This window comes from Sycon ciliatum, chromosome 1, assembly GCF_964019385.1.
Source record: "Sycon ciliatum chromosome 1, ocSycCili1.1, whole genome shotgun sequence".
In the NCBI taxonomy this organism is placed as follows: domain Eukaryota; kingdom Metazoa; phylum Porifera; class Calcarea; order Leucosolenida; family Sycettidae; genus Sycon; species Sycon ciliatum.
The window spans coordinates 20,475,778-20,541,382 of NC_088643.1; the positions used below are offsets into that span (position 1 = coordinate 20,475,778).

At 46.5% G+C, this 65,605-nt stretch overlaps 1 protein-coding gene and 1 long non-coding RNA gene across 2 annotated transcripts; both read left to right on the forward strand.

Annotated features, from left to right (window-relative positions):
• The first annotated feature begins 33,487 nt into the window (after nucleotides 1–33,487).
• On the forward strand, nucleotides 33,488–52,039 carry LOC135806891 (vitamin K-dependent protein S-like). Its single transcript, XM_065321056.1, has 6 exons — nucleotides 33,488–33,710; nucleotides 48,419–48,637; nucleotides 49,296–49,436; nucleotides 50,392–50,526; nucleotides 51,087–51,209; nucleotides 51,754–52,039. The coding sequence occupies exons 1-6, from the start codon at nucleotides 33,542–33,544 to the stop codon at nucleotides 52,008–52,010; spliced, it is 1,044 nt and encodes a 347-aa protein (XP_065177128.1). The 5' UTR covers nucleotides 33,488–33,541; the 3' UTR covers nucleotides 52,011–52,039.
• Nucleotides 52,040–53,452: 1,413 nt separating this feature from the next.
• On the forward strand, nucleotides 53,453–55,307 carry LOC135806892 (uncharacterized). The gene is made up of 3 exons (XR_010551333.1): nucleotides 53,453–53,554; nucleotides 54,036–54,110; nucleotides 55,221–55,307. It is a non-coding gene; the product is annotated as an uncharacterized LOC135806892 (long non-coding RNA).
• Nucleotides 55,308–65,605: the final 10,298 nt, after the last annotated feature.

Here is a 65,605-nt window from a genome sequence, read left to right on the forward strand (position 1 = left end):
ACCAAATGCCTTCTTCATCGCAATGTGGCTGACCGTTACAAGCCTGTTATATAGGGTAGTTTTCAAACAGTGCACATACGCATTACTTGCATATTCTAGAGTAGACTGTATAATTGACAAGAAGAAAGTTCTCCGAGCTGTAGCTGATAAATTGCGACGGCCATGAGCAAAAAAGGCTAGTTTAGCGAAGACCACTGAACACACCTTTTCTACTTGTGGGCGGAACGTTAGATGCTCATCGATTAGTATACCGAGGTATTTCACAGTAGAGACAGGGGAAATGACAATACCTTTGCAGGTCAGGTACATGGCTGGGCTCAGTGCAGGCAGGGCAGGACGCCGTATCAACATGAACTGTGTTTTAGTGGGGTTGAGCAGAAGGTCTTTCTCTTCAAGCCAATGCGGGGGCTTCACCATACTGGTCCGTTGGGTAAGGGAGGTCAACTGGGTTCCGAGACAATGCATCGGCAAAGGCGTTGTCAGCACCTTTCCGCCACTCAGCACAGAGTTGGAACGACTGGAGCTTGAGCATCATTCTGAGCAAACGTGGGTTCTCAATTTGATCAAGCGAGTATGCATTGATAATGGGCACCAATGAGCGGTGATCAGTGATGACACGAAACTGGGTGCCGGACAAGAACAGCTTGCACTTCTTGACAGCCCAGACGATGGCCAGGAGTTCGAGCTCGATCACTGCGTAGCGGGACTCTGTGTCACTGAGATACCGACTGCCACACTGGATGATGCGCCATCCGGTGTCTTGTTTCTGCAACAAGACGAAGCCTAGACCTTTCAGTTTGGATGCGTTCGTTTCCAGGCGGAGTTCGGATCCTACTTGGAAATAAGACAGGGTCGCCAAGGATACCAGTTCATCCTTGATGGCGTTAAAAGGAGCAGTGTGGTCGTGATGTCATAGGAACTCAGTAGAAGGCTTCAGCAGACCGCGTTATGGGGCACTCAGCTCAGCCAAACACGGGGTGAACTCTGCACACTGATTCATCAGGCCCAAGAACGAGCGGAGGTCGGTCCAGTTACTGGGCTTGGAGAAGTCACGAATGGCTGACGTCTTCGCTTCATCGACAGTCCAGCCGTCGGCGTTCAAGCAATACCCGCAGAACTCAATCTGGGTAGCAGCAAATACGAACTTCTTCGCACTGAGTGTGTTGGCATTGTCCCGTGCACATGTCAGTACTCTGCGGACGCGTGCGACGTGGTCACTTAGGTCATCGTCATACACAAGGCAGTCGTCCACGACTTTCTTGAAGTTCGTGAAGCCGTCGAATGCTGCGCGCAGATTCACATAACGGGACTTGCCAATATCCATGACGTGCATCGAGCTTCGTGAAGTAACGACCGCTGATGCTGGAAACGACGTCTCGTGGTGGTTGCATAGGATGAGCAGGGCGTTGGATCTGGTCATTCAACCTCTTGAAGTCGACAGTCAATAGCTTCTCAGACGTGCCCTTTTTGTCGACAATCACAATCGGGTGACACCATTCGCTCGATGTGGAAACTGGTTCGATAATGTCATCCTTCACCATCCCGTCCAGCTGGTCCTTGATCTGGTCACGGAAGGCGAAGGGGACGAGCCGCGCATGATGCGTGCAAGCTGGATTAGCATCGTATTGGAGCTCAATATCCATTGCTGAGCCAGACATGGGTTTCAAACGGCCATCATCGAACACGTTGGCGATTTTTTGGAGCAGTTCAGTACGGATCTCGTCAGCAGTACGGTCTTGAGCTGGTTGAATTTCCACACGGGAAATGGAAGGCCAGTTGGCTGGAAGCAGACCAAGCGCAAGCAAAGAAGTCCGAGACAACAGAGCATCAGACAGATCAGGGTAGACATGGATCATCGTGTCGTACGACTTAGCTCCAATGGCGAGAGAGGAGTGAATCTGGCCGGCAGACTCAAGACGTTGACCATTCACACCAGTCACTACATCATAATCGGTGGCGAGATTTTCGAGGAATCCACCAAGCAATTCCAAATGCTGTAAACCGATGGCATCCACGTCACTACCGGTGTAGGGAATCCAGTCGATCGGTGCACCAGTGGTCTCCGTATTCAGGGTGGCATGGACAGTCACGGTCCCTTGGTTGCCTGACGATGCTTGCTGCAACTTCAGTTAGCCGGTTTTGCCATTACGGTGCGCAGACTGCGATTTCTTGGGGCACATCTTTTCAAAATGGCCTGACGCTTTGCAGCCATTACACGCCTTGCCTGCATCCGGACAGGAATACTTTGTGTGAGCGCTGCGACCACAGTTCACACACTTCTTGGGTGGCTGGGCTATTGCGGATCTGTCGCTGAACTGAGACTTCTGCTTCTGGTAAGAAGACTTTTCGCGACGGCAGCCTTAAAGGATCCGGTAGTCGGCATTCCATCATTGGTCTGCTTGGCGGCTTCCTCCGCACGACAAATCTTGGCCGCGCTGGAAAGGGTCAAGTTCTGCTCAGAAAACAGCTCGTGCCGAGTGTCATCGCCCGGGACACCGACAACGATCCGGTCACGAAGGAGCTCTTCGTTAGCTGTAACTAGGATCTTGGGGCAGTCAGTACACATACGCCCAGAGCACGTGCGACAAACACATAGTTCCACAAAGTCACAGGCGCTAAACAAATCCTTCAGACAAGTGAAAAAACTGTCGAAGGACTCGCCTTTATGTTGACGCCTATTGTAGAAATCGATGCGGTCCAGCAGGGGATTCCGTTGGCGACGAATGTACTTTTTGATGGCTGCAATCACTGCTGTCACGTCAGCATTGGGAGCTACAGGAATGACTCCTTCCCTCAGGTACCTACGAAGGTCCTCGTCAAGAGCTTGTCGCACAGCGCTAACTTGTGTCTGTGTGTCCTGGCTTGCCAGTTTTTGGCATCGGGCGTAGTCGTCCCACGCTTTTTCCCAAGCGGTGAGGTCGGAAAGCGTGGCAGAAGACAGCAAAACCGCACGCTCCACAGAGATTTTTTTGGCAATAGACGAAGGATGAGTGTTCTGATTCTGGAGTAACGTTGTGAGGCGAGCCTCGCGATCATCAGCAGCTTTCATTTGTTGCTGCATCAAGGTCATGAGAGCCAGTATATCTGGGCTCAAGGCAGGTTGGGCAGCACCAACCAGGGTACTTCCAGCATCACTCATGACGAACGAAAAGAAACGAAGCACTCAACTACAATGTTCAAATATATTCAACGAGTCTAGGTGGATCACAAGCGGGTGAGCCAAAGCACGGTAAGAAAATGTTCACTGCGCCATGATATGAATCTAAAGACTGGTTATAGGTTCTGAATTATGATTGCTACTTCCTAGAGTATGAATAACAAGAGAGAGATACGAAACTAAATGTGGAGACTCAAGCTCAAGAACAACAAGAAGCCTGAGAACAGCTCCAATCACAGCTGGTGGGCATGCATGCATCCAATCAGTATTATAGCGTAAGCATGACATCACAACATGTGTGCACGAGCATGCACCACAAAGACAGGAGCGCGAGCGTAGTATGCATATACATCACAGTTAGAGCATGACAGGGAGGGCCTAATGGCTTGTTAGTGCATGGCAGGGAGGGCCTTATGGCTTGTTAGTGCATGGCAGGGAGGGCCTTATGGCTTGTTAATGCATTGCAGGGAGGGCCTAATATCTTGTTGGTGCATGGTAAGGAGGGCCTAATGGCTTGTTAGTGCATGGCATGGAGGGCCTTATTGGCTTGTTAGTGCATGGCAGAGAGGGCCTAATGGCTTGCCAGTGTTCGACAGTTTAGCCTGCCTAAACCGAAAAGGCGTAAACGCTTGTTTGCCGCTTTCGGGTTAGCCAGCCAACTGTTAGCTCGTCAGACGTCAGTGCATGATCAGTGGTAGACTCGCTATTGGCCTAGACTCCCTCTCTCCGGCAACAGCAGGGGGATTTGCAGAGAAAATATTCTCTGAAGGTTAAGGATAATGTCCCTGTTGCTGCGCCGAAACTCAACCCGGGCACATACAGGAAGTGTGTGGTCTGCTTTCACACTCCGACTCCGACCCAGACATTCGTATCTCAGTAGCGATGATACATAACAGCTATGGTAGGCATAGTACCTTGTGCTTGCACACTCACAGGCACACAGAAATATAATAGACCCACAGTTACAGACAAGAGAGAGGAAATTAGAGCACGAAGTATGATGACACGTGATGCGGTGGGGCAAACGGAACTGGACAGAACACACCGTGATGGGTTGGTCGGAAACATATCCATAGGATCCCTTCGATCTGCCGTAATCGGTTGGTCAAGTACCGATCCAGATCTATCCTATTTGGATCAGAGCCACCCTGCCCCGGAAGCAGAGTTGACCGGATCGAACGAATACATTATAGGAAAACATGACGTTACTACTTATTTGTTAGTTAACAATCATTGCTATAATTATGCATTTACTATGTAGCCATTTAGTACACTTATTCACTTGGACGAACGTTGCATAGCGCAGATGAGCAGGAAAAGTACGAACTTGGAATAACTCTTCGAATGTGGTAATTCTGTCTCCGCATGTCATGCCTGCAGTGTGTTCCGCATGTCATCGTTTGATTCTGCGGGATCCACAACTGAAAAAAAATGAAAAAATGGCACACAACTGACAAGGAGTATTGAGACATTCGGCGACCTGACACCTAGCTCCAACACTTCTCCAGGGGACAAACCAACAAACTTCCAACTTTGAAGGCTCAGGTTCGGAAAGGTCCAAGAGAGGAAGGAAAACGCAACGAAGAAGAGCACGAGCTACGCAAAACACTCCACTGCATCTTCATCTTGGTTGTCCAACTCACTTTCTTCATCACTGCTCACACCTTCGTCATCCTCTTCCTCTTTCATATAGTCCTCTGCACCCGACGACAATCCTGTGCTACTGCTCGCGGCAAGTCCATGTCCGCTTGTAGATGCCATTATCACCGCATGAGTCATGCTTCTTGTTTCTGGTCTCCATACCTGTGCTTGGCCATTTCCTGCAGTCACACGCTACTGTGTACTTATAGTAGGTTCAAACGGTACTGGAATAGTGTGGTTCTGAGATAGTTGTACAACAGGCAACTGTTTGCGGGGACGGCCTCGTCCAGGTCGCTGGGCTCTGGCTGCATCTGAAAATGGTACATGTTGTTTGACGCGTGCATTCAGGCGCTGAAGGGTTCTTCATACATATCGGCTATCACAATGCCGACATTCAAAATGATAGATTACATGGCTAATCAGTTGGGTAGGAAGAACATCCTCCTTCCCCGTGAACGCTTGGGCCGTAGTAACGACTGTTGTCAATGCTGTGGCAAAATAAGTTTGCCTGACCACAGTCCTCACGGCGCGCACCACATCCAGCGAAATTTGACTTTTCCATGGAAGTCGTAAAAACACACGACATGGGTCAGGTGCAAACTCTGGCTCGGCAGCCTGAACATCACGTTCGCTAAACAGCTTACTGAGGAGCTGAACAGGATATCCATTCCGATCAAATACCTTTTTCAGGAAAGAAAGCTCTTGCTGAAGCTTATCAGGCGAGCAAATCCGCCTAGCGCGCATGATCAAATTTCGTACGAGATTGGTTTTGTATGAAGTTGAGCAATAGGAATCGTAGACAATGTATTGCCCAGTGAGCGTTGGTTTTCGACACCTCACCTTGTATAATGTCCGCAATCCTATAGACCTATAAGTAGTTTGTACCTCCGCATAGCTTCTGTTGGACATTATGGTACCTCAATCCTCCCAAACGCAACGCAACGGATGACGGGAACGAGGGGGGGGGGACATTTATTATGGTAGACGGAGCGCAACGCAACAACTACATTATGATAGAGAGCTCGACTGAAGAGAGCGATTATTTGAAGAGAGAGGCAACGCAATATAAAGGGCCTGGGTAGCTATGGCAAACATGGGTGCGCAAGTAGCTACCCAGGCCAACCAAACGAAAGGTGAGAATGACGTAGTACGGGTGCATGCAGGCCAGCTAGGGGAAATGGTATACTGTATGGGCGGAGGTACCTAACATACCTCCCCTGGGTAAAAAAAAGAATCCAGCGTCCTCGCAAAGAGAAACAAAAAGAAAGAAAAATGAGAGAAAAAGATAAAAAAAATGACTGAGGGAGAAAACAACACCCCCACACCCACACATTGCACGCGCGCACGGATCACACAAAAGTGTTTACTAGTATCATGCATTACAGTTGTTGTTCCTGTACTTCTCTAAGTCTAAAGATAAGAAACTAGATGTGATGAGGAACCTACTGATACTGCCTGCATGGCTAAAAATAGCGTAGTTGCACTTCTGCTAAACAACAAAAATAAAAGCGTGGCTCACCATGATAGGACCTCTAATTTGGTAATATTTTATGAGCACACGCGCGCACACGCGCGCACACACACTACAAAAAGTTCACGAAATAAATAAACCGAAAATAAATTTTACGAAGTAGGACGGACGAAAGAAGAGGGGGAGAGAGAGAGAGAGAAATATTGAGAAATAGCTGACCTGCACGTATTGCATGAGACGAGGTAGACATAGGCAAGACGAGGTTGACAGAGACGACACGAGGTTGGCGTAGGAGAGACTAGGTTGGAGATGAGACGAGGTTGGAGATGAGACGAGGGTGGCGACGAGACGAGATTGACGTGACGAGACGAATGCCAGGCGGTAGAGCACGAGAATCCCAGGGTAGCGGGCTTCGGCAAATGCCAAGCGCCAATGTTGGACATTCTGGTACCTCAATCCTCCCAAACGCAACGCAACGGATGACGGGAACGAGTGGGGGAAACATTTATTATGGTAGACGCAACGCAACGCAACAACGCAACGCAACAACTACATTATGAGAGAGAGCTCGACTGAAGAGAGCTATTATTTGAAGAGAGAGTCAGAGAGAGAGGCAACGCAATATAAAGGGCCTGGGTAGCTATGGCAAACATGGGTGCGCAAGTAGCTACCCAGGCCAACGGAACGAAAGGTGAGAATGACGTAGTACGGGTGCATGCAGGCCAGCTAGGGAAAAAGGGTATACTGTACGGGCGGAGGTACCTAACACTTTTTTTGTGAGACGATTTTTCCCTCATGATAGTCTCAAGAAAATCGATTAGGAACATCAATTTTGATACACCTTTTCTCATTGATCATGTGGTAATGTCCGCTTCGTTTATATTATTTATCGATTTAATAAAGTTATTGTCTCCTCGTCGCTATTCATGTAGAAATGCTCACCACACACTCTGCACATCAATATCTGCTGACTGCTGCTCCGAAACTGCAGACTTCAGTGGTAAAGACATGTACCATGTATGAGCGAGTACTCCCGAGTACAATTATATTTGAAAAATTCAAACGAGTATTCGAATTATAAGAAAGGTTTGCTCCCCACACCGGAGCGCGCGCTATTCCGCCGACTTTACTTGACACTTGACTGACTCACGACTGCCATCCAGAGAAGTCCATCGAACCTTCGACTCGGCAAACCTGCAACTGAGTATTCGAATTATTATTATTATGCTCTATTCGCGTTAGCATCAGTGAGCTTATAAAGCTCACATATAGCCTTCGCTTAAGCCGCAAGAAGGAGCAAGTGAGCGCGAGGAAGCGCAATGCACACAGAGCGTCAAAACAAAACAAAAACAAAAAAAAGAGACAAGCTGCAAGAAGGAGCAAGTGAATGCGAGGAAGCACAGTGCACATCAAGCATCACAATCACAAAAAAAGACAAGATGGAAACGCAAAGTTATGTCCATTGTTGCATTACATACAACGTTCACCAGGTCCTGCCACTGGGGGCGATCCTGGGCGAGCTGCTGCAGCCTGTTGCAGTCATCTCCATTATCTATATATAAAGGTATAAATTATGTCCATTGTTTCATTAGCAGCTACATACAGCCTTCACCAGTACCCGCCACTGTCGACGGTCTTGGGCAAGCTGCTGCAGCATGTTCAAGTCATCGCCAGTCTCTAGGGCGGTATTATTTTTCAGCTTTTTGAGATCATTATTGAGCGTTCGCGGGAGCGTTGTTCTTGGGCGTCCCCTAAAGCTGGGGCCGTTACCCTCTAAGAAGTAAGCTCCCATGGCACGTCTGGCTGGGGCTGCCTCTTCCAAACGCAGCACATGACCAAACAGCCTCCATCTAGCATCTCTGATGATTTGGCTCACGGGGCGAGATTCTGTGCGTTTATACAGGGAAGTGTTCTTTATTATGAGCGGGTATTTAATGCCTATCACTGTTCACAGCTGCTGCCTGTGGAACATTCGGTATAATTGTTTCACTCCTATTTCATTCGGTGCAAATATATACCCGAGCGGTTCACATGCGTTCACGCCAAAAGTAAATACTCAGTAAGGCGGCTTTAGTGTTTGTTACGCTCAATACTTCCATGGGATGTTACGATAAGATAAGTGGATTATACCAGTCGTGCCCCGTGTATAACATGTCCTTCATATTTTCCCTTGTGCTATCGCACTCATGAGAATATTCAGTGTACTGTAAAACCGGAAAGTCTAACGATTCACAAAGTCTAACGTTTTAACGACCATTTATTTTTCGTTTGTTTAAAAAAATGTTATCGCAAGATGTCTGTGTAAGGATGGGCATACAGATGGGTGGCCAGGTAGCCATCGTTAAACTTTCTGCACGTAATCAAGCCAAAATTCCCAAAACTTTAAACTTTTTGTTCGTTAGACTTTTCGGTTTTACAGTATTCCAATAATGCTCATGGTATAATGCACACATCTACAGTAGAAGCCTTTCTGTTCAGTAGCCTGTGATGACGCACAAATCCAGAGAGGTGCTTCTGATCCACATTGTAGGGTACCTGTAGCTTCATCTTGGCTGCCTGCTGTTACCAACATACCAAGAGTGTACATCAGGAAAGTTCAGAGCTGCTGGCCAAACTAATCGCAATGAATTCTAATAAACAACAAGAATATTTAAACCAGAGGAAAGCCTCAGTAAAGATTGGGTGATCTAACTGTAGTAAATGCAGAAAGCTTTGCACGATGGTATTTGAATTTGACGCTAACCAGAAAGAGTGCTACACCAAGGCAGGGTGGGGAGCATAATAATTTATCTCAAGAGAGCTAGCTTTTTCGACTTTGTTGAAACCGTCAGCTGAGCTCAGAGTTACTGGCCAATATGAACGCAATGATGTCATCGTTAAACTTGCTAAAAGCATCAATGTCCGGGTGCTAAAAAATCACGTTTCGAGTGAGACTCGGCTGGAAACTGAGTTTTCCACATCCGTAGGAACGCCACCACCCTTCAAGGATCCTGGTGCTATAACTGCAATAAACATAGTGAGCCTTGTGCAAGGAACAAAACTTTGAGGCTAACCGGAAAGACTGCTAAACAATGCCTGAGACGAGGGAGCATCATCTTCAATCTCCGTTTGGCAAAGCGTTTCGATCTTTTTCGATCTCAGCGGAGCTCAGATTACCTAGCCGAATCAATCGCAAAGAAATGTAATGAAAGACAAAGGCATTAATAAACTGGTCCATGGCATAAAAAATCGGAGTGCTCTAACCGAGATAAACACAGCCAGTTTTGTGCAACAAGTATCTAGCCAGGTTAAGCATAATCCAATCAACCCACAACTCATAACAAAAAATATAGAGGAGTGTGCTAGAAAAAAGGAATGCGAATGAAGAAACTGATGCCGATGGGACAACACGGGTGGGTGCACATAAGTCGGAGAAGCTACCTGGCTGGAAGCAGACAAAGTTAAAGTTGCAGTACAGAAAAAGAAAGGAAATAGAAGAAAGAATGATCCACGCCACACATACCAGCAAAAGTGCACCCAATTCGCTGAACATTATTGACAAACTAAACGTCGTGGTAAATGTCATGCCTAAGCCTGGTTCACATTCGACGCAATGCTGACGGCACGGGACGCAAAGGCCTGTTGGGAAGGCTGGGGTAAGCTGTAAAATCTTGTACGATTCGTATGACACGACATGCTGCAGTCATTGCGTCATTCAACAGCAAACGGCGCCAGTCATAAGACACGGTCCGTGACAGGGTGACTTTTGGACCCGTTTCTTGTTTTTCAGTACTTCTTTTCAGTTATTTATCCTTGAATGAAGCGGAATCTAGTTCACAATACAAGTTTTTCATGAACACCTAAAAAGTAGCTTCAAAAGGTGTGCCATTCAAATAATAGCTCCAGGAAATGATAAACAGTTCGTCTGTCACACTTCTGCACTATCCCTAAATACCATAAGTGACACCAGACCGTAACTTGCTAAAATTCAACTCAAGTCGTGTTAGCCATTCTGCGAGTTATCATGGGAGCGCCGAGTTCGAAATGCTAAAAATTTCCAAGTCCGAATCGGGAGTAGTCGGCTCACGACGCCATGTCCTGTTCACACTCAAAATGCAGCTGTTTTGTACGCTTGCGTCCCCGTCTACGCCCCTATAAGCCCGTCTACGGCATGAAAAGTTGGATCGATCCAACTCTTCCCATCCCTTCCCGGTCTGTACGGCAGTACAGTTGCATTCCCATTCCTGGTGTTCACATTGGACGCCGTCAGACTGTCCCGTCGTTTCCTGTCGATACTTACGTCGTATCCCGTCGCGCCCCGTCGAATGTGAACTAGGCTTTACAAGTCCGAGTGCGAGAAACTCAACGACCTTGCAGGTGAGATAGTCTAATAGAGTTTCGCAAGAAAAAGCATGGATTCTGAGATGATTATGAGGGCTTTACCACGGATTATCTTTGTATTATCTAGCTGCAGCACGAGGAAATTATATTCTATGGCGCTGTCCTAAAAATTATTAGTGTGAGCGATGCTGAACGCTCCTTTTTTCACTCTTTGCGAGACCCACGTGAACTCAGTGGGTATGCCTTTGAAGCAAGCAAGGTAAATCCATGAATGGAGTGGGGCTTTTTGTAAACCGAGCTGGTTATGTATGTAAGATAATGACTGAAACGAGGTCTATATAGGTAATATAGCCAGTCAGGCGAAGTCTTTTACTAGGCCTTTTCCATCTAGACAGAAGTTGAGGTCAATATTACATTATTAATCACAATAATTATGTTGCTGTAACTGCACGGAGCACGTGGGCAGTATGCCTAAGATCACCAAGTCAGACAATTATGATAAATGCATAGACAAGGTCGAACACTCACACTAGTAGCGATCTATATCCACTTTACACATATTTGTAGAAAGGAAAAAGACATTATGGATACGAGTTGAGAGTAACTCTCCATCACTGTAACATGATACTTTATACAGTCAGAAAGTGCAAAAACTAGGCACAAAACTGACAGAGTACTGAGACATTAGACGTCCTGACACCTAGCTTCAACAACTCGTAACTCGTATCCATAATGTCTTTTCCTTTCTACATTTATTTATGGCTCAACATCCGAGTTTAATATACATAATTATAATTATACATCATATTTTCGCAATGCCCAGAACGTGTCGTCCTTCTTTTCAACAACAAGTAATATTAGATCAAATTCTGCAGTATGATTTCTGGACAATATTGGATAGCGAAAACAGATAATCATGATATAATACGAGGTCGTCTGCTACCTGTATAACATGTTAGTCATTGTTGATCACACAATATGATTGTAAAAATTGGACTGTGTATCAATGTGTTTACTTGTACAGTGTGGTGTGGTGGCGTGGAAGTCATACAGACAAACTACAGGAAGCAGCTCCTCTCCACCATTATGGAATGTGATGTACAACAAGACACGCAGTGACACTGTGTTGCGGGTAACCTACACGTCAGCATTCGGCTCTCAGCGCGGTGGGTTCTGGAATTCATTCACTATCTCTATTCTCATCAACAACACGGAGTGTCAAGATCCTGGTCCTATTAGAAGTGGTGTAACCGGCTATGCGTCCAGTGGTACTCATCGCACGGTGACTCCTGGTTCTATCAGTGGCATATGTAATATCAACACTGCTGGTCCACTCAAGTTATCCACACAATTCACCCAGTACTCTAGTAGATATTACATGTATGATGGGTACAGTTACAATAGTGGTAGTAACCGACTGGTAGCCACTCTTCACGTTGAAGAACTGTGTAGTAACTAGCGCATGTATTTCAATAACCCAGTTCTGCATCATAACATGTCAAAAGGACATTTTCCAAGTAGATTTGTAGTGTTCACCTACTTTTCTTTTTGCTGTCCAATGCGCTCAATATCAATTTGGAATCTAGAAATATTTTTATGACGCCTGCTCCTCGCCATTTTGTAAACGTTACTCATGAAATTCACCTACACATGGATTGACTTGTACATGTAGTTTATTTCTGTCCAAACTCTACAATCTAACGTTTCACTTGCCAAGTGGTGTACCTGGAGTGTCATTTACCCTTTTGCGCCTTCCTCCCTTTTGCGCCTGCCTTTCGTTCCTGCAGTGTTTTAAAGTATTGCATACATCGTGAACCTTTTGCTTGTTTTATTTTGTTTTGTTTTGTTTTCATCATGTTTTTGACACACATTTTATTAGCTTCGGGTTCCTTTGAAATAAAATGAGCCCGGATCAGCGAAAACCATCGCTTGTGTTTGATATCAAGTTCATCAAAAAGTGACGTTGAAGTCGAGTGAAAGAAAAGTCGCGGATCTAAAAACTTCTCGTCACCTTCCTTTCTTTCTTGTCAGCAGTCCTTCCTTGAGTGTCCACTTTCAATTACCAGGCCGCGTTTGATTGTCTCGATTGACTAGCTGGCGCTGCTAGACGGGTGATCGGAACGCCTTTGCTCCGCGTTCCCTTGGCATGGCTGCGAAATCAATGCGATCGCGGCGCGCAAGCATCGCACCGATCGGCGTTGACGCCGAGGCAGAAGACACTCTCGCCAGCCACGACACGACATTCTTTGGTGATGACTTGGCCGCCGATTTCCAGTACGCATCAAGCGAGTCAGAAGAAAGTGAGGATGACGCTCCAGCCGCAAAGCGACTCCGTGTGGCTGCAGACTACGAGTAGGAGAGCAGCGCTGATGAGGATGATGACGAACCGGATATTGTCGATCCCATGAACGATTCCTTCATTAGCTTGTCGGATATCGACAGCGGAGATGCGGAGCGCGGCCTCCTCAACTCGCGCATTCGTGACTGGCAGAGCGACGGATGCAAATGCAAACACATGAACTGTTTCGCTGCCTTGGACGGCGAGCGACTAGAAACTTTCATTTTGTCCATGCAGCAGCTCTCGAAAAAATCGAAAAAACATTTCCTGTTGGGGCAGGTAGCTGCTTCTATGCGTCCAACGAGCCCACGTGCTAAAGTGCGCGAGTACAATCACAGCCACTATGTACTCGGAGTCAGTGTGTGTAAGTACGTGTTCATGGAAGTGAATGGGCTTGGAGAACACAAATACAGAGAACTACAAGATATTGCAGAGTCAGCCACATCAGAATTACCAACTCATCAGTCTGCTGGTAGAAAAGCTAGAAACACCACTGCACCAGAAGTTGTAGAGCAAGTCGTGGCATTTATAAAAAACACAGCTGCTGTGCATGGGCTGCCACAGCCTGCTGCACCTCGAGGAAGAGCTAAAGCAGCTCCAACATACCTACCAGCCACACACCGCAAGAAGCACGTTTATCGTGACTACATCCAAGAGACCGATGACAGTACTATGCCGTACAGTACGTTCTGCAGAATTTGGCGGCAACATGCACATGATATTGTAGTGATGAAGCCCCGTTCCGATGTGTGTGCTGTCTGCGATAAACATCGACAGAGTGTCAAGCGGGCCCGGAATGAAGAGGAGTTTGCTGCAGCGTGCCGAGCACTTGCAATGCACATGGAAGATTCACAGGATGAGCGGGCATATTATCGAGACTTGATTGACGCGGCTAAAGAGACAGATGATGTATGCCATCTTACCTTCGACTTTGCACAACAATTGGAATTGCCTTTTCATACGCGGCAAGTAGGACCATTGTACTTTAAAGTAAGATTCCGGGTCCAATTGTTTGGTATTTGTGAAGAGGCCAAGAAACGGCAGACTAATTACGTGTACCATGAAGGCGAATGCATTGGTGAAGACGGCGGCAAAGCACATGGGCCTAACAGTGTTATCTCTATGCTTGACCACCACCTAGAAGTGAACTGTCCTGGCTACCGTAGCATCACGCTCCACGCCGACAACTGCGTCGGACAAAACAAGAACAAATCGGTGATTGCCTACCTAGTGTGGCGTGCAATGTGTGGTCTAGCTGATGCTATAGAGCTAAACTTCATGCGCGTGGGTCACACTAGATGCTCAGTTGACGCTTACTTTGGCCTATTGAAACAAAACTACCGCAGCCATGATGTGGACACAATGGACCATGTCGTCGATGTTACCAACACATCCTGCACAGCGAACACTGCAGTCCGATTTGAATGGCAGTGGCGGAATTGGGATAGCCATCTTTCTCAGTTCTTCCAGCCCATCAAGGGCATCAGAAAGTTTCAGCACTTCCGGGTGTCCGCTGAAGATCCCGGGAAGGTGTTTGTTCGAGCTGAGCCTATGGGAGAAGAGACCGAAATTTGCCTGCTCAAGCCTGGGGTCGCTGCAACATCAGTCGCTGCCACTCGGCCGGACGTCATTGAACCGGCCGGTATATCAGCGAAGCGGGTGAGCTACTTGGACAAGCAAGTGTCCGAGTTCATCACCAAGGACTGTACTCCTCCTTGGCAGGCAGCTGAGTGATGTTATGGCAGAACAAGATCAGACACGAATCTGTCAATTTTGTACAGAACTGTCATTTTCAACACTTGTACATACATGTAGTATAGCTCGTTTTTCAGTCACTTAGAGTGGTGTGATTGGTGTATAATCTTGTGAGACTGGAAAGTAGTGGTGGTGGATCAATTTGGAGGAAAAAAATATTTTTTGAAAATTTTGCACATGTGATGGTTTTTGCTGATCCCGGCTCAAATATTGCATTTTCATAAATCTGGAGTGACGCTCCGCAGCCGTTCTGAATACTACAATGTGCGTGTCTAGTATGGAAACATATCCAGTGTACGGGAAATGTTCAGTGTTCAATACCTTGACCCTGCATTGTCCACTGCACACTTCGGCTCTCACGCCAGGTTTTTAATTGACTCTCGTGGTTGAGTTGGTTATAATGCACGTTCTCCACGCACTAAGTGGCTTGTTAGTGCATGGAAGGGAGGGCCTAATGCCTTGTTAGTGCATGGCGGAGAGGGCCTAATGCCTTGTTAGTGCATGTCAGGAAGGGCCTAATGGCTTGTTAGCGCGTGGCGAGGAGGGCTAATGGCTTGTTAGTGCATGGCGGTGAGACCCTAATGGCCTGTCAGTGCATGGCAGGGAGGGCCTAATGGCTTGTTAGTGCATGGCAGGGAGAGCCTAATGGCGTGTTAGTGCATGGCAGGGAGGGCCTAATGGCGTGTTAGTGCATGGCAGGGAGGGCCTAATGGCTTCTAAGTGCATGGCAGGAGGGCCTAATGGCTTGTTAGTGCATGGCAGGGAGGGCCTAATGGCTTGTTAGTGCATGGCAGTTAGGGCCTAATGGCTTGTCAGTGTTCGACAGTTTAGCCTGGCTAACCTGAAAGGCGTAAATGCTTGTTTGCGCCTTTCAGGTTAGCCAGCCGATTGATACCTCGTCAGACGTCAGCGCATGATCAGTGGCAGATTCGCTAGTGGCCTAGACTCCCACTCTTCGACAAAAGCAGGGGAATATGCCGAGAATAAATTCTCTGTAGGGTAATGTGGCGGTTTGAACTACCGTCAGCTCCTGATTTTTGGCAGGAGTAGCTGTTCCCTGGGACAATTTGGAGCCACGCATACTGGCAGTGATTAGATGAGAGGTCATAATGAAGCAGTTGAGTCAATATTCCAGAAGCGTCGTCGTACGCCGTCATGTAGAGTTGCGACTTTCAACGTCCGTTCACTAAAATCAAAAATCAAAAAACAAACTCTCGCCGAAGATTTCGAGGCCTACAAGCTCGACATCCTTGGGATTACGGAGACCTGGATAGCCGACAATGGAGTTGATACCCTCGGCGATGGCCACAAGCTGTATAGGTCCGGAGGTCAATCGTCTCGCGCTGGCGTTGCCATCCTCGTCAACAAGAAATTTTCAAATAATGTTCTGTCGTACCAGTTCCACTCTGACCGAGTTGTATCTGTACGAATGGTACTCAGCCCGCGACCTGACAGTCGAGCTGTCACGGTCGTGTGCTGCTATGCCCCAACTCTTCAACGATCCACCATCAACCCTCAGGAAGCTGACAACTTCTACGAACTTCTCAACAATGTTGTATTGAAAACGAAGAACCGTGACGAATTATGGATATTAGGAGATTTGAATGCTAAAGTTGGGAGTTCGAGGCCGGGATCTGTCAGCCCTCTTGGATGCTACTCTAAACACACTACATCAAACTCAAATGGATGCAGACTTGTAGAATTTTGCGAGGACAACCGGCTGGTGCTAACCAACACACTGTTCAAGCACAGGATGCAACATCGCTCAACATGGTTTTCTGATGGTTTAGTGCATGCGGATGGAAAGCCTGTGCGGAATATGATAGATTACGTGATAGTGAAACGTTCCACCATGGCCGCGGTTCTAGATGCAAGATCGTTTGGAGGCTTCACCACGCGCTCTGATCATCACCCTGTTATTGCAGTTCTTGGCATCGCACTTTCTAAAGTCCATCCGACCGTCAAACAACAAGACCCATGTTTCAATCGCTACAACCGTCCAACCGTTGAATCGTCGAAACTGTTCTGCGACCGTCTCAAGGAGAAGTTACCTTCTCTGCTTCCACTCTCCGCAAACATCGACAATGACTCCGTGGATAAGGCGTGGCGTGGATTCGTCTGGGCTACGCATGATGCAGCGCAGGATGCATTCGGGAAAGTGCCCACTGGTTCTGCTCCGAAAGCAAGCACGAACCCTCGCGTTGCATCCTTATCCACTGAACAGAAGAATCTGCACTGCCGCATAAACGCTGAACCTGATCCAGAGCAACGTAAAGCTTTAAAGATTGAAAGATCTGCAAAACTCCACGAGATTCGAAGGATACTACAGAAGGAGGGCGAGCAATATTGGCAACGTAAGGCTGTTGAAGTAGATGCTTTACGCCCTGACCCACGGTCCTACTTCAACGCCATCAACAACTTACGCCAACTACGCTCTGGGAAGAAGGCTGCGCCTGTGCGTCTTGCTGACGCAGACGGCAGAATCATGGCAGACATCTCATGGAATCTTAATGCCTTTAATGAATATTATGAATCGGTATTTTACACTGATGGCCAGCCAGTCGACCTCAGGCAGCAATCGAATGAGGAAGATCCATTCACAATCGAAGAAGTACGGTCTGCAATTATCAAGCAGAAGTCTGGTGGTGCTGTCGGTCCTGATGGTATCAGTGCTGATGCTTTGAAGTCAGCTAAAAACCTTTTCGCACCCTGGCTGACGAATTACTTCAACGCTGTTCAAGCTACAGAGTACTGTCCTGACGACATGCGCTGCGGCCTCATCGTTCCCATCTACAAAGCCGGCAAGCCTCTAGGACATCCAAAAAGCTACCGCCCCGTTATGCTCCTTTCCGTCGTCCGTAAGATCTTGACGTCAATACTCACCCGACGACACACACTCCATGTGCAGTCATATGTGGCAGAGAGCCAAGCTGGTTTCCGCCCTGGCAGATCGACCACGGATGGTGTCTTTTACGCCAGGACGATGTGTGAGCGAGCACTACTTGGCGACTGGTCGTATTCATCGGCACTATTGGACTTCAGTGGTGCGTTTGACACTGTCATTCGTCAGGTTGCTCTGGAGAGGTTAGCCACTGCTGGCGCACCAACGTCCACCACTGCAGTCCTAGTATCAAACACAACAGCCCGCACGAAGCTTGGTAAACAACTAAGCAAACCATTTCCAACGAACATCGGCGTCGTCCAGGGTGACCCAATGTCACCAATAATGTTTATAACTTACGCCGAAGGTTCCATGCGTAAGATCCGAGAGCAAGCTCTACCCGCGTCAGACCTACCAGCAACTTTCACACAATACGCAGACGACACCACTGCCCATCAGAACGAGCGATCATCTGTAGAAGAAACCGTCCGTGTGTGTGAACCCGTTTTCTCGGATGACAATCTGAAGCTGAACGTGGCAAAAACTCAATATTTCACTGTGACCAAGGAAGATGATTCCTGGAAATCGGTGAAGCTGCTGGGGAGTATGCTAGGCATAGCAGAAGACATAGCAGCCAGAGTGTCTGCTGCAAATCGGGCATTTGCAAGCATTCCATGGAAACGCCACAACTTGAATTCCAGGCTGTGTATGTTTTCCTGCCTGATATTGCCTGTCTTGCTGTATAATTGTGCGCTTTGGACCTTATCGCAAACATTAACCGACGTCGTCAATGTATGGCACCGGAAAAAACTACGTACCATCATTGGTATCACGTACCCACAACGAATCTCGAACACAGCGCTGTATGCCAGAACCGAGCAGACCCCACTATCTCAAGTCTGCAGGCAACGGAGACTGCTGTGGTTCGGCCATGTAGTGAGGGAAGGCGAAGAATCGTCCTCGTTCCAAGCCCTCCTAATATCAATCAACACAACAGACATACGACGACCCCGAGGACGACCACGTCTGAGATGGATCGACGTTGTCAAGAAAGACTTACAATGCATTAATCTGTCGCTTCTGGATGTTGTGCAATCTGCTTCTGATAGAGCTGCTTGGCTCGAAATTGTTAACAGATGCGTTGACCTCATGCAATGAGTGAAATGCGAACTGTCATTATTATTATTATTATTAGGGTAATGATAATGTCCCTGTAACTGCGCCGAAACTCAACCCGCTCACATACAGTAAGTTTGTGGTTTGCTTTCACACTCCCACCCTGACTTAGACATTCCCATCTCAGAAGTGATGATATTATAACAGCTATGGTAGGCATAACAACTTGTGGTTGCACACTCACAGGCATACACAAATATATAGACCCACAGTTACAGACACGAGAGAGGAAGGTGGAGCACGAAGCATGATGACATCTGATGCGGTGGGCAAACGGAACTGGATAGAACACACCGTGATAGTTTGGTCAGAAACATATCCTTAGGATCCATTCGATCTGCTGTAATCGTTTGGTCAAATCCCGATCCAGATCTATCCTATTTGGATCAGAGCAGGGTTGACTGGATTGAAAGGACACATTCTAGGAAAATATGACGTTAGTACTTCTTTGTTAGGTAACAAACATTGCTATGCATTTACTATTCATATTCACTTGGATTTGAGGATGAGTGAGCAGTTCCCCCCCCCCCTTGCCTTGCGATGTCCTGCTGTTTTCAAGCGGGGTCACGTGGACGAAGGGGCCGTCCCGCGGCTACTCTCCCTACCACCATCATGAAGGACCTGGCAGGGCACGACATTCCTGTGAAGAATGCCAGCGACCTAGAAGGAGCACGAGCTTTTGCTGCAGACAAGTCGAAATGGAGATCAGACATTGTTTATGGATGAGTTTTTTGTTGACTGGAGACAGAAGCGGACTTGGCTTAAATTCAGTGTATTCTCATGCATTGTTCTTTGGCCTTTGTACGCGTGCTGTGGTATTATTATTATTATTATAAATATTATTCAATTGGACAAACATTGCAAAATACAGATGAGCAGGAAGAGTACGAACTTGAGGCAACTCTTCGAATGTGTAATTCTGTCTCCGCATGGTCACGTTTGCAGGGTGCTCCATATGTGATCGTTTGATTCTGCGGAATCCACAACATCTGGGATCTGGATGCTGATCCGGGTCCGACGGAACGATAGTTTAGCTCTAGATAACGGATAAAGTAGGGAAATAGAAGAGGAATGTAGCAAGCTGGACGTCCATGACCTAGAACATGTGCAAGCTGTCATGGTAGGATGAATGGAGTTGGCTTCCAGGCTTCCATGAAAAATAGACAGGAATGTTGATTTCTGAAACTACAGGTATGTACGAACCATCAATAACGAAAGAAACGACACAATTCGGATTGTGTCGTGAGGCAATAGAAAAATTGAAACATTGAAACACATAACTTGTTCGCCAATGTTTAAATGCTAAAACAGTAGGAGTTGCTCCTTTTCCACCATAAGAGAACACTCGAAACTTTCCGGAGTCAGCATGTGCATGGTTGGGGGACTACCTGCTGGACAGGCGCCTGAGTGTTGTCGTTGGTGGGCAGTCGTCCAGCCCACACCATATCACAGCCGGTGTTCCTCAAGGTAGCTTGTTGGGACCAACACTGTTCCTCCTCTACACGAACGATGCCGATGACCACATTCCACCAGGTGTAGATCCGGCCGCTTATGCCGACGACACAACGCTGTTTCAGTGCCTGTCGGCCATGGATACCATTGACCACAGCTCGACAGTCCTGCAAAATGCTCTCGATGCCCTTGTGAATTGGGGCACCAGCTGGAGAATTGCGTTCGAGCCAGCCAAGTCCCAGGCCATGACTATTGACCATCACCGCCCCGCCTGGGCCCTCCCAGCAGTACAGTTTGCGGGTGTCCCCTTGAATGGAGAGAGTAACCTCAAGCTTCTTGGGGTAACCTTGGACAGCCAACTTTCCCACCGCAACCACCTCCGTACCATCGCCATCAGAGCACGCCAGCGTCTCGGGCTCCTGCGGAAGGCCTCGCCGCTCCTGGATTCTCGCAGCCGAGCTACAGTGTACCGTGGGTTTGTACGCCCAGTAATGGAGCACTGCCCATTGGTCTGGATGGGCGCAGCAGATTGTCACTGGCAGCGACTTGACCAGACGCAACGCTCAGCCCTCCACTTGATTGGCCCCGGCGCAAAGCTGCAAAGCCTGTCTATCCGGCGCATGGTAGCTGCGTGCGCCTACATTTACAAGCTACTGTGCTCCAATCCTACCAGCCCACTTCGTCTGCTCTTGCCTCCCTCTCAAGCCCCCCGACCAGCCCATGTTCGAACCACTCGTCTCTTTCTCGTCCGTCTCGACATGCATAACTACCAGCTTGAGACAGGGCTACCTGTCAATATCCGGGAAAGTTGCCGTAGAGCTTTCCCCGCCTGTTCTGTCCCTGTATGGAATGCCCTGCCACCCGCCGTCCTCAGCCACCCACCTGACCGGAACCGGCTGCAAAGTTTCAAAGTGTCTGCTTCCGGCACCTCCGTGCCCAGCAATGGCACTGGGCCACTGACACTTTGTAAGATGTATGCACATCTGCCCACACACTGCTGCATATTGCCACATGCCTCGTGCCCTGCTTACTCTTTTCTCTGGATCTGAATGTGCACCCCTTACGCATTATTATTATACTTTATTTAGTTCTCTCCCCCTCTCTTGCCCCCAACCCTCCCCGCTCGCTCTCTCTCTCCCTCTCTCTGTCATTTTTTATATTATACTTTATTTAGTTCTCTTATTTATTTCTCTAGCTCTCAACCCTCCCCGCTCTTTCTCTCTCTCATTCTCTCTCTCTCCTCTCTCTCCTCTCTCTCTTCTCTCCCCTCTCTCTCTCTATCTCTCTCTATCTCTCTCTATCTCTCTCTCTCTTTCTCTCTCTATCTCTATATCTCTCTCTCTCTCTCTATCTTTCTTTCTCTCTCTGCTTTTGGCGCGCCTGGTTGTGATGAAGCCGAGACCCAAGGTCGGCAGAGCATCCAAGACCACGCCACCACTCCCCTTATTCATGGCTCACACATGACGGGTTTACGTGGCTCGAGTAAAAAAATAATAATAAATATAAAAATAGCTGACCACAGCGACAGAAAGTAATACCTTCAGATAAATATTGTTACGTTATCGGAACTCATCCGAGTAGTACTAGTAGAGGTTGCTCAATGAACCTTTTTAATAGATATAACGTAGAGATAACACTGGCCCAACGTTGATACAACCTTTTTAGAATTTCCTCGAGCCAAGTTAAATAATGTGTTGTGTAATGCATATACATGTAATGCACATGTACATGGTTCATGTATTTGTATTGTGCACTTGCTGCCTATGGCTCATACCAATGTGGCATTTGCAGCGTAGCTGGCAGAAGACACCATGAATGCATTGATAAGGCTTTTCAGGGTCAAAGAAGGAGAGATGCCATCCTTCCCAACAGCTTCACACAGTGCACTAAGTTTTAAGTGCATTCATTTTCATATACGGAGCATACCTGACCTAGCCTCGTTCACAGACGACACTACGCTGTATGCCAACATCACCCCCACGACCCAAGAAGATACCACCCAAGCCCTCCAGCTAGCAGTCAACAACATCTCCCGCTGGGGTCAAGAATGTTGTTGTTGTAGTAGAAGTTTATTTAACGTCGCACCACAAACAGGCGATTTTGCCTCCTTTGATACATGTGGACGACAGAATGGAAAATAAAATTTAAACCAGCCAAATCCCAGGCACTGACTGTCAGCTTCCACCGCACCCAATGGGACATGCCACCGATTGACTTCAACGGATCAAATGTGACGGAACAAGAGAAGCTCAAGATCTTGGGCATCAGTTTCGATGGTCAGCTTATCTTCCAGCGCCACCTTCGTACCGTAGCCCTCCGGGCAACACAGCGACTTGGCGCTTTGAGTAAGGCTTTCCACCTACTAGACGTGCCTGGTCGCATCCAAGCCTACAATGCTTTTGTGCGCCCAGTGATGGAGTACTGCCCTATTGTCTGGATGGGAGCGGCCCCATCTCATCTTGCAAGACTCGACCGTGTGCAAGCCCGGGCCATCCGTGCCATCGCCCCAATGTGTTGGCTGCCGAGTCTTGCTCTTCGTCGGATGGTTGCAGCACTTTGCCTCCTGTACAAGATTCATTGCCCGGATGCACATCCCCTTCTACAGAGGATGCTGCCACCCCAGCTGCCCCAACACCGAACAGTCCACTTCACCCGTAGTACATTCCAGAGATGTAATGCTCACGCACACCAACTGGCCAATGAACTTCCAGCCCGTTCCCGAACCAACCTGTGTCGAGCCTACCCTCACGCACTTGTCTTAGGCTGGAACCAGCGTCCCGCCGAAATCTTCTCTGGTCCTTTCTGCACCAAGAACTTGTAACACTTCAAAGTTGCAGCCAACCGCTATTTGAAGACCAACCACTGGTCGTGGGCACATGACCATCTCTGATTATCAGCATCATATCAGCCTCACCCCATGACTTCCAAATTCCGCTCCACATACTATTCCCAATAACGTCTGTTCTTCTTTTCTCTCCTTCTGCTCCTAGCACTGTCTGTCTTATCCCTCCCTCCTTCTAATGTACTGTTTCTTCTCCTAACATTTCGTATCATGTACCTGTCACTCCTTTCATTTTTTGGTGCGTTTTATGTCCCTATGACGTCGAGACCTCAGGTCGACTGAGGGCAAAAAAGCCTCGCCATCACTATGCTCTCACTATGCAATTTTTTGTCTTTGCCTGTGAGCTGTGATGATTGTAAAAATAAAAATAAAATAGTGAACCCTCGAGAATCTGGACCTGGGATTGCGCATCTAAAATGCGCACTTTACTCCGGGAAAGGCGAAAATCGTCTCGTGCAGTTTTCAGTTTTCACATGCAACATCAGATGCCTGAGCTCATTACGGTAGCTGTCATGTGCCCCCTTAATTTGTCAGAAGTCTAGTACTGCTGCGATCGTTAGTGTATAGCACAACTTCTTCCGGGTAACTCTCCATCTCTATGTTACGTGCCATAAAAGCACCTGTGAAAGCTGTGTCGGGCAGGGTCCATAGCACTTTCCTTCCACGCTATTCGGATAAGTGTAATAGTTTTACCTTGACACTTCTTGCTTGTCTTAGGGTAACACCTTGTGTTGCGGTTCTCGCCTTTCTTTTGCTTTATAACCCCTGGTTTGAACATCATTCGGGGAATTATCCAATCAATCAAGTCTATACTGTTACACTGGTAGCTTGAGGATGGTTGAGATCATCGTTTGCCCTTTGGCGTGCCTTGTGCTCCTGGCCGCTACTGCGCTGCTATAAGCCGCTTTCGGTGAGATCCGCCGCGCTCGGGACAACGTGGCTGCTACAGTTGGACGACATCAATTACCTGCTACATCAAGCTCAAGTCCTCCGGATCTAGCCCCGTGTCGATCGCATTCTCTCTCCCAGACAAGCCCGAAAGTCAAACGCGTTACCAGAAAACCGAATGTTTTCCATGGCAACCCTTCCGAGTTCAAAGAGTCGGTATTTACGGTTGAGTTAGCCTTGAAGTGCTCACCTCAAGGTGACCCGGAGAGCCAAGTTGACTTTGCGGCTAGCTACCTCGCTGGGAATGCGCGTCTTTGGCTTATTTCTTCCATGGAAGCAGGTGAGCAATTTTCGGATTGGCATTCTTTGAAAAGCGCCCTAGCGAGAGTGTATGGCTCGCACTATGACGGGAAAGAGAGCGGTTGGATATGTTCTCTATCCAACAGCGTGGGTCAATTGAATCGTACGTAACGGAGTTTTCTCGGTTAAGTTTACAGGTGCCGGAACTTGACGAACTCTCCAGAGCCTTGCTATTTGTCAACGGCCTGCACGGTAACATGCGGACCTTGGTAGTGAAGGAACACCCCACTACACTGTCAGCCGCCGTTCAGGCAGCGCTAGCAGTCGCCTCAGACAGCCGATTTCAGCGCAGACCACCACTGGCGATCGCGCCGAGATTCGCACCACCATCAGGTAGCAGAAAGCTAACAAAACTAAGCCCTGAGGAACGTGAGACATTACGAGCCCAGGTGGGCTGCTTCGCATGTCGTCGACCAGGCCATATGGCCCAGAATTACCCGCAGCATCGAGATCACCCAAACGGTGGACGTCAGTAAGGCCGATGCGATTACTGACGCATCAAGAAAGGGCATCACCTGCGTGTAGTGTGTGCTCCGTCTCTACCCGTAACCGATTCAGTAGCCTCGCTGTGGAGGATGTTGACGATGATGCTGAATGCTCCGAAGCCAATTTCAAGCGAGATGTTACACCAACTATTAAGGCCCAGTTTACCAGCGTCAATGTGGAAACGGAACATGAGCTCCTGCGTGTAGAAGGCAAAATCAACGTACGTCGCCCGCTTATGTTAATAGATTCGGGCTCGACCCATGATTTCATTGCCGAACAGTTTGCCAGGAGAGTTAACCTGCCAACCGAAATTGGCTCGGAAAACCTGAATGTCACGTTGGCTGATGGAGCATCAAGCTCGTTTCCCATGGAGACGACCCATGAATTGAAGGTTATCGTAGGCGACTTCAGCGATAACCAAACCTTCACGGTGTTCGCCCTTCATCGCTATGACGCTATATGGGGGAAACCTTGGTTAACGCGTAACAATCCAGATATACACTTCCGGACGAATGAAGTCAGGTTGAACTCGAATTATTTGCCTTGTGCGTCGCCCAGTCAAAGCGAACCGACCGCTCCTGTGGAGGCGATGTTCATATCTGGTCGTCAGGCTAGGGATGCTGTTAGGAGTGGAGACGAAGGTATTCTGGCGTGGGTCAGCGTAGAAGACGGCATTGGCAAGGAACCTCCCGACAAATCCACTCAGAACGAGCACCCAGATCTCAAGGCCATGTTCTGTGACTATGACGATCTATAGTTTTACCTTGACACTTTTTGCTTGTCTTATGGTAACACCTTGTGTTCCTACTATTCTCACTCCTGCGGTTCTCGCCTTTCTTTTGCTTTATACCCTCTGGTTTGAACATCATTCGGGAAAATCTCCAATCAATCAAGTCTATACTGTTACACTGGTAGCTTGAGGATGGTTGAGATCATCATTTGCCCTTTGACGTGCCTTGTGCTCCTGGACGCTACTGCTCTGCTATACGCCGCTTTCCGTGAGATCCGCCGCGCTCGGGACAACGTGGCTGCTACAGTTGGACGACATCAATTACCTGCTACATCAAGCTCAAGTCCTCCGGATCTAGCCCCGTGTCGATCTCGTTCTCTCTCCCAGACAAGCCCGAGTGTCAAACGCGTTACCAGAGAACCGAATGTTTTCCATGGCAACCCTTTCGAGTTCAAAGAGTGGGTGTTTACGGTCGAGTTAGCCTTGAAGTGCTCACCTCAAGGTGACACGGAGAGCCAAGTTAACTTTGCGGCTAGCTACCTCGCTGGGAATGCGCGTCTTTGGCTAATTTTTTCAATGGAAGGAGGTGGGCAATTATCGGATTGGCATTCTTTGAAAAGCGCCTTAGTGAAAGTGTATGGCCCGCACTATGACGGGGAAAGAGTGCGGTTGGACATGTTCTCTTTCCAACAGCGTGGGTCAATTGAATCGTACGTAACGGAGTTTTCTCGGCTAAGTTTACAGGTGCCGGAACTTGACGAACTCTCCAGAGCCTTGCTATTTGTCAACGGCCTGCACGGTAACATGCGGACCTTGGTAGTGAACACTACACGGTCATCCGCCGTTCAGTCAGCGCTAGCATTCGCCTCAGACAGCCGATTTCAGCGCAGACCACCACTGGCGACCGCGCCGGGATTCGCACCACCATCAGGTAGCAGAAAGCTAACAAAACTAAGCCCCGAGGAACGTGAGACATTACGAGCCCAGGGGGGGTGCTTCGCATGTCGTCGACCAGGCCATATGGCCCAGAATTGCCCGCAGCATCGAGATCATCCAAACGGTGGACGTCAGTAAGGCCGATGCGATTACTGACGCAGCAAGAAAAGGCATCACCTGCGTGTAGTGTGTGCTCCGTCTCTACCCGTAACCGATTCAGTAGCCTCGCTGTGGAGGATGTTGACGATGATGCTGAATGCTCCGAATCCAATTTCAAACGAAATGTTACACCAACTATTGAGGCCCAGGTTACCAGCGTCAATGTGGAAACGGAACATGACCTCCTGCGTGCAAAATCAACGGTCGTCGCGCGCTTATGTTAATAGATTCGGGCTCGACCCATGATTTCATTGCCGAACAGTTTGCCAGGAGAGTAAACCTGCCAACCGAAATTGGCTCGGAAAACCTGAATGTCACGCTGGCTAATGGAGCATCAAGCTCGTTTCCCATGGAGACGACCCATGAATTGAAGGTTATCGTAGGCGACTTCAGCGATAACCAAACCTTCACGGTGTTCCCCCTTCATCGCTATGACGCTATATTGGGGAAACCTTGGTTAACGCGTAACAATCCAGACATAAACTTCCCGACGAATGAAGTCAGGTTGAACTCGAATGGTTTGCCTTGTGCGTCGCCGAGTTAAAGCGAACCGACCGCTCCTGTGGAGGCGATGTTCATATCTGGTCGTCAGGCTAGGCATGCTGTTAGGAGTGGAGACGAAGGTGTTCTGGCGTGGGTCAGCGTAGAAGACGGCATTGACAAGGAACCTCCCGACAAATCCACTCAGAACGAGCACCCAGATCTCAAGGCCATGTTCCGTGACTATGACGATCTTTTCCCGGATGATCTGCCAGCTAAACTCCCACCAGAGAGGTCTGTAGGCCACGAAATCCGCCTGGAGGAAGGCTCATCATCCCCATCGTTTTCCCGTTATCTCCTCTAAGTTCTTAGAGAGCGATGAGTATTGATCTATGAATCGCCTAAAATAATTCGTAAATCCAAGAAATTGCCTCACCTCTGTGACGGAAGTCGGAGCCGGCCAGACCTTTACTGCGGCAATCTTGTCTGGGTCAGGGGCGATGTGCAGTCCATCGATGCAATGTCCCAGGAACCGCACACTCTCCACGCCAAATTCACATTTTGACCGTTTGCAAAATAACTGGTTGTCCCGGAGCACGCTCAATACCGACCGGACATGCTGCATATGCTACGACCACGTTTTGCTGGAGATGAGTATGTCATCTAGGAACACGACAACGAACTCCCTCAGATATGGTTGAAGAATCGTATTCATTATGGATTGAAATGTTGCCGGTGCATTGGTGAGACCAAATCCCATGACCCTAAATTGGTAATGCCCAAAGGGAGTGTTAATCGCGGTTTTGGGCACGTCCTCAGCTTGAATGCGAATCTGATTATACCCTGATCGGAGGTCTAGTTTCGTGAAGTACCTAGCGCCCTGTACCTTAGTCCACAACAGTAATCTGTAGCTAATACACCGTTCTATCTGAACTATGGGTTTGACCATAAGTCCCCGCCCGAATTCATTCTTACGGGAGGGGAAAGGAGTGATTCGGTCGATTGGCTTCATGAGCAGGAAACCGCACTAAGGATAGCTCGAGATGCAATGCTCGACGCCCAAGGCAAGGCAAGCTCTATACGCAGACCAGACGAGAACGCCCAGTGATTTGAAGGTTGGTGATAGCGTTCTTGTCTACAGAGACTTTCTACTGACCCCGGAAGCTCGTGGCCAGCCCTCTCGGAAGTTGCAACCCAAGTGGTTTGGTCCGTATCGTATCCAGGCTAAGATTGGAGCGAATGCTTTTCGCTTGGAACTACCCCGTGAACTTCGCTGCCATCCCGTGTTTAATGTCACTGCTCTTTAACGCTACGAAGAGAACACGATTCCTGGAAGACACCAACCCCCGCCTCCGCCCTTCACAGATCTAGATGGACACACACGCTATGTTGTCGAAGCCGTTTTGAATCACCGACACCGCAGTGGTGAGCAACACTTCCTGGTGCATTGGAAGGGTTACCCCAGCAGCGAAGCTACGTGGGAGCCCGCTGGCAACCTATGTGATGAGACTGGTCGGAATATTAAACCGCTGCAGAACTATCTAGCCTCACAACGACAGCAGCCTTGATCTAACTGGGCTGAGCCATATGCATTTCTTACTCAGATAGTTAATAATATGTCATAGACTGATATAGTTTGCGTCATCTCCTTGTGAGAGTGATGAAGTTGAGTTGTATTACACTTCAATGTGGTTATGCATGTGCATGAGTGATTATTTAATATTCCCCTTTCCACAATTGCATCTCCTAACTGGATTGTGCTATCTAATAGAACATTGGGCTTCCTATGGGGCCGGGAGAGTGTAATAGTTTTACCTTGACACTTCTTGCTTGTCTTATGGTAACACCTTGTGTTCCTACTATTCTCACTCCTGCGGTTCTCGCCTTTCTTTTGCTTTATAACCTCTGGTTTGAACATCATTCGGGGAATTCTCCAATCAATCAAGTCTATAGTGTTACCTAAGTCCTTTGTTTTTGGGTGTCATAGGTCGGAGTGTACACACTTGCAGCAGCATCTTCTGTATTTTAATAATAAATGTTGGCTTGATGGAGTTTTGTTCGTAGCTTGTTCTTGTGCCGTGCCTCGTCTGTAGATCCATAAATCGTGCCAATATTGGGCAGATATTGAGGGGTATGCCAATTTCATGGTTCCCTTCATAATATTTTGCGCGGGCTTTGGAATGCCGATCTACACCCCAAAGAAAACCTTCCCGCGAAATTTGAGCGAAATCTGAGAGATCGACTTGCACAAGTGTTCTAATTTTCTCAGACATGCTCTCTTTTAAAATTTGTGAGTAGGTTTGCTTTGGTGTGTAGATCGGCATTCCAAAGCCCGCGCAAAATCCTTTAAAAGGAACCATGAAATTGGCATACCCCTCAATATTGCCCCAATATTGGCACGATTTATGGGTCTACAAACAAACCACGGCACAGAGTACAAGAACAAGCGACGAACCAAACTCCATCAAGCCAACATTATCTCATCTTAGAAGAGTTCTTGGTGCAGCACCACATACCCTCGCCAGTGTCCCAGAAGACGAGGGCCATCATCCCTTGACGCCACAAATAATCGTGTTGAAAATACTCCAATAACAAGCGCTCATAACACAGCGAGGTACGTCCTCAATTAGCTAACACTATACACCAGCAGATAGTAGAACACCTCTTCTAGCACTGAGGACATGTCCCCCATCATCCTTTTTGGGTTTTCTTGAAATAAACAATGTTGAATTTTTCCACTCGACCATGCTGAAGTACGTCTTAACACAAAGCTCCGTAGGAAAGCTTGCAGCGCTACAACGTTCAACAAATTGTATTGTAGACTCTCGCAAGGAAAATCGGCGGTGATCACTTGTCACTCCAAACGACAAGCTTCTCCTTGCGCCACCAACATTTTTCGGTTCAGCAGGTCATGCAAAAGCGACTGAATTTTTCCGTGTAGTTTTTGGATTTCACTGCAAGTGGAATGACGAAATGTTTGGCTCAACCTCGTCTTTCAAAATCGAAGGGGTGCTGAGTCAACCACGAACAAACTCCAACAGTCATAGTGATGCTATGATCATACCAAGACCAATGCATGACCATCGGTTTTGGATTAGAGGAAAAGGTATCTCCCTTCCTCAGGACAGTGATGAGTGAATAAAAACTGTAATGATGATCCATAGGTTGTGATGGCGATCCCCTTATGCTGCATGTTGTTTAGACTGTTCTCAGTATTGGCAAAAGATCATCGAGCACAGAGCCCAGTCCGGGATTTACCGGCGATGATTTACGAGGCGGAGAGCCCGGTTCGGTTAGTGCAGGCAGTATATGACCGGGCAGGGAGCCCACGGGGGAGTGCCGGCAGGTGTTGAAAGTAGAGAGCCTATTTTGAATTGTAGCTGGGAGCCCTGCCCTATCCGTATGGTCAAGTTCATTGATCAGAGATCGTTCAGTACCTGTGGCCCTGTTACCTCAGCAACTATATTGATTGATTTGATGGCGATAGTCCATTACCAGCATTGTATACCATGACAACTGGATTCAAAAGTCAGCGATGTCTCGGCTCTGTCCTGGTTTAAATCTAGCAAATCCAAGAGTGTGTGTAATCATACATGTCAAAGGCATAGCGCTTTGGCACCCAAACCGACTAGTAGTACCGTTCCTAGTGTTTACCAGACTGTCAAGTCGTGCTTGGTGTTGTCAGCGTGTGATCCGTTCCTGGCACAGATTTAGAGCCACCAAGGCCGCACTTGATATGCTGTGCAGTGAAAGGCATGATTTTCCAGTACCCGCTACAAGTCATCATTAACATGTACATGCATATGCACGGCCACGGGGCGAGAATCTTTGCTGCTTGTCGCAACCTGCTCCTCGCCACGGTCGGCTACAAAGTTCTGCAAGGCATTTTTCGAGCAGTCAATTGTGTGGGGTAGCGAAGCTGACCCAGTAGTCTGATAGTGATACTGCGACCTACCCTCTGGTACCACGTGTACCTATGCGCAGCCTACAGCTAGGCAGTATCATGGCATATCTACTACTGTATCAGGCTCCATTGCTGCTGCTGCTGGTGATGACGGTGAACGGTGGACAGGCTATGGCCACACGAACACCAGTGGTGCAGCACGTCGTTGCTGGTGAACAGATTGATAACGGTCCCTCACAAGGTATGTTGTAGATGCGTCACATTCTTGCCTGTGTTGTCTATGAGAACAAACCAGAGAGGGATTTGCATGGAATGCAATGTAAATTTTAAAGTGGTATGACCCTGCCTGCTGTTGCCTTTCTTTAATTATACTGTGATACCGCGATCTCCTGTGAAAATGTACGTAGTATCGGAGGCATACTACACATAACTGTCGAACCACGAGCATCCCACTCAACGGGCATCGTATTATTATAGAGCGACAGAGTCAAAGTGTCAAGCAGCTCAAAATAATGTTTAGCAACAATGCTTTCCGTGACGCAAACATTAAATATGTATGTACATGTAAATCATACTCCTACAAGTACAATGTCATGTCCTGGGTACATGTATCACGTATCACTTCACGTCACAGCAGTTTGTAGTGGAAGTAAAGTCTACCTGATAACATCATACATGTACCGGTATGTACCCAAGCGTACGTCACCTCTGTACAGTATTGCAGTCATGCTTTGCTCAGTGCTCTGGCTTAGAGCTGGCCTGTTGACAGCCATATGACAGGCACTTGTCAATATTACCGGACAGGCAGTACGTACAAGAAATACGCACATATACAATCAAATGCGTTGATCACGGAGCTGCAGAGAGTGCTCAATGTCAGAGACAGAGCTTGTCTGATGATTGCCTAACGGCATGAAACTCAGAGTAGTAACCAGTTACCTGAATGTCCTCCGCTGAGTCTGCTACGTACATGTACAATCATGTACAGCTCAGACTGGTACAGTGATGCTCAATGAAATCCAGAGCGTCCCTCACGTTTGCGCCTTGCAACCTTTCCCAGCCCAGTGTTTGCAGGCGTATGTCTGCACAACTCCCACTGCGTATAGATGTACTTGAGTGTCGAGTTAGGATTTCACTGAGCAGCGCTGCCCCTGCACCAAATAGACAGCAATCGTGGAGCATACCATGTTCCTTCTAGTTGTGAGCATACCATTTTCCTGCTAGTTGTGAACATACCATGTTCCTACTAGTTGTTAGCATACCATGTTCCTGCTAGTTGTGCTGTCGACGTAGGAAGAGTGGCTACACCACTCAATCACCGAATCGCTTCTTTGGAGAGTGAACAGAGCATTACTCCCATGTGATATCAACATAATAATAGCCTTCCTCCAGTGCCATGTCTCATTTCCCCTGTTGAGATCATGTAACATATGTTTGAGAAGTTCACGAGGTCTTTTCCGTGAGCTATGTGTTCGGAATCCAGAGCCTGCTGAGCTGGTTATGAGTTCCCTTCGGGAACGGACACGATAATTTACTCTCTTAAAACTTTACTCATTCTTATTGTAGATACTGAATATGAATTCTGTATGAATGGAGTTGTATTCTTTACCCTTCAAAATTAATGCTTATTGATTTTTGGAGTGAACAACTCTTCAGCGCCTTCTGGATGCAGCCAGGTAAAACAGCTTACATGGTTAGAGCATTGAAAACTGTAATGATGATCCACAGGTTGTGATAGCGACGCCCTCATGCTGCATGTTGTTGACACTGTTCTCAGTATCGGCATAAAATCATCGAGGACAGAGCCCAGTCCGGTATTTACCGGCGATGATTCACGGGGCAGAGAGCCCAGTTCGGTTAGTTCAGGCAGAATATGACCGGGCAGGGAACCCACGGGGGAGTGCCGGCAGGTGTGGAAAACTCAGAGAGCCCAGTTTGGATTGTAGATCAATGGGAGCCCTGCCGTATCCGTATTGGCAAGTTCATTGATCAGAGATCGCAGTCCGTTCAGAACCTGTGACCGTGTTACCTTAATGACTGTAGTGATTGATTTGATGACGATAGTCCATTATCAGCATTGTATACCATGACAACTGGATTCAAAAGTCAGCGATGTCTTGGCTCTGTCCTGGTTTAAATCTAGCAAATCCAAGAGTGTATGTCATGTACGCATGATTAATTATACATGTCAAAGGCATAGCGCTTTGTCACCCAAACCGACTACCGTTCCTACACCTAGTGTGTACCAGACTGTCAAGTCGTGCTTGGTGTTGTCAGCGTGCGATCCGTTCCTGGCTCGGATTTAAAGCCGCCAAGGCCGCACTGGATATGCTGTGCAGGGAAAGGCATGATTTTACAGTACCCGATTCAAGTCATCATGAACATGCATATGCACGGCCACGGGGCGAGAATCTCTGCTGCTTGTCGCAACCTGCTCCTAGCCACGGTCGGCTACAAAGTCCTGCAAGGCATTATTCGAGCAGTCAATTGTGTGGGGTCGCAGAGCTGACCCAGTAGTCTGATAGTGATACTGCGAACTAACCTGAGGTATAATCTGGTGAAGCTATGCGCAGCCTACAGCTAGGCAGTATCATGGCATACCTACTACTGTATCTAGCTCCATTGCTGCTGCTGCTGGTGATGATGGTGAACTGTGGACAGGCTATGGCCACACCAACACCAGTGGTGCAGCACGTCGTTGCTGGTGAACGGATTGATAACGGTCAATCACAAGGTATGTTGAAGACGCGTCACATTCTTGCCTGTGTTGTCTATGAGAACAAACAAGAGAAGGATTTTCATGGAATGCAATGTAGAACTCAAATAGATATGACCCTGCCTGCTGGCTCCTTTCTTTAAACTCTGATAACGCGTTCTCCGGTGCAAATGTACGTAGTATCGGAGGCATACTACACATACGTTACTGTAGAACCACGAGAATCCCACTCAACGGGCATCGTATTATTAAAGAGTGACAGAGTCAAAGTGTAAAGCAGCTCAAAATAAGGTTTAGCAACAAGGCTTTCCGTGACGCAAACATTAAAATATGTATGTATATGTAAATCTTACTCCTACAAGCACAATGTCATGTACATGTATCACGTATCACTTCATGTCGCAGCAGTTTGTAGTGGAAGTAAAGTCTGCCTGATAACATCATACATATACCGGTATGTACCCAAGCGGACGTGACCTCTGTACAGTATAGACCGATCCCCTTATTATTGTCTGGGTTCGAGCAAGGGGGCAACTCCGCAGTCGCGTGGGATCCTGCTGCACACACGCGACCAACCTCACCTCGGCTTTGCGTGACTTCTCGCATGCGAAGTGCAGAGCACGCGAAATCTACACGCAGTGCAAGCCTGTCTACAAAAAATGCCACAAGGACTTTTGATTTGAGCTGTTTTGTTTTTGTTTAGACGTCTTCCTTTTTACGACTTCAGGATGCCTTCTCAGAATCATTGCTGCGTTCCTCACTGTCAGAACAGGAGGACGAAGCAAACAAGTCATTTCACTCCTTTCCTCGTGTCGAGCCACAGCGGCCTGGAGCAAGCGGATCCAGGCTATTCCCCGTGAGGAAGTACGTAGTTTTAGGGTCACTCTGAATATTTGAGTTGCAGCGATCATTTCGATCCCGAAGTCAAAATCGTTTTGCCCAGCTCTACAAGGGCAGGATGAGTCCAGGAAAACAAACAGCTGTCCTACGGTACCAGGTTTGCTTTTCGCAAGAGAGTGGAGTCTGGACGCTCTGCTCCCCATGCTCGCAAAACAGTATTTGCTGAGCCTAGTGCAGTTCGGTCATGGAAGTGCAGCGTCTGCATCACGAGCTCACCATGCTCGCAAACCAGTATTTTGCTGAGAGGCAACGGCATTTTGAGTTGGAAAGGAACCTGGCTTAGTGCAGTTTGGTCCTGTAATGGAAGTGCAGCATCTGCATCAGGAGTTGGCAGCAAGTAGAGCTCGTGTACAGAGTCTCGCGGAGCAGTTGGACGATGGGGTGAAGAAAGCCGAAAAACAGCTTACGTACAATAACATAAAGAAAGACTCTGAGCCGCCCCAGTTTCTGACTGGTTTGCCTTCAGGTGTTTGGACCGCTCTGTGGGACTTCTTTGAGCCTAGCCGAGAAAATGTACTGCGCCGAGCCAGATCTGCGAAGACGGAAGCTGAGGGACGGCGGATACAGTTGAAGGTGGCCGTAAATCGCCAATGAGCATGTAATGGAGGATCAGCTGCTATTGGCATTGATGTGTCTAAGCCTGGGCCGAATGGAACAGAAGCTGCCATGCGTGGCACAAGTTAATCATCCGTTTCACGGTATATACTATATAGCTAGCTGAGCTGGAAAGATGTCTTGTTCCTCCGTTTGGGCATGATCCCCATTTGGGCGAGCTGGCGAGATGTTCAGTCATTAATGCCATGTACCGCAAGACATTCTGCATTGTGGATGAAACAGTTCTATTTTGCCATGCACTTAGGGTTCTCGCACCGGCACAACAAGACCCAACAGATCCTTGCGCTCTTATTTTCTCCCATGGTAACATTGCTGATCACAACACCCGGTAGCCAGCCGCAGATGCAACCAAATCAACCAGGTTCTCTTACTCTTTTTTTCCAATACTGAAACCTTTGGTATACCAATATTTGCATCGAATGCAGTGATGATTTCAATACTGTCCACTAGTACAACGCATTACCAGACTGGCATATAATCATGATAATATTATCCATTTCGCAATCTCTGTCATTGCTTTCTTAGATCTTCAATCATCAATATCGGACCATAAACCGTCTATTATCTTCTATTATATCATCATTAGTATCCTGCTACTATCCTCCTCTAACGATGAGCTCGAAGAAAGAAACAGCGGTCTAGAGGCGTAAACAATATCTGTCAACGGAAGTGTCCTTGCTGTGCTGGTGTGTTTATGCTTCGTGCATTAGTTCGGCCAAGAGCGCATGGTGGTTGCGGGTTGAGGATGTTAAATATACTAGAAAATAGTTCACTCTGAACATTCAGGGGGGTATATTCATAGGTTCGAAAGAACCGCACACACACTTTGCTGCAGACAGCGGCAAGCTTTGGCCCTCGTGCTTCGAAGAGGGAGCAATCCACTGCGCTACGCTTGCGATTAACAGCAAGCTTCGACTTTTCAAAGGTACGACTCATCATTGGCTCTGGGGTAATGTTCCTGGAACAAATGCCCCATAGCCAACTGAGGGCCAGGGAGCACGCAATCTGCCTTCCTGGGCGAGAAGTGTTCCAGCAGAAGAAGCAGCACGAATACATGCTGACAAAGACCACCATCACCACCAGCCGGCACACAGCACACTGTTCTTCAAACACCATCCACTCCGTCCATGTGTTTGCACTGTCCTCCTCTAGCTCTTCACGCTCAACAAATACCACGCACCGCTCATCGTTTTTTTATGCTTCCTCTGGGTTGGCTAGCCCTTCGACTTGACAAAACAGCGATCACCACTGCACTGCTATCGTCACCTCATAGCAGTCACTTCCACCAGTGGCTTTTCCTGTCTTTGCAAGGTGTCCAAGGATTGCTGCTGTTGTCACTACAGGCAAATCAGAAGTACTTTAGTGGCTGATGTCCAACCAGATCGTTGGAAAATCGATTTTTCCACTTCAGGGCTGCTGATCGCGACTTGGTGACTTGGCAGCACCACGGTTACCTTCATAGAAGATGGCTCTGGAGAGGAAAAGACAGACCAGAAAAAGGTTACTATTATCTTCAGCACCGATCGCAAGGAGAAAGAAATATGGTCTGCTGTAGCCTAGGCACAAAATAAATCTCACAACACGATTCGCGATTCGAATATTTCAACAACAAAAAAACTCACCTCTGGAGTAACTCCTGTTTGTGGCCCGAGATCGTTCCCTCCCGCGCCTTGAAAAAATCCTGCAGCGGCATCACAGTCCATGTCTCTCTCGGAGACTCTGCTCCTACCAGCAGGAAGTTTAGCACCGCTCAAAGCCATCGCAAACTACTTGAACTATTCAGCAGAAGATATTCCAAAACAAACCTGAAACACACTGTCAAAGATGCTGTCACGTTCAAAAACTAGCTCGATCGCGAGTGAGGTTGCCCCCGTGCTCGAACCCAGTATAATAAGGGGATCGGTCTATTGCAGTCATGCTTTGCTCAGTGTACTGGCATAGAGCGGGCCTGTTGACAGCCATATGACAGGCACTTGTCAATATTACCGGACAGGCAGTACGTACAAGAGATACGTACATATACAATCAAATGCGTTGATCACGGAGCTGTAGAGAGTGCTCAATGTCAGAGACAGAGTTTGTCTGATGATTGACTAACGGCATGAAACTCAGAGTAACAACCAGTTACCTGAATGTCCTCTGGTGAGTCTGCTACGTACATGTGCAATCATGTGCAGCTCAGAGATTTACAGTGCTGCTCAATGAAATTCAGAGCGTCACTCACCTTTTCTCCTTGCAACCCTTCCCAGCCCGATGTTTTCAGGCGTAGGTCTGCACAGCTCCCACTTCATGTAGATGCACTTGAATGTCGAGACAGGATTTCATTGCGCAGCGCTGCCCCTGTACCAAATAGACAGCAATCGTGGAGCATACCATGTTCCTGCTAGTTGTGCTGTCAACGTGAGAAGAATGGCTACAGCACTCAATCACCGAATCACCTTTTTGGAGAGTGACCAGGAGGATGGAGCAATACTCCCATGTGATATAAAGATAATGTAATAGCCTACATCCATTACCATGTCTCATTTGCTTTGCTGAGATCATGTATCATATCTTTCAGAAGTTCACGAGGTCTTTTCCGTGAGCGATGTGTCCGGAATCCAGAGTCTGCTCAGCTGGTTGGGTCCGAGGCCCAGGTTGCCCGTATGTGAGAACTCAATTGATGCAGTTCATTCTTATTGTAGATACTGGATATGAATTCTGTATGAATGGTTGTGTATTCTTTACCTTTTAAAATTAATGCTAATTGATTTTTGGAGTGAACTTTTCAGCGCCTTCTTGATTCAGCCTGGTACCATAGCTCAGATGGTTAGAGCATTCCTCATGACAAGCAAAGGTACCGGGTTCGAGTCCTGGTCGGTCTGGCTTATTTTTCTCTTTGCAGGAGGTTCACTTCCCTTACTGATGCTTTGAACTTCAAATGCTGTTTCAATTCTTACCGTAATAACCTCTCGTCATTCTTTGTTGCGTATTTTCACAATATTATTGCATCGTATAAGTTTGTCGGCTGCGAATAGAATGAAATCCAGTTTGCGCCTTGTATGGTTTTGCAGCCCAGTGTTGGCAGGCCCAGGTCCGCACAACGCCCCGTGCGTACTTGAGTGAAGGGTCTGGATTTCATTTACTTGAAGTAGAAGCATTGCACATGCGCAGTAAACATGAAAGTCTGCGAACAGTAAGGGAAAGATAACTTACTCTTTTCATCTCTACTAATATGTCGACCCTCAATAAGGACTCCGAAACTGATGGACTAGTTTTCTGACATTCTTTTCAAATGAATTACAAGGTTGTATTTCTCGCCGGCGAAGCGAAGCGAGAAAGGCGAGAAATGGTTTTTGGTGCCACATTTCCGGTTGCTGATATGGCATCTGGCGGGTTCTTTATCGTCCTTTCTTTTCTGGACTTCTTCAGTCAGTTTTGAGTGTCACCAGGTTTTGAGTCTCCGTCACTACTGCGTCCCAGGTTGGTTCTTTCCGGCTACTTCGATCCAGGAAAATAGATATAGGTAATGGTGCAGAACCACGTCAGATTACTGCGGTCTCAAGTGCTTCTGCCTCATGGCATCTTTCAGTTATCCGCGTGCACACCCTTTTATATTTGAGACACTCTGTACTAAGTCCTTGATTTCACGTCTCACTTGGTGTCCAGTTCGCGGCCAACTACCCTTCAAGTTGTGTTTTGTCGCTTTTGCGGTCTAGGTGTCTGTCTGTGCCAGTATAATGTGGAGGTAGAACAACATGAACAATTGAAAAAAAAGCATGACGGAGGTGGTAACCATTACAAATAGGTAATATTATGTAGTGAAGAATTATGCACAAGGGGAAATAAGGAAAAGGGAAAGAGAGAAATATACGGTGAGACAAGAGGGACGAAAGCACACACTATGTACTTGGGCAAACATCAAAGAGGCAAGAAAACACATGAGAACGAGTTATGCAGCAAATATCCACGACTGTGACAATAATAAAAAATCAGATCGTGCATAACGTGCATAACCTTTTCTCATGTGTTTTTTGTATATTTTGAATTAATTACTGGCTCAGTATCCGAGTTAAAGGGGAACTCCAAGAAAAATGACAATAAAAGAAATAAATAAATTATTTTCAATAGAATAACGTTAAGCTGCACTTGAAACACAGTAATATATGCAAAAAAATCCCGACGCCAAAAGGCGGGCACACGTACCTACATGTCTACTTTCCCTTGTCTCTTTCCCTTGTCTAACCCCAAGACGATTTGATTGATTTGTATTTCACGGATCTCCCAGAGGCAAATAGATGCCTATCCAAGGGAGTCTCCTTAGTGTAGTATCCCTGCCCGACCAATACGGAAGTAGTACGGAACTAATATGGAGCTTTGCCTGATGTATAGTTAGTGTATCTCCGTATAAAAGCGTACGGCGTCTGCTGCATAAAAGCTGCTGCGCATTTCTGTTTAGATGAGATTTTGATAATAACGAGCTATTCAACCTCCAGGTGAGACCGGAGAGAAACTCATTTATTTGCCGCTTCTTCTTTCACTAATAATTATATTCCAGGTGTGTACCTGAGAGAAGAGAATAATAATACAAGATAACTAGTGTTAATCGCACAGCGCCTACCACTCGGCTACCTGTTACACTTAGTAAAAGAGTTAGTATGGAAAATGAGAAAGTATGTTCGTAGGGGAGAAGAGGTAGAAGATACATTAGATTATAGAGTACAAAAGAAGTAAATTCAGTACTTCGGGCAGTACATTGCATGCTGATCATAATGAGAATTAGAAAAGCAGCATTGCGGACTACTATAACTGACATATACACAAACTATTGAAACTATCATAGATGTGGTTAGCCTAGACACAAAAGTCAGGAATACCTTTCAAAGAAAACCTAGATTGCGAATGATGCCGACGAACATCAATACTAAATTTCGCTGTTGTAGAGAGGGAACGAATACCCTCAGGAAGTTTATTCCAAGCAACACTCAAGAAAAAAGGGTTGATTTACGAAATTAGGTGCCAGTTTTAGGAAGAATTATGGATGAGGGGTGACAACTGCTTTGGGAAGAGGGTAGCTGGAAGCGAGACAACAAGGAAGGTTATTGGGAGAATACATGGCGTAAATAGACAAGGCCAAGAATCTGCCGTCGCCATGCCAAAGATTCCCAAGAGCACAGAACATTGAGGTCTTCTTTGGAAGTCGTCCAGTCAGGCCGACGCTTGAGTTTACTATATAAGTATGCTCTAGCAGCAGTAGCCTGCAGTTTATCAAGGGTTGTGGACATGGTGGCTGAAACGGAAAACATCCAAACGGGAACAGCATATTCAAGGAGGGGAAGAACATAACATTTATACAAAAGATTCACAACAGGAAAAGGAAGGAAGTTGGACATGCGGTTTTAAAAAAGAAAAACCCAACCTCGAAATTTGCTTGTAATGTGTTGAATATAGGGGATATATTGAGTGATGGAGTGAGGATGATGCCCAGATGGCGGTGGGAAGAGGGCTGGGTCAGTAACGTACCGGCCATGGTGACGGTCCTGGGATCAGGTGGGTTTGATTTAGGTCTGCAAAAGGAAACATGGACACATTTGTTAGCATTGAAAACTGCTTCAGCTTTATGGGACCCGTTCACACATCTATCAAGGTCTAGTTGCAGGAAGGCAGGGTGCGCGGCGGGTACGACAGTAGGCGGCGAAACGCAGACCATTTTGGAATCATCCGCAAACAGAGTCAGGTCGCTGGATTGGGGATTGCTGGGAAGGGAGTTGATAGAAAGGTTGAATAATAGAGGGCCTAGATTTTTTTAACAATGCAACACAATATCTGGAATTTTTCAGGTCGTTGTTGATAGATCGCGGGAGGGTTGTTCTCGGGCGACCTCGGAACCCTGAGCTTCCTGGTTGAAAGTATGCTCACATAGCCTGCTGGACCGGGGATGAGGTGTCTAGTCGAAGCATGTGGCCAAGCATTCTCCACCTAGCAGACTGGATGATTCTGCTGAGTGGCTTGGAGCCAGTGCGCTTGTACAGTGCTTCATTGCGTATTATACGGGGATATTTGACCCCTATGACTGCTCGTAACTGCTGGCGGTGGAACGAGTCAAGTTTCTTTTCTTGAGTCTCTGTCAGGCTCCATGTTCCGCAGTTATAAAGAAGTATTGGGAGAATAAAGCTGCTGTATAACCTAATCCGAAGGGGTTCACGGGCATGGTTACCTCTTAGCCATATCACCCACAGCTGATGTAAGGCACATGTTGCTAGACGTTTTCTCCGACTGATATCTTCCTCCACTCCAAGCATCGATCCCAGTTTGACCGTGTTCCGCCATCGCTCGTCTACTCTGTCCTTTTCTCTTTTAATTGTAGTATATTCGGTTTTGGCTTCATTCATTTTTAAATTGTATTCCGCTAACGAGGATGATAGCATAGGTTGATTGTCGTGCAAATATTGTAGGCTGGTGCTGATAAAGTCTACGTCATCCGCATACGCTGTTTCATTGGGCAATTGAAGCTGAATATCCAATGCTGGTCGCGGTGAGAGTCCCTCTCGAATCAACCTCAATGCAGCCTCGAGGTAGACAGTAAACAGGACTGGCGCTAGAGAATCACCTTGTGGGGTTCCATTATGTGTGACTAATGGTTGGCTGAGAATGTTATTCAGCTTTACTTTTATTGTGGTGTCTGTCAGAAGGCACCGGATGATGTGCAGCTCATCATGATCAATGACTGATGACAGTATATCGATCAGCCTGACCCTCGATATAGTGTCAAATGCCTTTGACATATCAATGCCTAAGATTGAGATCTCCGACGCAACCCGTTGGCATCTTGCTGATAACCACCGATAGCTATATACCACGTCTCCAGAACTTCTCCCTGACCGGAACCCGCTGTGGTTCAGTGACAAGTACCCGTTGATAGCTGGCTTGATCCGCGTCAGGATGACCAATGAAAGAAGTTTCCGTAGGGTGTTCAACAGGGTAACTGGCCTTACATTTCCAGGAGGACCTCTTTTCTTTCCCGGCTTTGGTATCGGGATCAGTAGCCCATCGCCTAGCTTGAGTGATTTGTCTTTGGCATAATTGTTGAATGTAGTGGCAATGTTCGAGAACAGTGCTGGTGTTCCATATTTGAAAAGTTCAGCAGGTATCCCATCTGGTCCCGAAGCTCGGCCATTATTCAAGCGCTTAGCTGCGGCATGTACCTCTGTCTGCTTTATAGGGTTTTAAGGTCTTCCTCTGTCCGTAAGGGCCTAGATGACTCCAGAGCAGGATCACAGAATATAGCACGGAAGTGTTGCCTTAAAGCTTCGACTGATTCACTAGGTTTTGCAATGAGTTTGCCATCCGAGTCTTCAACCACAACTGGTTACTACTGCTGTCGGCGCAGTAGTCGTGTTGCTTTGAACATTTTTGCGTCGTCTTTCATTCGGTCTATTTCAGCTACACATTCGTCCGGTTAAGTCGATGCTAACTTGAGGCATTCCCGGCGAATTTGGTGTGCCAGCCTGCTGCGTCGTGTTTTCATTTCTTTTACCTTCGTTCCATCTCGGCACACCGTAATGTCGAGACGCAGTTTGCGTTTCTCTGCTGCTAGCTTTTCAATTTCCCCGCTGAAGCCATTTCTATGCGTCTTATTTGTTTTAGGAACGCGGCCCACCGATGTGTTTGCTGCCTCACTCATAGCGTTCACAATATACTGCAGATGTTGCTCCGCACTGACACCTTCCTGCTCTCTGCCGAGGTCCTGTAGATGTTCGTTGATAGCCTCTCTGTACTTTGATTTCTTGGTTGGGTCACTAAATTCCGATATATTGAATTTTGCACTCCCTCACATCACACGAGCATCTAGTTGCACTGAGGCAGCTCGCCCAGGATCGTCGAAAGTGGAAGGAACTAATGTGTGCTGTGTGTAGTGGCTGAGATTATATAATTACACTAGATACTCTAACAATAATATCGGATACAATTACACTAGATACTCTAGATACTAGATACTCTAGATACTCTTACAATTTTATCACTAATTATGATAATAATTACCACATTAAATGCTGCAGAGACCTATCCAGAATCGGCAATATGCTGGCCCCGGCCTGGAGATCTGCAACTGCAATCGGTTTCTACTTTGCAAGATTAACGGATTAGTCCCCTTTGTCGATTGATGGATCAATCGGAAACAACGCATTCGTCACTCCGATTAGTAACTTCGGCTTTGCTCTGTTTTGTTTTCAACTGTATACGTATGTGTAACTCATTGTATTTCTTTGTATTCTGTATCTCGTTATCGTTATCTTTTCCTCTAGCCCTCTCGCTTAGGATGAGCTTTCTTTTTTTATGGCAGCTTAAGCGAAGGCTATATACCTGCTTTATGCAGGTGTTGATGCCAACGCGAACAAGCAGAATAATAATAATAATAACACAATATTGTGGAAAGGTCACAACAATAAGAGACAAGATCAAAAGGAAAGCTTTACAATAATAATAGAACGTATTATTACAGGGTGCGACAGCTCTCCGCAATTGAAGAAAATGTTGAGTCACCTCCACCATTACACTGCGCTCTTTAGCCGACTAGACCCTCCTGCACACAACCATCACCATTGCGAGGACACGGCCGTGGACGATATTGATAAACTCCTTCAGACAGCTGTTTCGCTAATACATAGCTCATCAGTGAAGGTAGGTGTTGAATGATCAGCCTGTAAAATGTAAAAAGACGCTGAGTACAGTGCAATTCAATATCCATGTCCAGTACTTATAATAAAAAGTATCTGCTGCAATTTATAGATTCTCACATGCGAGCAACCTGGGCCTCAGCAACAACCAGCTCAGCATGGGAGCCTTGTGGCACACCAGCAGTGAGCGACATATGGGGTGATAATGCAGTGCCGACCCGCACAGACATCGATTGGCCTTCCATGAAGTCCATCAGCCACGCGAATGAGTCAGGTGCACACCAACTGGACAGACATGGGGCTATGAGGCGATGGCTGGCACGATCAAGCCGAAATGATAGTAGCCAACTTGCCGAAATTAAAAAAGATGCCAGTGCAGCTCCTAATAAGAGGGTGACGTTAATGTTGATAAACTACGTAGATGTCTCCATTTTGTTACTAGAAAATCTGGTTCAGAATCCGATAGTCCGCGTAACGCAGCTTCATTAGTCACGGGTGTTTCGCAGTGGCCACTCGTCAAGATGGCGGAAAATCCGAGAGTACAAAATTTTCGACTCTGCCCATGTGCGAATCTCGCATGTGCATGCAAAATCTAGCCTTCTGCAGATCAGGGTAAAGCAAGTGTGTTGGAACGACGACCTTTTCCGAGAGAGAATGTGGCTCATTTCATCCCAATATTTTGCTCGCCACGCTCTCCCTTCCTTTGAGGTGTTGATGTGGTTGTTGTGTACAACTCGAAGTGACAAATTTAAGACCCCCGCGCCACAAGATCACTAAGGCGCGCCACAAAGTTTCGTTTGGCTGTTCAATGAAAGGACGTATGGAAGCAGGGTTAAAAACTGTCGTGGCTGCCGGCAAAACGCCTCGTAATGTAATGAACGGGGGTGTGACTTTGGTAATTCCAAGGAGAATGTACGCACGGCCATTCCACAACAAAGACGAAACTACGAGCTCAGAAACACTCCGATTTTCCAACAAACGACGCAGGAAAGTAGACATGGCAGCAGTGTTCCCGTGTGGCCTTCAAAACACCTAATTTTACTCCGATAGCGGCTGGTTCAGGGCAAATTCAGGCCCAATTCGACAGCGTCGTACCGCTCAGATTCGCCCAAAACACGAGGAAATGTACGGTAGATCCGAATGCGTACGGGGACGACTGGCCAGAGTTCATGCACTGCAAACACCCGTGTTACACGGTGTAGTAGAAGTGGATTATTTGTACACACAGGCGTGGACTTAAAGGGGAAGTTCATCGATTTTTCAAGAACTCCTCAGATGCAAGACAATTTGATATTGGTTCCGATGGTATATGAGCCGTCAGATGCAAAAAGGTACCTTATGACATTTTTGGCCAAATCGAGTTAACGATTGTTTCAGATACAACCTGGTCAGGAGAGTGTCGTGCAAAAAACCAGGTCCAAAAATATCAATTCATCACCGAGTTACCCTGGAAAATATCCGGACTATCGATCACATATTCACAAAAAAATACTTTTTCGAACGCGATTTTCTCAACTGCGAGCAAAACGTCATAAGGTACCTTTTTGCATCTGACGGCTCATATCTCTCGCCATATCGCCGATTTTCTGATGGCGTTTCCATGGAAACTACAGGTGATGACACACAGTCCTCTTAGCTACGTGAGAGTGTCGTGTCGTTCACTGCAGAATTGTGTCATTTTCAGTTGTCAAATATTTCAAAACATACGGCATTATTTCGTTCGCTAATTACCGCTACCCGTCGTCTCACATGGCTTCAGAATATGTTACGAGAGATAGGAGAGTCTCCAGCAGGCAGCGCATCCATCGTCAGAAAGTGGAAAGAGCAAACGGCATGGTCGTTGGTTGAGGTAAGTGCTGAACGTTTGATTTGTCCCAACCAAGATTTCAGCACTTGATTCGTCTCGATTTTCGCTTGCCAGCTAACGTCTCCGCACTCCAGCTTTCTCCTGTCTGTGTCATGTACCAGTACACAACGGAGAGGGTTACGAATAAAAAGGTCATGGCACTAACAGCATTGAACACAATACATCTTTCACTTCGTGAATACAAAAAGACAACTGAAAATGACACTACTCTCTTACGGAGCTAAGCAGAATGTGTGTCGTCACCTGTGGTCGCCAGGGAAACGCAATCAGAAAATCGGGGATATGTCAAGGTTGCAATATCGTGCGGAGGCGAGAGATTTGCCATTGGAACCGATATCAAATTGTCTTTCATCTGAGCCCTACTTGAAAGATCGCTGCACTTCCCCTTTAATCAGTGCATTTCACACATTATACATTTTAGAACATAGTTTCTAAACGTTTCGTTCACTAAAGACATCTTCATTAATTAAATGAGCATTGACACCGCTGGCATGGAGGTACAACTAAACAGCGCTGCGAGGAGATAGTAATCCACACCTACACGTACTATGGCGAAGGCGGAGAGAAACAGAGGGCACCATACATCGCAAAAAAAACGTAACGTGTACAGACAGTGGTAGTGTGGTATCCTGTGAAGATGTTGATGTGCACGTGCATGTTAAACATTATCAGTCGTGTTAGTGCTGACTATACAGCTATACTTTCGTTTCATTACGGTCAACCAACATCTTGATGTTGAACTGAGGCCTAGGCTATCCATTACAACTAACAAGAGAGCTGTCTTAATATTGTTGCCGATCCGCTGTTCTTTTGCAAACTTTTGCATAGCTACTGTAACTCTTCGTTCTCCCTGCTGAGCTCATCGTTAAGATTGCGTTGTCATATTATATTAATTATATGCTCGCTGCATTTACCTCACACTTCAGTCTTTTCTTTTCACTCCAGCACGAGCGAGCCTTGGTGTTTTTCAAGTCGTTTCACTTCTCTTCTGTTTTGATTCGGAAAGAGTTCTCAGGAATCAGATGCAGCCCGGTTGTGACTTGCTGTGCGTGTGTGTTCTTTCGTCAGTCTGGTCTTATATTTAGATGTGGTGCAACTTTGGTTACCCTTGCACGCTTGCGCGACAACACTTGCGGGTGTTGACAATAGCACGACTCTTAGGTTAAATACTCCATTTGCGCTACATAAAGACTTGCGGATTGCACATGTACATGACATTGTGTACATAGCTGCAGTCGCAAAGGCCAGCTGTGCAATAGTACCACTATCCGTGGGAAGCAACTACTGTACTGGCGCCAGGAATATGAACAATACGCATGGTTTGCTTTTAGAGGTGGTCACAGCATGCGTTGTTGTTCATTCTCTAGCTCAAGTCTCGAATTTTCATTGCTTCCCGTATCCTCTTCCTGGTCCGATCCTCCTTATTGGCAGTTACGCAAATATCCGTAAATAATTTGTTACCAAACACCAGTACACATTGCTATGGTGACGCCTGTATGAGTATTTCAGTGTTCCTGTTGGGCGCGTTGTCCTTCGGCTGCGTTACCACACTACGTCAATTTCTAACGGCATACGTCATGTCGGTTAGTTGGTGTACATGTTCATCTCCATTATTCACCCCAGTGTCAGGAGATACATGAATATGGATTTTGTAGAAAGAAAAGAACATCTCATAGCATGAGCATGTCAGATGGTAAACAACGTTGCGTCTCGTGTACTCTAGCTAGCATAACTGGCTTTCATTTGTCAGACGAGATGCCAAAAAAAGAAAGACTACCGAACAACGTTGAAGTTACCATTCAATAATCATACTATCCACAACAAGGTCCACATAAAGTTGATTGTTCCAACTAGGAACACACGCTTCTTGCCGAACGTGACACTTGACTGACTCACGACTGCCATCCGGAGCACACGAGGAGCACGTCGCACCTTCCACTCGGCAAACCTGCAAGAAAGTACCACTCCCTGCTCAATACACAGTGTTTCGGGGAATTCACCCCTCATCAGTTGAGCTTGAGTAGGCTGAGGAAGATTGTGCCTGAAAAGCACCACTTATATACTGCTTCTCAGGCGAAACCATCACCAGTGATACAAACTTACAGAGACGCTTTGTTTCCAGCGTGACAAACACCTTCCTCAGCCTACTAAAACTCAACTACTGAGGGGTGAATTCCCCGAAACACCGTGTATTGAGCAGGGAGTGGTACTTTCTTGCAGGTTTGCCAAGTGGAAGGTACGACGTGCTCTCCGTGTGTTCCGGATGGCAGTCGTGAGTCAGTCAAGTGTCAAGTTCGGCAAGAAGAGTGTGTTTCTAGTTGGAACAATCAACTTCATGACTATTACCGCCGAAGTCAACTTCTAAGTTCGTATTGTTGTCCCTCACGCGGACGTGCGACTAGTTGTTGGAGGTGACAGCGTTGCGAATAGCTATACTGGCTTTCAACGTCTGTTTAGCATAACTCCATGAGCGACTCTGAATCACGCTGCTAAATGGAGCTTCACGAGGTGTTTGTCGCACTGGAAACACAGCGTCTCTGTAAGTTTGTATCCCTGGTGATGGTTTGGCCTGGAGGCACAAAAAAAACGCTGTAGCAATGGAAAGCAAGTAGTTCCGAGCTTTGATTGTGTCTGTGGTGTTTCGAGAGTACGTAATTAACCAATTGTTCGTTTGAATTTGTGAATAGATACACGGGCTGGGATGGTCACTGTGGATACCACTTGCATGACTGAATGGTTACTGATATCCAACTTTAGTCGTGCGAGAGCCGTCGCCATTCCCGGCACACCACCTGCCATTCAAGCTATGTTGGACGAGAAGGTTGTAAAACTTCAACGGCACTTCGTCTTGAGTCTCATCTTGGGTTATGTTCCACAGCTTGCAACGAACCTGAAAAACTGTGTGGGTAAGTAGATTTATGGCGGATTACTTGCTGATGTTTCATCAATGTCAAACTACAGATTGTGTAAAATACACAAAATTAATTATATGCAATGAGTTTTACTGATTTCAAGTATTCAGTGTTGCATTGCTAGTGTCTTTGAATAGTATGCATATGATCAAGTTTTTGTTCACCTATATTTTTCCCTTTTTGTTTTTTGTTTTTGATTTCTTTCTCTTTTTCTCCCCTTCCCTTCTGGTGTCATGTCTAACATTGGGTGTCGCCCAAGGGAAGGCTCGGCTAACGCCGATGCCAACGCGAAAGTGCTGATGATGATGAGTAGTCTTCAGGGCTTACTCACACAATGTTAGTGATATTTGTTCGATGACTGGGTCAATATGACAGCTTGGGAAATCATACTCCCTGGCCGAGAAAATGGTGTAGAGAAAAGCTAGACCTTCTCAATTGTCAATTGAACAACTCTCCAAGCCGAGGATAAAATATGATAATGGCGGATAACACCATGGAAAGGACCTCAATTATGATAAATGCTGAGATGCAGGGAACAGAGACAGCTTTCTAGCGTGATCAATATCCTCGGCGATCATTGATTGTACGATTATTCAGGTCTAAGTCCCCGCTTTTGCTTTTGGCGTGCTCATATTTTACAATCGACTTCAAGATCGAAGGCCAGAGTGCCCCACAGCTGACTTAATAAGGCATCTACCTTGCTCACTTGATGGAGAATGTGTGTTCAACACTACCCAGCAATCTGCTGTTTGCGTTTGTCCAGCTGGACTGACTGGAAGGAGGTGTGATGTAGGTGAGTGTCGCTATGTATTATCATTTTCATCAAACATACTAGACTTCATTTGGTGCTAAGTAGACATAGGGACGTAGCGACGTTGGTAGCAGAGGAATCAAGAGCGTCAACTGCCCAAGCAGATACTACTGCTGAATCGCAAGATTCGTTGCTGCGGGAATCTAAAACGATTGTTATGATTATGTCTTTCAGTGTGTACTGTACAATAGTCCACACTTCTACCAGACTTATACTGCTGGCTGGTTTTCACGAAGTGTTTATCTCACTGGAAACGGAGCATCACAATGAGAATGCCATCATCGCTATTTTGGATGCAGGCGAGCTAAACATATAGTAATCCGGCAGCACGAATTGAATCACTTTAGCATACTCAACCTCCGCTGTTCGGATTCTAAAACCCGAAAACAATATAGAGACTTGTGACTGGTGCATTATTCTGCACTTATTCCTAGTGTTATGAAAGTTAGTTTTGTTCAATACGAAAAGGACGACGGCATAATCTCCAGGCATTACGACTGACAACGGGAACAGATTAGGTGTGAATGACATTAGGGATAACGAAGAGACACAGACAAAGACGAACGGAACAACTACATTGTGGAAGAGAGACAAGAGGCCATGTGAGAACGGCAGGATAAAGGGCATGGGTAGCTATGGCAAATATGGGCGTGCAAGTAGCTAAGTTACACAGGAACAAAAGATGGCAAAAGGAGACAAAACGTGAGTAGGACGTAGCATGGGGTGCATGCAGGCCAGCTTGGAGAGAATTGTACGTGAGGATGTACCTACCGGTAACAGTTTGACAAACTTTTCGTGTTCTCCAGACTTCCGGAATGAGCCAAAGAAGTGCCAGTTAGTCGGAAAGTTGTACAAGATCAACCGTTGGGACCATCTGACCATCTGATTCTCTTAGTCAATGACACATAAAGATTTCCCTTTCTATTTGTCCCCTTAGACATTGATGAATGTTCTCAACCAGATATGAATAACTGTGACCAACCAGCAGTAGCAACATGCTATAACATTCATGGATCATTCACTTGTGAATGCAACACAGGCTACTACGGTAGGAATGGGCGAGTATGTTACGGTAAGTGTACTGAAAGCCCTGTCGTTGGTTGGATCTCAGTTAAATCATGCACAGTCCCTAGTGTTCAATTCAATCGCATCACCTCTTTTTCTCGACCTTCCCAACATTTTATCCGTAGTCACGAATCGCTAGTATGATCATTGTTGTGTGATGAAGAACAGTCAGGCAAGTATGAATGACAACGAAAATGTAGTAGCATGGTTCCAATTCAAAGTTTTGTCTTTCTATTCCGCCTTCGTTGTATTGAGTGGTATTGCCAGTTATTAAAAACTCTGGGTGAAGCTGATAGTTTACACTGTTCTCAAGTAGCATGGAGCAGGTGTTAATTATGTGACATGATGCCCTAGACATCGAGTTAAATAAATCCTTCCAAAAAAACTTTAAAAACAATTAGTAGAGCTTCATTTGGAAGCATCATTTTTACGTGCATCCCTTTCCAGATATATTTCCGATAAGAAACATGATTCCACGCTCCAGCTTCAGTTCCTTACTATACGACTACTTGTCAACCTACAGGTAATGATGTTGTTGTTATATATTCCACTGCCCTCCCTGTCCAGATCTAGATGAATGTACAGCTGGTGCACATCAGTGTAATGAACATGCAATGTGTAATAACACTGTTGGATCATACTCTTGTTACTGTCAATCTGGATACAAGGGAGATGGTACTAACTGCCAACGTAAGTGTCACACGATTGATGGTGTTGAACAAACATGAGAAGAAAAGGAATAGGAACAGACAGAAGTCCAGTACATACTGTTTCAACTGCACACTCTTCGTATTTATTGAAACAAAGAGACAATTCAAAACCAATATTGGAACAAAGAGCCAATTCACAATCAATACGTTGTCATGTTGATCTTGAGGTCATAGCTCTGCGATCTGCAAACTTTGCCGCTAGAAAAATTCTAAATGCGATTCTCGGAAATTTTGCGCTTTCCGTTTATGCACAGCAACTTGGTTGAACTAGTATTTCACTACAATTTCAAACGAGTGGCCCATAATCAGTTCCGTTCCAAAGTCTCAGTTGCATTGTATAACAGGTTTACTAAAGTTCGTTTCCCAGCCCATAAATCAGGGAGGGTTCCCTACAGATTTTGTTGATTGAGTATGAAAGGTTTTCGTTTTGCTATCATTTGCTCAACTTGGCCAGTTTGGACTTGCAAGAATGATCACTACCCTTAACAAAACTGCTTTATTTTTATTTTATTTTACTGTTCCAGTTGATGTATGTGGATCATCTGCCAACAGCGAACTCTGTTACCAAATTGAGGACATGAAAACCTACAACAAGAATCTGGAAGAGAAACTGGAGGCTAGGGACATTCAAATTAATCAACTGCTCTCCGATGTGAAGATACCGACTACCATTTTTATCCAACAGAAGACGAAGGTGGATCAAATGGAAATCGAGGTAAACCACTATATTTGTAACGTTCTTTTTAGGTTAGTTCTAAACTTCTGTATCAAAGTATCCTAGTCACTAGAGTTGGGATCGATGATGATTGATCGTCCGGAGCGCGCAATGATAAGCTTGTCATCATAACCCTTCATACTCTTGTCATGGTCACACAGAAACCAACGTATACATTATTTTGGGTTGCTTGGAAAGACTTACTTTCGAACTGTCTCAACGAGTTCAGTTCGGGACATATTTGCTTAACTACAAATACCTTAATCATGTCGTTTTCCCTTTCCCAATCATCAACCTAAATTCTTGTCCTCGAAATTTCACATACACCCATCCCAACTCCCAGCCTATCCATTACCAAGCCAACGAATTCTGTTCACGAAGGCCACTAAATGCCAAACGTGACCCGCAGCTGGGGAAGCTCGCTCAGAGTTTGTTTAATTGTGTCAATCATTCATCAGGTTCCCTGGAATAATACGGCATCGTCTTGAGGGTTCCGATATAATAATAATAAATACAAATACATGTATATTACTACACGCACAGCATGAATCATATGAATTGGTATGTCTATACCTCACACGATCATGTTTTCCACTGTCACTGCAGAACACAATCAATCATCTTTCAATGGAGGAAAAGATGACGTCAATCAATTCCACTCTTTAAGCACAGGAAAAGAAGGTAAAGACAACCTGTAATCGCCATCAGACAACATTCGTCTCCAAGCGTTCCGATCTCCTGTCATTGTCACACAGACACCAACGTTGAGATTATTCTCTACTTTCTCAAAAAGTCCGGTTTGGGACATAATTCTGCAGCATCCAGTACCTATAATCATTTCCATTTTACCGATCTTTAACTCGGATGGTGAGCCAATTAAATTATGGAGAAAAAAGGCAGAGAAAATGTTACGAGTTATGACTAACTGTCCACCGACGTAACCAGATCTTATGCAGTCAGCGAGTGCCATTGTCATAACTCGTAACATTTCTGTCCTCCTTTTTTCACCATAATTTTAACGATCACCATCCAAATATGTCTGTCCTGTGAATTTTGTCGGAATCCATCCTCTCCCCTAGCCTATTCATTACCGAGACAAAGAATATTTTTTAACAAAGACTACATAATATGAATTAGAAAGGAAAAGGACATAATGGAAACGAGTTAAAAGTAACTCTCCACCACTGAAACTAGATACTATTATACAGTCAGAAAGTGCAACAACTAGTCACAAAACTGACAGAGTACTGAGACATTCGACGTCCTGACACCTAGCTTCAACACATCTCCGTAGCGCTAACCGATAGCCTTCCACCTTCTCAGTACTCTGTCAGTTTTGTGCCTAGTTGTTGCACTTTCTGACTGTATAATAGTATCTAGTTACAGTGGTGGAGAGTTACTCTTAACTCGTTTCCAGATGTCCTTTTCCTTTCTACTTCTTTATTATTGGCTCAATACTCGAGTTACATATGTGAATGGCATGAATTGAAATACGGCTATATCTCAATGGATCATGCTTTCTGCTGTAGCAGCAGAACCTGATCAAGCATCATTCCATTGAGGAAGATATGATGTCAATGAATTCAACTCTTCAAGCACACGAAAATAAGGTAAAGAAATATTGTTACTAAAACCAGATCAACTCTGTTCTAAGCTTTCCAATCCAAATGGATGCATAGAGTACTGTAATCATTGAATACTACTCTCTAGCAATATTCACGAATGAAAAGAAAGGAAGGCAAGGGAATGGATCAAGGATAACGACGAGAACCTATCCGTCTGGCAAACCAGATTTTGTCATGGGGTTCCTTTGGACAATAACAAGTCATCGCACACACTAGATCTCAGTGCCAGTTTGGTTACAAAGTGCAAGCCGGTGGGATAGGGTCACTTTGTTTTCACTATCTTCATTTCTTTCCCACAATCCAAGCACAACTTTATAACCCTGAAACAAAATTCTTCAGAACAGTTTTCATCCATCAATGCTACTCTCCAGGACGAAGGGCACGAAGAAAGCCACACAATGCAGTATCTCAGGAACGCTATTGTATTGAAATAATCCAGACAATTTTTTTACTTCCTTTACTGCAGATGACGATGAAACTCTTTTCAATTGAGGAAGAAATGACGTCACTGAATTCAACCCTGAAAGCACAGGAGAAAAAGGTAAGTAAAGCTGTTGTATTCGTGACCTACATTCGCACGATTGGCATATACGGATGGCTATTCTGTGTACATGGTGGCTCGGCAATGAAGAATTGCTATGTTAGCATTACACTGCCTTTTTTAAATCGCAAGTAGAATGCCCAGAAATTTTCCACGATCGTGCATCTGCACACACTTCATCCGATTAACAGTTTGTTGGCTCTAGGAATGCTTCCTTGTGACGTTTACGAGTTAGAGCACATAACTGAGTGGCGAACAAATAATAATTATCTGCGTATAAAACAAGCTGATGTGTAAAGTGACTGCACACAGCAAGAACATTTTGTGGTGAACAAATCACTGAAATTCTTTCTTTGCTTTTTCCTTTTGACCACTCTGGACTATTTTGTTCATTTATTTCACAATCTCAGTCATGTAGCTGGGCCCAAACTAGTGGGGAAACATTCATTCGCTTTTAACCCTTTGAGGGTCCATCGTTCGGGTGAAAATATACAATTGCAGTTCACTCCACCATTTCCACCATAACTTACGTTCTGTTTGCTTGATTTTGACAATCTAGGGCTCTTTGAAACGCTCTTTCCGCTGCCAGTTGAATGAGGCCACGCTCAACTTTAATGCAGAATTTGCGTTAGGAAAGGAAAGAAATACTAGTACAGTGTAAGCAATTACCGTTATATTCCTTGCACACCGATTGTAAGGCTCAAACAATTTATACTGGTGTTCATTGAGGCCAAATGGCCAAGATACCCACAAAGAATGCAATCTTTTCAACTCTTGTTTGGTCGTCGAAAAGCATGTTAATTGTCAGTTTCGGGTGAGATTCACTCCAGGGATAGCTACCCAAATGGATGTATCGTAGTACTACCGCCATTAACATTTTACTCTCCAAAATTGTTGGCATGTCACCAGAAAGATTACAAGAGAATGGATCAAAGATTAAAAATCTTTGTGATATCATGGCAGGGTGGCCCAAAACTTTTCACTTGCTTCCTTTGGCCTATAAAAAGTCACCACATAAGCTAAAATGTCTCCATCCGTCTGTCTACAAGATGCAAGCAGGCGGAATCAGACTTATCTCGTTCATTATAATATTTTAACTCTTTCCCACAGACCAAGGAACATTTCCGCAACATGAGGAAACATTCTGCTGAAAGGTTTGCGTCACTCAATACTACTCTGGAGGAAGAAGGTTTTAAGGTAATAGTGCCAATGAAGTATATCAGCAATAAGTACCTAATCGAAGTTGAATGTAGTTTTTAGTTAGCCGCGGTGTGTTACCACCCTTCATCCAATTCTCACTATTGATAGTTTTACGGCGATCCAGGAGATGAACTTTTGCGATTTCGGCAGTATTAGCGATGACATTTTTGCCTTTGCCTTTGCCGTTCGTTTTGCCTGGAGAGCACTATAGAAGTGGCGCCTTTTCCGGCACAATCATTTTCATCCTACTCAAGCTCAACTGATGAAGGGGGGTCTTCTAAACACTGTGTATTGAGTGCTTTCTTCAAAGTTTGCCGAGTGGAACGTGCGACATGCTCTTTGTGTGCTCGGGGTGGCAGTCGTAAGGCAGTTAAGTGTCAAGTTCGCCAGGAAGTGCGGTCCTCGATTCAGGAGATGTTGTATTGATTAATGAAATGAACGAAAGAAAGGATTGGGAGTTTGGAAAAGACACCTTCTTGAAAGATTGGCAGAACTTCAAATTTCAAAGGACAAGGCGAAGTGAGCTGCTTGAGTAGACAAAAATGCCAGACCCACCAGGACTGGAACCTGGGACCCTGCTTGTCATGAGCAATGCTTTAACCCACTGAGCTATGGGACAAGGCCAAACCTAGAGGCTGCTGACAAGTGTTTCACTCAAAAGGCCGCACACAACACGTTCCACACATACTAATTGCACTAGGGTCTTTTTCCCTTCCCCTACAGTTGAACCACGGTCCGTTCAGGGAACGTACTACCAGAGGAGAAAAAAAGATATTGATTTTGAAAGAATATGAGAACTTCAAATTTCAAAATGTGTGGGCTGTCTCTAAACAGCATCGTCACACTTCTAATCAAGGACGTAAAGCAACACATCAAACCACTTATGTGGATTCAATAGATTCGAAGATCAATTGGAGGAGAAGCTAAGCGCACAAGAATAATGCAAACCCGAATGCCTCAGGGAAACAATATTGCATTTTGACTACGACAATTAAGATTGCCAATAAGCAGCTGTAAAAACCAAACCAAACAATACGAACCAAGTAAAAAGCAGCAGTTTCACACGACAATGGGGCAGACATTTCCTTCATTATTACCGCCGGTGTGCCAGCATCTGAGCTCCCGAAGAAGACTGCCAGGAAAATGCGAGCGAACAACGTAGACAAGGCTGAGCACGGATTTGCTGACTTCTCAGATATGGTCTCGGAAGTGTTCAAGAAATGCACAACTTCGATTTAAAGATGGGAACGAAAAGAACGAAATTGTTCTCGGGGTTTGCCTCACAAGGATCCTGAAGGAGATAGCATTTGCCTTGTTGTTTTTTTTAATCTATTCGAATGTATGCTGCACACGGACAACTCAAGTGCCAGTAGCACTGCCATTAATTTTATCTGTGTGCTCTACCAGAACAGCAGAAGCACACGCTAGTCATGCTGCTTCACCAAACCATAATTATCTTGCCCCGTCAATCCACCATTGTGTTGGAATATCTGACCTTGAATATTAGGAGTCTAGTTACCTTACAATCATTCTTTCCATTCGTTTCCGGATTCTCTAAACGAAGAAAACCTTCATGAGATATGACTTGTAACCATGTGCGTGTTGCATGGATGTGTACTGTGATGTTAATTTCAGAACACTATTAAATTCCTTGCAATGGAGGAACAGATGTCATCAATGAATTCATCCCTGCAAGCACAAGTCAAGAATGTAAGATATCTCACTTTCACATCCAAGCACACACCCTCATGCGGTGTTTTATCCATTTACGTACATGTCCCAGTACTGTCATACGAAATGCATTGTATGACAACTGCAGCAATGGGAAGAGACTTAATCGGCAAACAGAAGAATGTACAAATATCAAGGGTCGAAAGTATTATGACGCAGCAACAATCTGTAGCATCTTTCAACCAGCTGCGTTAGAATATAACTTGCTACTCTCACTCCACATACACTAAAACACACACAGATACATAGACTGCAGTAGCGATAACTAAAATTGAAGTGTAGTTGGCCGCAGCTGTCAGATATGAAGCGGATCGCGATTGAGGCATGGACCAAGAACTGAGAACAGAGTGTCTAAATGGAAAAGATATGCATGCGCATAACAGAAATGGGCCATGATGCGGAACCACTTGGGACCGTAAGATTAATTTTAAAGGACCGAGCCAGACAAGAAAAACCCTCGCGCCGACGGACGCAGTAGTGAGGGAGAAAACGGGGAGTACATCCCCAATCGCGATTTGGCATTATGTGAGGACGGCAGGCACATCACGGAAAAAGTTATGAAGATCCACGGAAAGGAAGGAGCAGGGAAACTGGTGAGACTCGAACACTGACCGCAGAAGGCAGGAAACGAAAGGATGATGAAGAACGCGGAAGATGCCTAATTTTAAACGAAAATGTTGTGCGTAAAATCAGTTCTCATCTACCTCGCAGCGCTCGGCGGGCGAGGAATACAACAGTCATCACACATTTACTATACTGGCAAAAGATTATTCACAAAATGCATGCTGGTGGTTTTGTGAACATTGTATTTTCTCACAGACTAAGCATAGGGATATCAGCAAACGCACTGCGCAGCCCACTGCGCAGGTGATCACGTGCACGTCTAGACGCGGCCGACCAGCCGTGACCATCCACACCGGAAAAAAATCGCAAGTAAATCAGGATGGAAAAGAAGGACTGAATGGCGAAGAAGTGTATGAGGAAGAAGACCAGCTAGGGCAGACCTACTTCGACGCATCCCTCTATGATGCTGGGCGATTGCTAAAAATGTTCCTTCGAACACATTCATCGTTTACTACACTGTTCTCTACTACATTAGTTTTCCCAAGCACTTTCTTCCAGCTCAAAAATGGACAATCCGAATCGTCACCTAGATTTCGTAGTACATCGCCTAGTGCCTGGCAAGATCGAAGTTCCCTTTTGAAGACGTCATTGAATTTGCCAGCCCATGTGGACTACAGGTGCCAAGAGTGGAGGAAATCCACGGAGGTGTTCACCCGAAAATAATTGAAAGATTACTTGGGTATCATGTTCCACTCGTGGCGCTTTTGAAGTTTTGAATGACAACGACAATACTACTTCGAAGTACTTGTTCTCGCGTCGAGGACCTTTGCCCAAGTAATTTCTGGTCATGGCTATCTAGACAAGGGAGTAAGGGGCCAAGTCTTGGAACCTTGCTTACCACGGCTAGAGCAAAATCAACAAGTAAGTTTCAGACGCAACCAAAGGTCACCAGTTGGCCTGTTCGCAAGTAAGTAAGAGTTCTGTTCTTTGTTAAAAACATCGGTCTGCCCAGCTACGAACATCCTCTTCTTTTTTCATGTCTTTGCTTGAGAACGTTTACCAGTCATAGGCGCCACCCGAAGAATATTAGCTCCTGATGTCTCCTTTCCTGGATGAATCGAGCTCAAGCAAATTTGTCGTGTCTGTCACCAGGTCACACTGTCCAGGTCAGGATGTCCATTTCCCCTGCTACAGCTGCTGCATGCCCTTGGCTTTCGCTACCGTGAATGTTTACATGCAGTGCATGTGTCCATTCACTGCAGCAAAAGGTTCCCCTTTCCCATATTGTTGTACGAATCGCGATGCCACTCGCGCTACTCGCGATGCCACTCGCGCTACTCGCGATGTTTTTTTTGTTTTTCACTATGTTCACATAACCCGCTCGAAAAGAATAAGGAAAGACAATGGTACAGAGACTAGGACAAACGTGACATCTAATGAGCAGGCGCTGCACCAAGACGCAGCAGTGATGGTGGGGCGTTGATGACTCTGCCGACCTGAGGTCTCGGCGTCACGGCCAAAAACACCCACCAAAAACAATGAAAAAAAAAGAAGAGAGAGCTGTACAGGTAAGAAAGATGCAAAAACCCAAGGCTTAACACAAACGATTGTGGGGGAAAACTGTCTTAGCATCATACTATTAATAGGGAATCTACTGCCCAGAGCCAGTTTGTGCTGCGCAGATGGCGGTAAACATGCGTTTTGAATGATTGCATTCTCTTGCTGTGGGGAGGCTGGGATAGGAGAGCGGCAGGGAGGGAATTCCAATCGCTAATGCTGCACTGTGGGAACGAGCTCTTCAGTGCCAGCGCGGCAGATGCAGGCAGCTGATGTTGGAGCTGGTGGTCATGGCCACTGACAGCACCGCGCTCGCTGCGAGTTCTGGGGTTGGTAGAGGTGATGTGGCGCGGTGGCAACACAGAGAGCAGCTGCGGAGAACCAGGCACGTAGTGCAGCTTGTACAGGCAGGCAAGCGAGGCTACAGTGCGGCGGATGGCCAGGCTGGGTTGGCGTGCCCCAGGGCCGATAGCATGAAGCGCGCGGAGGCTGGAGGTGACTCTGCGCAGCTCCCATCCATACAAGAGGCGCATACTCCATAACTGGTCGTACGAACGCCTTATATTAAACAATTATGCAACACAATATTGTGGAAAGGTCACAACACTATGAGACAAGATCAAAAGGAAAGCTTTACAATAATAATAATAATAATAATAATAATAATAATAATTCAAACAGTAGTTTGGAGGCGGTGGGAAAAACAGTTTCGTAATACGTATTCGTAGGCAACGACGCAAATCCACACAATTCAGTAGACACTTTTTCTATCAAACGTTTTCTTTCCCTTCTCTTCAGGATAGTACAGGGAATGTTGGAAATTAGAAAAACACATAACTATATAGAGAATGAAAGAAAGAAAAAGTCAACATTTCAACATAGGTGTTAAAATGATTAAAGTGTTAAAAACTCAAAAACAAACAGCTGCAAGTTGTAGACAAACACGTTGAACACATCAGGGAACACTTGTCACACTTCACTCTCGTGAACGTGTGACAAGTGTTCCCTGATGACTGCCATCCAGAGCAGAGCAGGGAGTGGTGCTTTCTTGCAGGTTTGCCGAGTCGAAGGTTCGATGGACTTCTCGTGTGCTCTGGATGGCAGTCGTGAGTCAGTCAAGTGTCAAGTAAAGTCGGCGGAATAGCGCGAGCTCCAGTGTGGGGAGCAAACCCTTTCTTACAAATCATCGCCGAAGTCACAACCACTACTTCGTACTGTTGTGCCCAGCGCGGGCTTGCGACTAGTTGGTTTGGAGGTGACAGCGTTGCGAATGACCGAGGGTCCTCAACGTCTGGTCTCACCGTCCAGGAGCGACACTGACTCACGCTGCTATCTGGTGTTCACGAGGTGTTTATCGCGCTGGAAGCGGAGCGTCTCTGTAAGTTTGTATCCCTGGTGATGTTTGTACCTGGAGAGCACTATATAAGTGGTGCTCTTCAGGCACAATCTTCCTCAGCCTACTCAAGCTCAACTGATGAGGGGTGAATTCCCCAAAACACTGTGTATTGAGCAGGGAGTGGTGCTTTCTTGCAGGTTTGCCGAGTCGAAGGTTCGATGGGCTTCTCGTGTGCTCTGGATGGCAGTCGTGAGTCAGTCAAGTGTCAAGTAAAGTCGGCGGAATAGCGCGAGCTCCGGTGTGGGGAGCAAACCCTTTCTTACAAATAATAATAATAATAATAATAATATTAACTGGTTTGAGGGAAAGAGACATATATAATAATAATAATAATAATACGAAGTAGTGGTTGCGACTTCGGCGATGATTTGTAAGAAAGGTTTGCTCCCCACACCGGAGCTCGCGCTATTCCGTGAGTCAGTCAAGTGTCAAGTAAAGTCGGCGGAATAGCGCGAGCTCCAGTGTGGGGAGCAAACCTTTCTTACAAAAAATAATAATAATAATAAAACGTAGCCTGTAAAATGTAAAGAGTCACTGAGTACAGTTTAATTCAATATCCATGTCCAGTCTTTATAATAAAAATATTTTGCTGCAATTTATAGATTCTCACATGCCAGCAACCTGGGCCTCAGCAACAACCAGCTCAGCAGACTCCGGATGCCGAACCGATCGTTCACGGAAAAGACCCCGTGAATCCCGCAAACACATGATCCATAATCGCAACAGGGCAAATGAGAGACGGCATCTGATGTGAGATATTACGTGGGAGTACTGCTCCTTCCTCCTTTCCGCTCTCAATAACGCGATTCGGCGATAGAGTGATGAACGCCTTATATACGGTCGTCCGGCCGGCGGGTGTGAGGATGTGGGCGGCTCTGTTTAGGACCCCACGCCGTTGGCGTGCACGGGTGGCTACGGAGCGTAGGTGAGCGGCCAACTTCACACCAAGAAGGGTGATGGTGGTTGTCTCGGGCACCAGTGTGCCACCAAACAGGAGTGGGGGGGGGGGGAGAGATCTAAGCTGGTGCGTCTGAGGGTGGCTGTAATGGCCTGGGATTTGGTCTGTTCAAACATCACTTTCCATGTACGACCCCACTCGTGCATTCGGTCAACGGACACCTGCAGTGACTGCGCGGCGGCTGTTGGGGTCTGCTGGGAGGTGACTAAGCTGTACAAAGTTGTGTCATCAGCATAGGCCTCCAAGCTGGCGCCGTCAGCGAGAACATCGGGCGCCCCGTTGACGTAGGCCAGGAAAAGCGTTGGTCTAAGGATGCTTCCCTGGAGGACTCCAGCGGAGGTCGTATACCTAGATGACGTCCGGTCTCCAACGAGGCACTGTAGGGATCGAACGGGTGTCCAGGTACGAGGCCAGCCATCTCTGAAGCGGACCATCGATGCCTAGGCTACGCACCTTGTGGAGGAGGCCGACATGAGAGACACGATCAAACGCTCCTGCGATGTCCACAGCAAGGATACGAGCCGCCCCTCCACAGCCCACATCGCTTGCCCAGGCAGTTTGGAGAGCTTGCAAAGCGTCCGATGTTCCGAGGCCTCTGCGAAATCCAAACTGGTGCGACGTGAGCAGATGGTGGTCCTCAAAATAGTTTACGATGTGTCTGTTTACAAGAGTTTCCATTACTTTCTAGATTATGCACGGCAAGGATACGGGCCTGTAGTTCTTAAGGGTTGAGCGGGAAGATCGCTTGTGGATCGGAACCACGTTGGCCGTCTTCCACATCCTAGGTTGGACTCCAGACCGGAAGCATAAATAACTTGGACAGTGGCTCTGCGAGCTCATGAGCACATTCCTTAAGGACGCGAGCAGAATTACCGTCAGGCCATGTAGCCTTGGAGACGTCGAGCCTTGCCAGGAGGCGGCGGACAGCCTCTGGGCGGCAGCGGATGGTGCGAAGAGGTGGAGCTGAGGAAGCAGGATCCGGTAAGTCAGCCTCCACAAGGTCCGGACCGGCAACGCTACATTTCTTCGAGAAGAAGCGAGCGAATGCCTCTGCTTTCTCTGAGCTCGTTGCCCACTCGCGGCGGTCAGAGTCGACAACTAGGGGGAAATTGGAATAATCCGCCTGTTCGCATCAAATTCCATACAGTTGTACATGTTGTACAAGTGCAAGAAGATGCACCAGGAAGTCGTACTTTACGACTCATTTGAGAACATGTCCAGTCCACTACAATCAGTGACGGTCGTAGCTAGGTCGGACGGTGCGTTGACCCCGTTGACCTTTTGCTACTACAGTACAACGCCCTTTACAAAAACATTCCCCCGTTATTTTGCACAGAACCATTATACATTAGCAGCATATGTGAGCATATTGGGGCATAATATGATACCTTTTAGTATAAAAATAGCATAACTCTGCAATTTTTTCAGCAATGCGAAAAGCATAATTTCACGAAAACAGCAGAATCGGTCAAGGCCTAGTAGTCTTGCCGATTTTTGAGGGTATCCTGGATTTAGTTTGCAGCACAGTGGAAATGGCTTGCTGTGGAGGTCCCAGCACCGGAATTTGTATCAAAGGTACGACCTCGTAGCACGCCCTAAACCGAAAAAAATCAAACTTTGACTAGGGTCTGTGGGAGTCTGTGAGAGAACGCCCACTCGTGCCATTGTGATTCCAGATGCCAGGGCCACATTCAAGGGCCCTATCCCACCACCCATGGCTGCTTCTGGACTTTTTTAGGTTGGATCCCGCGCACGGACAGAATGGGCAAGAAAATGTGAAAAATTTGTAAATGCATTGTTTTGCTCCTGGGTGGCTCGCACACCGTGGCACTATGTCGGAAATTTGAGTTTTTCCGGCCTTGAAAGCCTGTGAGTGAGGCGCAAGAACTTCTAAATCATGTCCAGAGGGCCAGCATAGTGGCAGGAGTGTGTGGTGAAAATTTCACTGAAATCCATTGACAGACACAAAGGTTACGGTCAACTGAATGCCATATGATCCTACGAGAGAGACCCTCATTGTCCACCATTGAGAGATGGTTTCAGCGAAAGCTCCTCATGTGTGTATTCCGTTGCCTGCACTCTCTGGACATTTGCCTTCAGAAACGCTTTATCTGTAATCGTCAGCGAAATCTCGCATAACAACTTAATTATCACAGAGGCAATATGATGGGCAACTTAATTATCGTAATCCGACATAATCATTATACATTTTCTCATATCTTTCTCATACATATTCATATCGCAGATTTCTCGTTTTGGTAGGAATCGGAGAATCCTCCCTCCGGTGAGAAGACAGTACCAGTATTGCCTGTGCTCTGAGCGAATTGAAATAAAAGAATACGACAACAACAACATACTTCGAAGTATGAAATTTACGACCAGGCTTCTACCTTTAACCCTTTGAGAGCTGATTGAAAATTTCAAAATTCTGCATATTTTCATGTTCTTTATTTTTATTGTTTTTATTATTATTTGTAAGAAAGGTTTGCTCCCCACACCGGAGCTCGCGCTATTCCGCCGACTTTACTTGACACTTGACTGACTCACGACTGCCATCCAGAGCACACGAGAAGTCCATCGAACCTTCGACTCGGCAAACCTGCAGAAAGCACCACTTCCTGCTCAATACACAGTGTTTCGGGGAATTCACTTCTCATCAGTTGAGCTTGAGTAGGCTGAGGAAGATTGTGCCTGAAGAGAACCACTTATATAGTGCTCTCCAGGCACAAACATCACCAGGGATACAAACTTACAGAGACGCTCCGCTTCCAGCGCGACAACACCTCGTGAACACCAGATAGTAGCGTGAGTCAGTGTCGCTCCTGGACGGTGAGACAGACGTCGAGGACCCTCGGTCATTCGCAACGCTGTCACGTCCAAACCAACTAGGCGCAAGCCCGCGCTGGGCACAACAGTACGAAGTAGTGGTTGCGACTTGGGCGATGATTTGTAAGAAAGGTTTGCTCCCCACACCGGAGCTCCGCTATTCCGCCGACTTTACTTGACACTTGACTGACTCACGACTGCCATCCAGAGCACACGAGAAGTCCATCGAACCTTCGACTCGGCAAACCTGCAAGAAAGCACCACTCCCTGCTCAATACACAGTGTTTCGGGGAATTCACCCTCATCAGTTGAGCTTGAGTAGGCTGAGGAAGATTGTGCCTGAAGAGCACCACTTATATAGTGCTCTCCAGGCACAAATCACCAGGGATACAAACTTACAGAGACGCTTCGCTTCCAGCGCGACAAACACCTCGTGAACACCAGATAGTAGCGTGAGTCAGTGTCGCTCCTGGACGGTGAGGCGGAATAGCGCGAGCTCCGGTGGGGGAGCAAACCCTTCTTACAAATCATCGCCGAAGTCGCAACCACTACTTCGTACTGTTATGCCCAGCGCGGGCTTGCGACTAGTTGGTTTGGACGTGACAGCGTTGCGAATGACCGAGGGTCCTCGACGTCTGTCTCACCGTCCAGGAGCGACACTGACTCACGCTACTATCTGGTGTTCACGAGGTGTTTGTCGCGCTGGAAACGAGCGTCTCTGTAAGTTTGTATCCCTGGTGATGTTTGTGCCTGGAGAGCACTATATAAGTGGTGCTCTTCAGGCAAAATCTTCCTCAGCCTACTCAAGCTCAACTGATGAGGGGTGAATTCCCCGAAACACTGTGTATTGAGAAGGGAGTGTGCTTTCTTGCAGGTTTGCCGAGTCGAAGGTTCGATGGACTTCTCGTGTGCTCTGGATGGCACTCGTGAGTCAGTCCAGTGTCAAGTAAAGTCGGCGAAATAGCGCGAGCTCCGGTGTGGGGAGCAAACCTTTCTTACAAATCATCGCCGAAGTCGCAACCACTACTTCGTTTTATTATCTCTCCTTTATTCACTTCTTTCGAAGGCGATAAGCCAGACCCACCGGGTTATTATTATTATTATTCTCAATTCATGGATGACATGGTGTCAACCAATATTATGAATGAGGGCTACCAGCCATGGAATAAAAGAACAAGAAGGCAAAAATGCACACGCAAAATATGGCAAGTTAATTGAAAATGAAAATGAAATCAAAGTAAATCAATCCAAAACCAAATCAAT

What these genes read in the sequence shown, in the direction of transcription:
- LOC135806891 (XM_065321056.1), top strand. Translation starts at nt 33,542, where the DNA reads ATGCGCAGCCTACAGCTAGGCAGTATCATGGCATACCTACTACTGTAT. An exon ending in TGGAAGGAGGTGTGATGTAG is followed by an intron (nt 49,437 to 50,391) that starts GTGAGTGTCGCT and finishes TTGTCCCCTTAG; the next exon opens with ACATTGATGAATGTTCTCAA. An exon ending in GAATGGGCGAGTATGTTACG is followed by an intron (nt 50,527 to 51,086) that starts GTAAGTGTACTG and finishes CTCCCTGTCCAG; the next exon opens with ATCTAGATGAATGTACAGCT.